The sequence below is a fragment of the Macrotis lagotis genome, chromosome 2 (assembly GCF_037893015.1).
Source record: "Macrotis lagotis isolate mMagLag1 chromosome 2, bilby.v1.9.chrom.fasta, whole genome shotgun sequence".
Lineage (NCBI taxonomy): Eukaryota > Metazoa > Chordata > Mammalia > Peramelemorphia > Peramelidae > Macrotis > Macrotis lagotis.
Window position 1 is genome coordinate 239016263 of NC_133659.1, and position 72089 is coordinate 239088351.

At 35.8% G+C, this 72089-nt stretch overlaps 1 protein-coding gene and 1 pseudogene across 2 annotated transcripts; both read right to left on the bottom strand.

Annotated features, from left to right (window-relative positions):
- Nucleotides 1-780: 780 nt before the first annotated feature.
- LOC141512135 (branched-chain alpha-ketoacid dehydrogenase kinase pseudogene) lies at nucleotides 781-2188 on the bottom strand (annotated as a pseudogene).
- Nucleotides 2189-7057: 4869 nt separating this feature from the next.
- BTNL9 (butyrophilin like 9) lies at nucleotides 7058-56631 on the bottom strand. Of its 2 annotated transcripts, XM_074225260.1 has the most exons (10): nucleotides 56421-56630; nucleotides 36601-36718; nucleotides 31176-31520; nucleotides 30103-30384; nucleotides 28184-28312; nucleotides 27097-27117; nucleotides 22700-22720; nucleotides 22499-22525; nucleotides 21228-21254; nucleotides 7058-18955 (listed from the first exon to the last, which is right to left on the bottom strand). In XM_074225260.1, exons 2-10 carry the CDS (start codon nucleotides 36692-36694, stop codon nucleotides 18327-18329), a joined length of 1575 nt encoding a protein of 524 aa, XP_074081361.1. In that variant the 5' UTR covers nucleotides 36695-36718; nucleotides 56421-56630; the 3' UTR covers nucleotides 7058-18326. The 2 variants fall into 2 exon arrangements, with proteins under 2 accessions (XP_074081361.1, XP_074081362.1); XM_074225261.1 differs by lacking the exon at nucleotides 28184-28312 and having other exon boundaries at nucleotides 56421-56631.
- Nucleotides 56632-72089: the final 15458 nt, after the last annotated feature.

Consider the following 72089-nt stretch of genomic DNA (forward strand, 5'->3'; position numbering starts at 1 on the left):
CTTGCAGACATTCCTCTTCCCTTCCAACAAGTCTCAAAAGAACTAACAAAAAAGAAAATCCCAGATTTAGGGTTAGAACTCAGGGAGCACTTCCTACTTATGACAGGAGAAAAGCACAGGAGAGAGGCTATTGTAGAAAGAACTGGGTTTCAAATCAGTTCTAATCCCTGTTACTTGCAAGTTACTCTTATTTTTCTGGGCTTTCATTTTGTCATCTGTAAAATGAGGATGTCTAGAATGTAAAGTCCCCCCCCCCAAGTTCTAAATCCTATGAAATGGATGGTTGCTATCCCCATAGATGTCCTCAAAAGGTAAAGTGTGACCCACACCCAGCCAGGCATACCTGTCTGTGGACAAGGGGTAAGAGACAAGGTGACCCCCAGTTTTGTCCAGGAAAAAGGCAGACAAGACACACACACAAACACACACGCCCTGGGGGGAGGGCTTTCAAAGTGTGCACTTTAATATTACAAACACAGCAGTGGATGGGGAGGGGGAAAGGGGGCTCTTGGATCCCCAAACCACTTCCCCAGCACCTTCTGTGATGGAGGCCTCTGGGGCCCCCAAATGCTCCCCCATCCCCATCATCCCCCAACTCTGGGCCAAAAAGTCAGAGGTGGAGAAGATAGAAAAAGGAGTAAAAGTATGAAAGGAAGGACTGCAATAAATTGGTGTGTAGAAATTCTGAGTTAGCAACCCTGGTCTGGTGGGCTCAGGAGAGCTGGGAGTCTAAGTCCTGACTGCCCAGAGACCAAGGTGCAACAGCAAGAGAAAAAGGGTTCAGGGATCCCAGGCAGAGCCATTAGCAAAGGTCCTGAGGGGAGTTCCTGGCTCTGAAGGCTTCACACCAAGCCACAAGACCTAGAAAGGGGTGGGATGGGGGTGGGGCAGGGGAGGACTGTTTTATGGGGAGGAGAGAAAGAGGCAGGAGCTTCCCTGGGGAGGGCCCAGGCAAGGCCAGACTGGGTAGGTCAGATCCTGAATCTCTCTTCCTTGCCATCAAAGTATGGCTCCCCTGAAAGGACTGGAGCCTCAGGGAGCCACCTAAGTATTCTGCATAGACCTGGGATATAGGCAGACCAAAACCAAACCCATGCATAGGTCCTGACTGGCTATTGTTGTTTGTATCCAGGTGACCAAAAAGTTGACTGATTTGAGGGACCTATGTACTGGCCTTGGCCATGGTGAAGTGGTAATCCATCACTGTCCAAGTGGTGGTGAGCAATGCCCCCACCCCAATCTGAAATTTTGATTATGAGGTCAATATCGTTGTTGGTAATAGTGATGACAATATCAGGAACATTGTATGGAGTGTCTAGATGGCTCTCCATTGTGGCCCTCATGGCATTCTTGAGCAGCTCAGGAAGAATATAGTCCAGAGGCATTGGGATGAAAAGAAACCTGACAACCACATGGCCATTGATTCAAATTCGAGGGGCATTCCCATACTTGTGTTCACACAGCCTCCTGGCAAAGTCCACCTACTTTTCGATGATCTTCTTTGGGGAAAGTCAAGTACAGATGATCCCCACAAAGTCAGGCTTATCTTTATGCAGGGCCAGGTGATGAGTGGCCAACATACAGATCCCCAGCTGTGATGTCAATGTCTTTTCCAAGAAATATCAGACCAGCTTCTCATCCTGGATGTGCTTCCAACACTCAACAAAGTCCCTCAGCCAGAAGAGTTACCACATCTTTGTGATCATCCAGAAGTTGACAGACCAATTGGCAATACTGGGTCTCAGATGCCTGATCCTTTATTGGAGCAAATTCGCTCAGCTTCTGGAAGGCTCGGATATAAAGTTCATGCACATGGAGGATGGTAGGATTGCAGCCAATGATGAAAGGCAGACTTCAGAGGTCCTTGATCCCGTGAACTTGTGTGTAGGTAACTTTTCAGAAGATGGCTGCTGTCCTGGGAAGGGCCTGAGTACAATATCATGATTGGAGTGAGGCAAGCAGAAGGCTTCTTAGCTGCAGCAGAAAGAGATGACTTAGAGTGTTCTCTGACCAGTTCCATGTGATGTGTGTCAGTGGCAGAAGTAGATAAGAATCAGAGAGCTGGGGTTGCAAGTGGCCAGAGTGGAGAGCTCCCTTGGGGGCCACTTCCCAGCACTGAAGCTAAGAGCATTGTCCTATGCCTACCAGTTTATCCTTCCTGATGGGTCTCCAAGGGAACCCAGGAAATGGGCAGAACAGGCTGAGTATGTAGGTGAGGTTGGAGGGAAAGGGCTTACCTCAAGCTTGGGTGGGGAGGACAGGAAACAGAGGGCAGACTCGGTAGACCCACTCCCATCTCCTAGGCCAGAAAGGGAGGGGGAGGAGCAGAGTGGATCCAACCCAGGTGCCAACATCAGACAAAGAAGCCAACCAAGCAGCCCTCTCCCTCCTCCTCTTCTCCTCCTCTCCCTCCTTTTACTCCTCCACACTACATTCTTTTAAGTTACTGTTCTCATCTCTCATGTCTGTAATCTCCTCAACCCCAGTCATTAAAATTCTTTTCTTCCTTCAAGGCCAACCTAGCAGTTACTTCCTTCATGAAGTCTCCCTTGATATTTCTGAGTAACTTTGAACTAGTTATTAAACTTCTCAGATCTCTCAACTCTAAAATCAAGGAATTAGATTACATTACCAAACACAAAAACAGAAGTCTAGAGGCCAACCTTGGAGTCAGGAAGACTTGGGTTCACATCTTGCCTCTGATTTGTACTGTGTGTGACCCTAAACAAATAGCATAAATAAGACTTTAAGTTGCAGAGTGGTTGTTTTAGAAAAATATTATTTTTTCTTATCAGTGAGTAGGGGAAAATATTGTCTTGCAGACCTGGGCACATTCTGTGGGCTTCTGATTTCTTTCCATTGTTAACTAGAAAAATAGCCCCATTGTGGGACACTGAGACCCTACTAGAATGTAAATGTTTTTCCCAAACTTATCCCTAGGGTCTTTCCCACAGAGATTGGATATCTAGATTGGTGGGGAAAAATACCTCAGATTCTTCTGAGATGAAAATCCAGCAAAGATAGAAATTGCCTCAAACACCTCCCCACCTTTTCCCAGCACATTCTAACTGCAAGTACTATATGTATGACTTCCCTCTGGTAAGGAATGAAGGGTGTAGTTGGTCTTCACAGGGTGTAGAGGGGGGCCCCTTTGAAATCCATTACAAAGGGGGAATGGCCCCAGTCAATCACAAAACTGGGAGAGTTCTAATCTCATTCCCAAAATGCCAAACTAGATTAGAAGTAACTAGTCCTTAACTGGTCAAGAGTAACCTAGTCTTGACCTTCTCCTTCCCACATGCTCAAAGAGATCTGTTCTTGCTCATTAGTATAATGAGCAGGGTAGGGAAACATAATAGGAACCAATGTATCAATTAGATTTGTGACCCCAGCCTATGATTGGCATGAATGGGGCAGGAACAAAGTCTTTCAAAGTACATGAAAGAGCCTGTATTGTTGAACCCCAAAAGCGAGACTGAGACCAGAATTTGATAATTTTGGAGATCTTTATTCCTAGGGACTGCCTGGGGATGAAGAGTACCCAAATCAGACAGTACCTGAGTTTTCAAGGGTTTTTATAATGTTTGGGGGGGAGTACTGAGAGCAAGCAGGATACAGAAGCAAAGACAGCTGCTAGATATGTAAACATAGGGTTCTGTATAGATAGGGTGAGAAGGGGGTCAGGGTCTTTGTGTAACATTTGAACATATTTCCTGAGACAGAGGGAGTCATATATATTCATAGACTTCCCACAAGTTTGAGGGAGTGAAATTTACTATCTTATGGTTCCAGCCACATCTGGGGAAGGGGGAGGCAGTCTTGGAATTTAACAGATACCGTTAGATAATTAGGCTAACAAGGGTGCTTTGTAAATCTTTAGACAATTTTATGGTATATCTGTGACCCCCAGGGTCCTATCAGACTATTTTCAGACCCAAAGGCGCCTGACCCAAGTTATATTTCTAAGGAATTTCTCAGGGCCCAGACCCCATTCTGTGCAGGAATTTCACAAACATTGATATTGTACTTCAGTATGTTGTTATTTCCCCACCCTCTCTCCCACCATGAGAGAGGTGTGCCATTTTGTTAAGATATCTTAATTAAAACCATTTTAATCACTCTGAACTAAGTATTCTCGAGCCATTTATGACACCTCTTTAAGTCCAGCCTTTACAGATGTTCTCAACAGCCCAGTTGCTAGTTGGTAACTGTTTGTCTCCTTCCTCTTTCTTCCTTCCTCCCCCTCTTATCCCCCACCCCACCTTTATTGTCTGACTGTCCAGCTGTTCATCCTTCAGGGGACCAACCACTCCCAACTGCCTTTACTCCCTCCTTTCCCCTTAGCTTTTTTCTAACCACAGCAATATTTAAATAAATCAGTTTTGTCCCTAAAATTACTTCTGGGTCAGAGTAGGTCTATTTTTATATGCATTCTTTCAAGTTCCATCCAAACTTTTAGCCTGATACTTTTCCTTTGGTATCAGTATAGTAGCTTCCTCACTGGAAATTCCTAACACCAATGAATTCATACTTATGAACAATCACCATCATAAATTACATAGGAATATTGAGTAAGTTCAAAAGTGATAGTTAACTATCCATACTGCATCTCAGGTATGTCTGAAGTTTTCCCCTTTGTTCTGTCTGACATGTTTTTTTTTATAATAGTAACTTTCTTTTTTTAATCTTATTTTATTTTTTCAATTATTTGCAAAGATAATGTGATAAGTGATTAAGTTTCATTCCTACATTAGTTGTGGGAGACTAGGGAAAGTAGTTTATATCTTACAGAAAAACTAGAGTGAAAATGAAGAAAAGTAGCTATAGTAATAGAATCTGTGGAATGTTGGCCTACAGATGTAAATCAAGCTAATTTATATTTTACTGGGAACTAGGCAAATCTCTCTTGTTTACCATATTTTTCCTTAGGCTAAAATGAAACAACAATGTCAGTTTTATAAATGAAGTTTAATTCTCTAGTATCTTACCAGTACCAACATTGACACAACATTTTGGGGGCATTTTATACAAAATGAATAATAAAACTTTTGGTGGCCAACCAATGAGATTTCACATAGATGACATGGTTTTACAATATGATTTCTCAAATCTTAAAATATTTATTTAAAATTAGGAGACAGGTTAGCAGACTGACATTTTATAACCATTAGTTAAAGCTTATGAGACTAACTTTTGATCAGAAATATATAGATCAAAATGTTTTAATTCCATCTTAAAGTATCAGATTAGACATTCCCCCATTTTGATCTAGTTAGACTTTAATGTCATTCATATATCAATCATAAAAATTTAAGACAATAATGAGTATATTGGGAAATCAAAAATTAGTGAGATGTAGATTCAAGAACCACGGGCAAGTAATGTAAGATCCATAATAGTAATACAATCACAAATTCAAAAAAATTCCAGAGATTCAAAAGAGGGCAATCCCTTTTTGATTGTATATATATTGTATTACATTTATTTTATTATATAATATATTACACATTTTTGTAATTTATTAAAATATATTTCATTAGTAAATATAATTTATTATATATTATAAATATTATATACTATATTACATATAATACATAATGTATATACAATACAATATAGTATATATATGTCATTTAGATGTAAAGATGTAAACATATCTATATGTCATATAGATAAAAGCACACAGCAGCAAGGAAAAGAGGTTCATTTCTTCTGAAGTCAACCTTATGAAGTTCTATGGCTTAGGATAGAGATTTCTTCAATGCAGTTTACTTGTAGAGATTTTTCTTTTTTCTGTTGAAGCTTCTTGATATTTTAAACAGTCAATTACTAATATCATTTCTAGGAAATGGAATTCTGAAGTCCCCTAGATGATGAGTTTTGTTATTCCCCCATTTGAAGGATACCTTTCCACTTAACAAAATAAACCTTCATAAAAGTTATGCCAAATTACTTAAATTTCTTTATCTGATTGTAATGATTGTATGACATGATCATAGCAATTTAACATAAGATCAGAGACATAAAGGACAATGTATTTTAGATGTCTGTTCCAAATGGAAGTCATGTATAGTCAAGTGCCTCAAGCTAGACTTTCATTCTGCCAAGTGAGAGACATTTTTCTGAATGAAACTGAGTCAGGAAAAAGTCCAGCCTCTTCTTCCACTCTCTTACACCAAAGTTTGAACCTTTTTCACTTATAAATTTCAACAAACCTCTCTTGTTTTTCTTTTCTTCTTCTGGTTTCTATGGACTATGGTTCACTGGTCTTTTCCTTTGATACCTGGATTCTAGACTTAAAATAGGAAGCTAATTTTAGCCCCATGATATTTTTATAGCAATTTCCTACAATCAGATTCATTTCTAAACTTCATAAACCAAAGGATCAGAAATAATGTCATTTTTTTGATCATGATCATATAGTGGTAAAAATATTACAGAAAAAAAATCACAAAATGATACCCATGTTGCACAGGTGATTTTACAATAAAACTTTAAAATTTTCCATTAATAAGCGTTAACATATGCATTTGTGTGTGTGTGTGTGTATATATATATATATATATATATATATATATATATATATAAATAAAACAAACATTCTGAATTAACATTGAAAAAAGTTATAAAAAAATTTAAAGCCTAGTAACCCATATATATATATATATATGTAGTTGAGAACATTATTCATAATAGGTTTGATTATTACAGAATACTACTATATTTTAAAATACAAAACTTCTGTTACAAAATTATACTAATAATCGCACTAAATCTTATATCATTCTATCACTCCCCTTTTATTCAAAGGGGCATATAATGCTACCTGCAAATCAAAAGAGAGAAAAAAGGACCTTTTTTTTTACCCTTACATTTCCTCAAGAGCATATGTGTTGTGGCTTGCTTCCTTGGGGCCCACAATGGTGACCTCCCGCCAGGAGGGGAGCTGAGAATAAGGAGTCTTATGCCTCCAGCTCAATTTTATTACTGCTTAGCTATTATATATATATAAATATATATATATATATATACATATATATGTATATATACTGTTAGGTCTTCCGGGGTAGAACAAAGAATAATGAGGTAATGGGGGGGGTCAAAGCAGGGTATACATGCGGCGTCTTGTATTACAGGATGGGGGGGTATGTTAGGGAGGAGATGATAAGGCACAGCTGTGTCTAGTGCCCTTGGTCAGTGGGGCGGAATGTCCAGCTCTCAAGAACTCTGGCTCCCAAAGACTCCAGCTCACCTTATCTCCCATGGCGGCAAGCCAGCTCCTGAGACTGTCCAGGTGGCAGTTTACTTGGGAATGATTTGTGTCATGGCTGTTAGAATAGCCTGTGTGCCCACAGATATGAGGGGAAGTTCTCTTAAATATTCCTCATGTGACCATAGGGTTTTTATCTCTTCCATCCCAGGTGATATGACTACAGATGTCATTATCTTATTCACCAAAAGTTTATTCACTTCTACCCAAATATATTCATATCAATCTCAAAAAGAAAATGTGATTTCTCAGGAACTTAATCTTACATATGATAATTTCAAAACAGCAAGAATTTATCTACTTGCAAACTTTAAATGCTCTTAATAGTAACTCAATAGTAACTTAATAGTAACTAGTTGTTCACAAATAGTAAAGTTTTTTTGGATGGAGAAGAGTAGAAATTTAATTTTTTTTAAAGAAAAATTTTATTGATTTATTTTGAATTTTACATTTTTTCCCTAATCTTACTTCCCTCCCCCCATCCCCCACCAAAGTTAGTCTGTTAGTATTTACATTGTTTCCATGGTATACCACAAATAGTAAACTTTAAAAAACCATAGAAAGCTTTCTATGACAACTATAAACAAATATATTATTTGCATTAAATTAGCTTACAGATTTGAAAATTCAGTAGACATTATACAAATACATAAACAAAACTTTTACAAAAGTTTTTTTCTGAATTTTCCTTTTTTAAAAAAATAGCAATAAACATTCTTGATGTTAAAAAGGACAATATATTAATTATGAATTTGTAAAGTTATGGACATCTCTTATTCAGTCTAAAATTGATAAATGCCCATCAGACTTCCTTACAGAAAGTTCTTGATAAAGATTTATGACTTAATGGTTCTAAAACTTCTTTTTCTTTATGATTACAAGATTTCCTTTGTACTTAACAAATGTCAAAAACTATGATTACAATAAACAACAATAATACATAAGAAATTTAATTTTTCTTCATTCTGTTTGTTAATAGCACAATTACTGAACAGTATTTCTTATTGTTAGAACATTCATGAGCATCACAATATAATGATTCAAATTATATATTTTCCAACAAAAAAAATTCTCAAGTTAAACAATGTATAAACTTAATAATGTACAGAAAATCAATCCACGTATAGTTATCTCATTAAAAAGGTGATCAGGGGCAGTGAGGTGGCCCAGTAGATAGAGTACCAGCCCTGGAGTCAGAATGACCTGAGTTCAAATCTGACCTGAGACACTTAATAATTACCTAGCTATGTGACCTTGGGCAAGTCACTTAACCCCATTGCCTTTTAAGAAACAAACCAAAAAAAGGTGATCATATAACTTTAATACATTTCTTAATTTATATAGTCCTGTTCCTTTTCCCTTCAGAACTAAATTTTGAATTAAATCACCCCAAACTCTGGACTGCTAGGCCCTTAATATATGTTACAGATATTCCTCTCCTATTATTATTTTAAAAACAAAACAAAACAAAACAAAAACTTTTCTTTCTGCACTGAGAAACAGTATTAGAATAAGATTTTCAGCTTCCATTCTGTATTCTGAAATCAACACTTAATTATTTTATGAGAACTCACCCAACTAGCACTGTTTAGAGATACAATTTTTAGTAGATCAAAGATTGTGCACTGGCATCCTGTGTTTTGAGATTTCAGGGGCTCTGACCTAGTGCTCCCAAATCCCCCAAAAAGTCCAGTGACCTCTTCTTAGATCTCTGGGCCAGAGGAAACTACAGAAGAGCTGCTGGTGGAGCAACACAGAGAGACCTTTAATCTAAATTATCATTATTAGTTTTTTCTTTTAACCTGCTAATCAAGACCAGTCAAAAATAATTTTAGGGGAAATTTCAATTTCTTTAAGTTGTTTTCTTTAAGATTTGCCAAATCAATAAATAAAACCCTACTAGTCAATCAGACCAAAAAAGAAACAATAGAACATATAGAACCCCCTACTCCCCACAAAAACAACATGATTTTCAGGAAAATCTGTCCTGTGGCACCAAATTGTGAGTTTTTGGAAAAGAAAAATCCAATTTTGAGAAGGGAGAACTGAAAGAAGATTGGCCAATTAGAACACAGAGACACAATACCAGACCTGACCATGCAGAGACAGCTGAGAGCTTCCCTCTGCCTGTAATGTAAAAGAAACACATATAAAACACATAAACGGAGTCAGAGCACTTTGAACCAGAGAGGCCCCAGAACTCCAGGGAAAAGCCCACCTTGTTTTCACACTAGAGGGTCCCATAAACAGTAATACAGTCAAAGATAACAGGGTGCCAGATAGACAAATTTCTATCACCCCATTTCCAAACAATTGAGTTAAGCCTCATTATATTCTAAAGCATATTTTAAAAAATGAGTTTTAGTCCATGCAGATTGCTCACTTTCCCATTTGAAAGCAAAAATGTATTTACTGCTGGAAGGAACAGGTATGGAAAAATAGCCATTGCATAGGTCAGCCACAGTGAATACTGCAGCAGAGGCAGAATTTGAAACCATGGGAGAGAGAGAGGCAGGGCAGTAGCTAAAATTGGTTCAGTCCAAGAGGATCAGAAAGAGGACTTTTAAAAACTTGGAAAGACTCTGGGGAAGGACTTCTTAAATTCTGTTTTTTACTGTTTTCTAAATCTCTAAGAAGGGATCTACACTGTTTGTTATGATCTCCAGGTTTTTTGCAATGATGATAACTCCTGGCTGATTGATCCTCAGACTGCCTCCTAGCTACAGAAATGTCTTGGGTAGAAGCTGTCAGCTGATGGAGCTGCAGAGTTAGAATCTTATCGCTTTGCTCTTAATTCTCTTTTCTTTGAGGTCAGAATTCATTTTGCTCTGGCAAATGTTGACTCAATTTCTGAGTCATTTTCACAATGTATTGACAATGTTTATCTTGCTAGCTCTGCTCATTTATGTTAATATTTCTGGACAGAGTAAGCTGTAGATTATTAACAAAATAAGAGAGAAACTGAGTCTGTCCTCTTCCTTCTTTATCATGCTTTAGGCCAGAGTTTGCATCAAAAACTTCTGCTAGGTGATCAAAAAATTGAAACACTGTTTCAATTTCTTGCTTCTGTATAGCTGTTTTAATTTTTGAAAAATCAGGGAAATGCCAGGGTAATTGCATTATAAAGGGCATCCCTTATAGCTCAGGCTTCCATTTAGTGCCTTTCCTGATTTTCATATGCCACCCAATCTCTGCTTTGGTGCTCTTCAAAAGTAGCTTTGAAATCTGCCTTTTAAAATCAATTCTTTGCTTCCCCTTTGCCTACTAGAGCTACAGATAATTGGCAAATATCTGGGATCCCCGGGGCGATAGGATTGCAGAGTAAATCTAACTTGATCACCAAAGGAAATAGGATCTTTGTGAGAATCAGGAAAATCTTCAATTCCTGTCACTCACCTCTGTCCCTTGGCTTAAATTTATAGTGTATAAAAGTATAATGTTTACATTAGCTCCAGCCTGTCCCTCTTCCTCCTTAAGTTGAATAGCCTGGGGACATGAAGCATTTACTACCTTGAAAAGATGGATCCCCACCAATTCAGGCTTCAGACTTTTATCTGGAACAGGTAAGTGAGATAAGAGAAAAGGGAGAGAAATGAGAGGAAATAGGAGGGAATTAAAGAACTGAAGCAGGAGGGGGCTGAAGCAGAGGGAGAGGCAATGCTTACTGTCACCTCTCATGGCTCAGGAGGGGGACAGGCAGAGACCAAGGCCAGAGGAGAATCAGAAACCAACTCAATAGGCTTTTTGCCTCTTAAGTCTGATCAGGGCAAGAAGATTTTGACAGAGAAATTTTTCTTCAAGCCCTAAGTGAGGCCGCCTCAGATTTTCTTTCCCTTTCTAACATTTTGCCAAACCAATGCTAGAAGCACTCCCATTCTCTTTTAGAAGTTTTTCTGGTTTTTAAATTGTTTTATCAAACAAAAAACCACCAGAGATCTAACCACTGAACTATCTTACCAAACAAGATACCTCTCTTAGATCAAGAAATAAGCCCTGACACCCACTTCAATCAGAAATCAAAAAGCCAGGCAAAATTTTCCCCAAATGAAAAATTTTGGGAAACAATCCCAGTAACAAACCCAGAGAGCTTCACTTCATAAAAGAACACAGTTCATAACTAGAGCAATTTGGATTTGAAAAAAATCTCACCTTTAGACAAGTCACTCATGCCAGGCTTAAAATGTGTACTGGTGTTTTTCTTAGAGCTCCTTTTAATGAATTGTCTAGAGGAAAAGCTTATACTTCAAATTCAAGCCTAGATCTGATGTCACATGTACCATTTACTGTTAACCATAATTTCCTTAGACTAAAAATGAACCAACTAAGTTAGTTTTATAAATGAATTTTAATTCTCTAGGGTCTTACCAAAACCCATTGGTGGATGGCATCCTTACCAATGCCAACAATGATAACATTTTGGGGGCATTTTATATAAAATGAACAAAGAATCATAAAACTTTTGGTGGCCATCCAATGAGATTTCACACAGATGACATGGTTTTACAATATGATTATCTCAAATCTTAAAATATTTACTTAAAAATTAGGAGGCAGGCCTTACATAGCAGATTGACATTCTATAACCATTAGTTAAAGATTAAGTGACTAACTTCTGATCAGAAATATATATATATATATATATATACACATATATATGTAAGATATTAATTCCATTTTAAAGATATCAGATTAGACTCTATGGAGTAGAAGGGGATAGATTGTCACAGGAAGACACTATAGAATTAGAAGGTGAATTAATGAACAAAGTAGCACCAGTAGTCAGATTCACACAGCAATGTTATCCCTTTCAAAGCCTGACTACCAGATTTTGGGGAAAGGGAAGTTTGATAAGGAATTTGAACCTACATGGGTAGAGAATTGGGTACTTTGAGTAGGCCTTTGGCCTTAGCAATACCCAACTAATTGGGAACATGGGATGGACGTGTGTTTCTAGATAGGAGATAAAAGGCCCTGATTTCATGTGACATGTGTGCCCATTTCTATTATGGACACCCAACCTTAAGGATGTTTTAATGAAAGGACCCCCTTTGGTCTACTAAGGGTGTTTCTGAGTTCTTGGTAAGGTGCTTGTTTCTTACAAGAGTTTTCAACATTCATCTTTTTGTAAGCTTTTGAATTCTCAGTTTTCTATCTCCTTCCCTTCCCTCCCCTCTACCTAAATGCGGTGAGTAATCTGATACAGGTTATACATGTACATTCATGTTTAAAATATTTCCGTTTTAGTCATATTGTAAAAGAAGAATCAGAACTAAAGGAGAAAAAAACAAGAGAAAAAGAAAAAAAAGTTTTAAAAATGGAAAATGGTATATACTTTGGTCTTCATTCAGACACATAGCTTTTGCTCTGGATAAGGATGACATTTTCCATCACAAGTCTTTTAGAATTATACTTGGTCACTGAAGTGCTGCTGATAGGAGCTAAGTCCATCATAGCTGATCATCACACAGTGCAGATATTAAAGAGTACAATGTTCTTCTGGTTCTGCTCTCTTCACTCAGCATCAGTTCATGCAAGTATTTCCAAGCTTTTCTGAAATCTTCCTGCTCATGATTTCTTACAGAACAATTATACTCCATCACATTCATAATTTGATCAGCCCTTTACTAATAGATGGACATTTCCTTATTTTCCAATTTTTTTGCCACCTCAAAGAGCTGCTTTAAATATTTTTGTATAGGTGGATCTTTTCCCTTTTTTTCTGTTTTTTTTGGGGGGGGGGGCGGGGATACAGACCTAGTAATAATATTACTGGTTCAGGTTATGCACAATTTTATTGTCTAGCTCCAAATTGCTCTCAAGAATGAATGGTTCAATCAGTTCATAACTCTACCAACAGAGGTCTATAATTATCTTTTTCTATTTTTGGTTCTTCCTGGTTAGGTATCAGCACCATTTTGGTGTCATAAAAGGAATTTGATATAACTCCTTCTTCACCTATTTTTTCAAATAGTTTATATAGGATTAAGATTTGGAAGAATTCACTTGCAAATCCATGTCCTGAAAATTTTTTTCTGAGGGAGTTCTTTGATGGATTTCTTTTTCTGAAAAAGGATTATTTCAGTATTCATCCAATCACTTAGGTTGTCAGACTTATTGGCATATAGTTGGGCAAAATAGCTCCAAATTATTACTTTTCATTTTCTTTCCTTTTTTAATCAAATTAACCAAAGAGATATATATTTTTTTCTTTAAAAATAGTTTTATTTATTGGTTCAATAGTTTTCTTTCAATCTATTAATCTCTTCTTTGATTTTCAGAATTTCTAAATTGATATTTAATTGGGGGTGGGGTTATTTTGTATGCCCAGTTCATTGATCAAGTCTTCTTTCTCTGTTTTATTTATGTTAGTATTTAGAGATAGGAAATTTCCCCTAATGACTACTTTGGCTGCATCCCTCAAGTTTTGGTATGTTATCTCATTATTGTCATTGTCTTGGATGAAATTATTGGTTATTTTTATGTTTTGTTGTTTGATCCACTTATTTTTAAAATTAGGTTATTTAGTTTCCTATAAATTTTTAGTCTATCTTTCCATGACCCTTTATTACACAAAATTTATATTGCATCATGATCTAAAAAAGATGCATTTAATATTTCTGCCTTTCTGCATTTGATTGTGAGTTTTATGACCTAATATAGTACATCTAACCTTATTTTTTAAAAGTTTTTATTGAAACAATAGACAACATATTTTAATTTTCCATTAGCTCAGCTTTGTTTACCAAACCATTTAGTAAACCCACAGGGTTCCGGCGTAAAATCACATTGTGGGCTGAATTTTGAACAGCCCTGGCCTAATACATGATTAGTTTTTATGTAGGTGCCATATTCTGCTGAGAAAAAAGTATAGTCCTTTCTATCTCCATTCAATTTTCTTCAGAGGTTTATCATATCCAATTTTTCTAAAATTCTATTCATCTCCTTAACTTTTTCTTGTTTATTTTATGGCTAGATTTATTTAATTCTGAGAGAATAAGACTGAGGTTCCCCACTAGTATGATTTTGCTATCTATGCTCTCTGTAATTTATTTAACTTCTTATCTAAGAATTTGGATGTTATACCACTTGGTGCATATCTTTTTAGTACTGATAATAGTTTTTTTGTATATGGTACCTTTTGGGAAGATGTAGTTTCCTTCCCCAAACCTTTTAATTAGATTTAATTTTGCTTTTGCTTTGTCTGAGATTAGGATTGCTGCCCCTACTTTTTATTCTTCAGTTGAAGCATAATATGTTCTGCTCTAGCCTTTTTTCTTTCCTTTGTAAGTATCCCTTTGCTTCAAATGTGTTTCTTATAAGCAACACATTGTAAGATTCTGTTGCTTAATCCACTCGGCTATCTACTTGTTTTATGAAAGAGTTCATCCCATTCCCAAACCTAATTATGATCGCTAACTCTACATTACCTTCCATCATGTTTCTTCCACCCCCCACTCCCCTGTTTGTGCTTTCCTCTCCCCTTTTATCCTATCCCTCCTCACTAGTATTTTGCTTCAGACTACCACCTCACACAATCTACTCTCCCTTCAATCAGCTTCCTTCCCTTTTCTTTATCTTTTCCCCTCCTACTTCTACTCTCCCTTCTGCCCTCCCTTCCTTATCCCCTCCCCCCTTTCCAATTCCCTGTAGGTAAAATTTATCTAAACTCAATTGAGTATATATATATATTATTCCCACTTTGAGTCAAATCCAATTAGAGTAAGATTCATGCAATTCCTACACCCCATTCTTTCTCTTTATGTAAAAGGAGCAATATTCTACAAAACATTTCAAACTTTTTGTATGAAAACACCACAGATAAACAGAAAATTCAGTCTACATGTGCTGTAATTTACCATTTTCTGCTCCCCCTTCTCTTTTTTCTCAGTACAATTATTTTTTTTCATCTCAATTTTTATATCATCACATCAAAATCACATCCTCTGTCTCAGTATACTTCTCCTAATAGAGATACAATTCTCAAAAATTACAAGTATCATTTTCCCATGTAGAGATGGAAACAGTTTAGGTTTATTGAATAACTTTTTTTTCCATTTCCTGTTTACCTTTTTTATGCAACTGTTGAGTCTCATATTTGAAGAGTGAATTTTCTGTTTAACTGTGGTTGTCATACAAAAAGTTTGAAATGTTTTGTAGAATGTTGCTCCTTTTTCTGAAAGAATATGCTCAAGTTTTCAGGGAAGTTGAATCTTTGTAGTAATCCAAGTTCCTTTGCCCTCCAAAATATCATATTCCAAGCCTTATGATCCTCTGATGTTGAAACTGCCTAGTCCTAATGGCTTCTTGGTATTTTAATTGTTTCTTTCTGACTGCCTACAATATTTTCAACTTGATCTGATAATTCTAGAATTTGGCTGCAATATTCCTTGGCATGTTCATTTTGGGATCACTTTCAGGAGGTGATCAAAGGATTCTTTCAATGACTATTTTATCCTCAGATTCTAGGACATTAGGGCAGTTTTCCTTGATGATTTCTTGAACGATGTTATGCAGGCTCTTTTTTTTTAATCATGATTTTCAAATAGTCCATAATTCTTAAATTATCTCTCCTGGATCAATTTTCCAGGCCAGTTGCTTTTCCAATGAGATAATTTACATTTTCTTCAATTTTCTTCATTTTTTTTTTTTACTTTGCTTGAGTTATTCTTGATGTTTTATAGAGTCATTAGCTTCCAGTTTTCTAATTCTAATTTTTATGACATTATTTTCTTTAGTTAGCTTTTGCATCTCCTTTTCCATTTGGCAGATTCTATTTTTATAGTTCTTTTCTTTTTTCCATTTGTTTTCCCAGTTGCGTTTTTGAGGGAGTTCTTTTCTTTTTCTATTTGCCCTATTCTATTTTTGAAGCTGTTTTCTTTTTCCATTTGCCAAATTGTATTTTTGAAGGAGTTGTTTTCTTTTTACATTTGCCCAACTCTATTTTTAAGAGTTGTTTTCTTTCATCAATTTATGAGTTTCCTTTTCCAAGCTGTTGAATCTCTTCTCTATACTTCTTATTTCTTTTCCCAATTTTTCTACTTGATATTTAAAATCCTTTTTTATCGCTTCTAAGATAACTTTTTGGGCTGGAGACCAATTCATATTCCCCTCTGGGGCTTCACATATAGGCCTTTTTCCAAAGTTGTCTTCTGAGCTGATGTTTTGCTCTTCCTTAACAACCATAATAATTTTCTACAGTTAGGGCTTTCTTCTGTTTCTTACTAATGTTTAGCCAAGTTCATGGTTTTTAAGATAATTATGTTCCTGGACCAGGAGAGCACTGTCTGAAGTTTGCTAGCCTTGGGATCAAAGGCCTGCTCACCTAACTGCTTTGGGGTCTCTCCTCCAGTATTAGTGGTTTCCCCATTTTACTGGCTTGTATTGTCTAGTATAGTCATGCCTGGGGTTCTGGGGTTCACAATTTGCCTTCTGTGATGGACCTGGTGGCTTTTCAGTTGACCTTCTGTGTTGCTGGCCTGCTGAACCAAGACCAAGGTGAACTGGACTGCAACTAAAAGCCCTCCCACTGCTTTCCCCACCCCACCGGGGCTAGCCATGCACCTGAATGGGACAGACCTTTCCTGAAGTCATTCGAAGATATCTTAATCTTAGAAAATGCTCCACTCTGTGTAGCATTCCACTCCAGTGGTTTCTATGGATCCAGAATCTGTTTAGAGGCTTAACATTGTTTCCATGTGGAACTTGGAAGAGCTTAGAGCTAGTTTCTCTCCACATCACCCCTAATCTCTCCACACTACTACCATCCCCCCCATACATCAACAACAACAACTTCCTGTTTTTTAAATGTTCCTTTGTAGTTTCACATTGTATGAAGTCATCTAATTCTTTTTTTCCATTTTCCCCTGATGCCATTCAACCATATCAATTCCTTTGGTCTACATGAGAGAAATAATAGAAGACATAAAGGAAAAGAAAACCCTCCTAGGCAGGTATTATATTCCTATTTTTATTATACAGATAAGGAAACCCAGGATTCATCAGCAGAGGGAATGCTAGTATTATCCTTTTGTGGGATTGATTCTAGACTTTAAAATGGCCCTAGACTTTTTTTTTTAATTTAAAACAATGGGGTTAAATGACTTGCTCAAGGTCACACAGCTAGGCCAATTATTAAGTGTCTGAGACCAGATTTGAACTCAGATACTCCTGACTCCAGGGCCAGTGTTCTATCCACTACACCACCTAGCCACCCCTGCTATGAATACTTTTTTAAAGTTCATTTCAGTTTACATTTTGACTTGTATATTACAGCTGTAATTTTTATGTTTGAGACATAAAAGTGGATCCCTAAGAAAGGATGAATCTTAAAGATCAAGCAAAATCATCAGCTCTAGATTGTTTTCTGTTCTTTGAAGGTATTATTATCAACTAGAGAATAAAATTTTGTTTTCTGAGTTCCATGGCAGTCTTTTATTTATGATTTTTATAACAGCAGTCTTTTTTTTTTAGCAATTTATTTCATCTGATTCCAATGTAAACAGAAATCATGAGATGGCTAAAAACATGAGAACAGAAGTTTGGACTAAATTCCAAAGTCAAGCTTTTAAAAAAATACCTTCACTGGTTTTTAGCTTTCTTATTACCAAGAATTTAGCATTAGACATTCTTTTCAAAATAAATCCACAAATTATTATATAAATAATAATTATTTAATTCTTATAGGATAATTAGTTATTTATGAATAATCAGCATTTCCCTTTTTGGTTTATTAAGAATATTAAAGAAATATGTCACTTATTTATTATTTATCTAGATTAGAGGATGATTATCATATGAAGAAGCTTTAATATCCATGGGCAGTTCTACTAAAAAAAAGATTTGGGAGAGGGGATTTAGAAGAATGTGGTACCTAAAGTCCTAGCTAAATTGAGGTTCCAGTCTCTGGTTCCATGATTATAATTAGTTCTGAATTGACTATATAGTATTTACGTGCTTATATAAACTTTATTGCTTTCTGGGAGACAGACAATGGAGATTTCCTCAAAATTTAGATAGCACATTTGTAGAAAATACTCTGCCCATGTCTTAAAGATCTTTACCACTCATTTTCAGTGCTGACTGATAAATCATAGGGTTGTAACCAGGTATCACAATCATCATCATCTTTGAGAGATACTCCATCACCCTTACCAGGCAATGGGCAGATAGTCAATGGAATGACCCGTTCTCCTCCATCATGAGATCGGGGCCTAAAATAGGGGTGGAGAGTCCCAGAGAATTTGTCAGTGAAGGTGAATATATGGGAAGTGTCAGTCACATTGAAGAAAGAAACCTTTCCAGCTTCATAGTTCAAGAAGACTCCCACTCGCCTGGGAGGCACTCTTAGTGTTAGAGATATACGGTGAGGATTGAAAATAAAATACTCACAGCCATTCCACAGTCCTATTACCCAGTAGCCAGTCCCAGGGCATAGCTTTACCTTCTCTTTTCTTTCCACTGAGTCATAACACACACCCAAGAACCACCTACTTTTTTCCCCCACCTCTACCTCCCAATAGTGCTTCCCTGAGATGAAACCCTCTCGACCAAGGACACAGAGTTGGTCTTCAAATCTTTTAGGGTCATCTGGCAGATTCTGTTTCATATTCCAATATATAACACTTTTGCCATCTTCTGAAACCTTAAGGTTAGGATGAGCAGTATCTGGATCCAGAGTTACATTCACTATATAGAAAAGAATAAGGTTGGTCTGTGAGAAGGATGCAAGGAGTCAGTAATTTTAAGTTGTGATTTCTGGTTCTCCCTTCATTTCACTGTGTAATCCTGTATAAGCTTATTTCCTTCTTTGAGTCTCATTTTCACCATGTTTGTAACATAAGGGAGTAATTATAACTGTGGTAGAGCCAAGAAAGCAATTGCCAGGGTAGGCAGTTTAGATTCCCAACAGTCCTATCTGGGTTTTTTTTTTTACTTTTCCTTTCTCAGCTCCCGCCTTGTCCAGTTCTGCCCTCAGAAGCAGTCTAACACCACAGTGTGCTGCATCTCTCTTTAAATAAATCCTCGAAAACCATATTCCAAGTAAGCTTCCACCTTCTCCCCGAGAATAACCATATAGATTCAACTGTGTAGACTGGGATTTTATAATGTCAGGAGGTTCACTTCCTTTGCCTGACAGCAAAACCCCGCCCCACCTTCATCTACCAACTCCCCTTGCCCCAGAGGCAAAGGCTCCTAGATATTTTTCTATGTATGAATATAACACCTATTCATTTCCTAACTCCTAAATTTGGGAGTACATTTGTAAGTTGATTTTGATTCTTTGAGGGTGATAAACAGGGATTCCCACTCTCTCCTTATTTTAAAGGCCTGTATGTCCTAGAAACAAGAGATGGTATTGTACTAAGATGACATATACTAAAATCTTGTGTGGATTTAGGTCTGTTATACTTCTTTGCCCTCATACAATGTCACAGAGTTAGAGTTCCATGCTTTTTTTTTTTAGGTTTTTTCAAGGCAAATGGGATTAAGTAGCTTGCCCAAGGTCACACAGCTAGGTAATTATTAAGTGTCTGAGACCAGATTTGAACCCAGGTACTTCTGACTCCAGAGCCGGTGCTTTATCTACTGTGCCACCTAGCCGCCCCAAGTTCCATGCTTTTCAAAATAGAGCTGAACTAAAAAAAAAAAATGATCTGAGATGAGAGATCATAGTAGAAAATTGTAAAGTATCTATGGTGAGAAAAAATATGGATCTAGAGTGTGTATGTATTACACACACACATACATACATACACACACACCTTTATATATACCTATACAGGCATGTTCAACCTGAAGAAGAGTATGAAGGAGCATATTTGAAGGAGCACATTTGAATATGCTCTTCAAATATATGAAAAAAAGGGTGTCTTACATGTTAGGGAATATACTTGTTCTGCCCAGGAGGCAGAATGAGAAGCTACAGATGAATTTGATTTTGACTTGATATAAAACTAAAACAAAATTTTCTAAAAATGAGTTGTGTCCAAAAGTGGAAGGATCTACACAGATGGTAGACTCCCTGGCAATAAGTATCTTCAAATAGAAATGGAATGACTACATATTAGTGATTACTATATTAATTGATTAATATTAAGGGAATTATAAATATTATTCCTATTCACAGATGAGTAGAACTAGATTATTTATTTCTCTGGTATATTCCAATTCTAATATCTGTGAATGTGCATACATGTACACATATACTTGGTCACAAATCTTGCTACCATCTTTCTCTCATTGTCTAGTTGAGATTAAGTTCATGCTAACTAGAGCTGGGTAGCATAGTGAATAGAGAGCAGGACCTGGAATCAGGTAAATCTAAATTCAAATATGACCTTAAACACTTACTACCTGTATGATCATGGGCAACTTTCTTCACCTCTCCCTGCCTCAGTTTATTTTATCTATGATGCATGGATAAATAATAGAAGTTACTTCATAAGGGTTGTTGTGAGAATCAACTGAGAAAATTGTGCCTGGTACATAATAAGTGCTATATAACTATTATCAAAGGTATTCTTAATCCTAGTCAGCAAGCAGCATTTACACACATATATGCTGGCACACATACAGAGTACTTTAAGGTTTGCAAGGTACCATAGATATGTTATCTAATATATCATGAAGTAGGCAGCAATAGAGTTGTTGTTGTTTGTCCTAAATTCAATAAGAAGACCATAACATCAGGAGATGATGCCATGACATGCATGTGAATTGGATTTCGAGTGAGAAGGTACTGTGCTAAGTTACCAGCCTCATTTTGACCTCTGGAGTCATCAGAGTCTAGTGGCCAGACATGGATCAGCATGACTGGAGATGACCCTGTATTCAAGTGAGGTAAACCAGATGTGTGCCATGTGGCTGCTGGCACAGTAGATAGCGTGCCATTTTCCTGAATTCAAATGTGACCTCAGATACCATTGGAGTATACAAACTATCCATTTGTTCTGTTTACCTGCATATCTTCTGGCTGCTCTCCACTCTGAAAACAAAGAAAGAAAGAAAGAAATATTAGCTAATAACCTGGAGAGAATAGGAGTGGAAAGCCTCAGGTGCTTGACTTCTAAACAAAATAAATCCTCAAATGAGGTATGGGTAGGGACAGATAATGGATTTCAGGGATATCCCTAGGAAATGCAAATTTAGTGAATAGGTAATTTGGTAATCTTTCATGTGAATGAACTCTACTCCCAACCCCTTCTTCAACTTCCAATTAGCACCTTCCTTGCTCTAACACCCTGCTTTAACATCATCAATTACATCATTATCACCAGCACCACCAGCACTTGCATTATATAATACTTCAATGTTTGTCTTTTCTTCTTTGCACTCTTCTCAAACTTAAAACTGATATTTATTCTTCATTAAAGTTCTAGTTCTAAGACTCATATTTTTGAGATGACCCTAGGTTTTCAAAGACTATTGTAATTAAAAGAATTATTCTAGAAACTGGAAAGCTATAAACTTGGTCTGATGAGTAAGATCAAGTTTCCCCAAATTGAGCCAATTTCACCATGAGAAAATTGGTCTTTCAATGATCAATATTTTTTTGAAGGGGAAGATTCAACAATTCATAAAAACTATGAAGTGGGATTTTTACTACTTTTTAGTATAGGGAGTGACCACATCAACAAAACCACAAATCCTTCAAGTGCTATTACTATATTAGTTATTTTATAATGCCTCATGTTGGAGTTTTTTTTGTTCTATATCACTTGCCCTACTGAACTATAAATTCTTTAATGGTGTAAGTCATGTCATATATCTTTGTCTAAGACAAAATACTTGGCATATATTTAATAATTTTTTCCCCTATTAAATAAGTAAGAATCACTGGAGTTCTGACTACAGGAAACTTTATATGGAAGGAAAAGCAAAAGCAAAAGGTTATACTTTAGTTGAAAATACAAAACAACATAAATGGAAAAATCTTGAGAATGTTTCCAAAGCAATACATTAAAATTAATTCAAATTAGTATAACTTCAACTCATCTGTCTGGGCTTTAATTGCTTCATTTGTGGCAAAAGGAGGTAAAACTAAAAGATCTTTAAAGTCTCTTCAGACTCAGCCTGTAACATATGTGATATTCCTATATAGTAAAAAAAAAAAAAACAGAGTAGGACACATTATTTAGAGAAAGCTTGGAATAGGAGAGTTCTAAGTTAGGAAGAAAAGGAGGGAGGGATGGAGGGATGAAAGAGAGAGAGAGAGAATCACTGACTCACCAGCCTGTCCTTCTGTTCTTCTCCAATCTGAAAGTAACAGAGGAAAGAGGTAAGAATAAAAGTACACTCATTGCTTGCTCAGTGTACATTTGCAGCTTCCTTTTGTTCACACTAAGATATGTTGCCTGATTGGTATATTGGCTGACTCCCATACACAATGAAACTTATGGGTATGAAATAGTTCTGAAAGGGAACACTCACCAATTTCAGTCTGAAGCTTACCTACAAAATAAAGCAAGAAATATATCAATTCACCAAGCTACTTAGGACAAGAGGACTTTTCCAAAGCCAGAAGGGCATATTCATAGGAGACAAAGCCAAAGGGTTTCCAAGCACTTCCTTACCCACTATCTTTTCCCACCTCCTCCTTTTTCTGCTCTCTACTGCCTTTCCTCCTCCCTTTTTTTCCTTCTCCGTCCCCCCCCCCCCCGGTTTTATAGACTTTCCTCAGGGGACCCAACCTAGAAATAGTAATTCTAAGAGTAGAAATCTGTGGAACACTAGTCTAAAAACAACCAGTCAAACAATGGTCAAGAGTACCCAAGCCTTTCCCAAAGAGTCAGGTTTTGTTTTGTTTTCTGCTTTAGTTTTAAATTTAAATTTTTATTGATATTTTATTTTCATATCACCTTCATTTTTCACTGAAGAGGTTCATTTTGGAGAAGTTACTTATGCTTTTTTTTCTCACCAGGACTTGCCCAAACTCTGTTGGAGACCAGAATAATCACCTATAAAGCTTGCCAAAAAGTGTTCCCTGACCTAGTGCTGAAGAGTTCTTAGTTCCAACATTAATTATTCATTCCTATAACTTTGTAGATAGAGCAAGGTATCCTATGTTTCCATTTGGGGTTTTCTTGTTTAGAAGGAGGAAACAGAAGACCACCAGAAGGCATTAAGAACACATTTCACAATTTGAAACTTGGAGTTGCAGGACCATGTATACTGGTCAGTATTTAACAATCCATTCTCCAAAAAATGAAGAAAACTGTGCCAAACACTTTAAGCTGAGTCTACATTAACGCTTTCTCCATCATTTTGTTAAATCTACACAATCAACAAAACAAAAATCAAGCTGATTTATAGTGGCTGCCAATTTCTGATAATTCATTGTTCATGTGGAATATTTAATAATCAGCAGGAGAGTGGTTAGAGCTGGCTCCAGCACATTCATGGTAATGGTTTCTTTCCACTCACTATTTCACAGGAACAGGAAACATGATATGAGTACCCTGACACTCAGGAGATAGAAATTGTACTCCCAGGTCTGCCACTAAATAGATGTCTGACCTTTCTACTTGCTTAAGTAGATTAATTAAAATTAAAAGAACTAGATTATCCCTCTGACTCTAAAATATTATTTTTTAAACCAGGCAAAATAAATCTTTTTTATTTCTACACTTTTCCAAGCCCTTTTCTCTGTCTGACCTGCAAGGACTGCTCTAAACCTACCTTACTGTGTTTGGTAATTCACTCATATCTTAATTATTACATGCTTAAATAGTATAAATTCATTTAAAGTAGTACAGTGGAAAAAACAGGATCAGAGAACCAGGACTCAAACTCCACCTCTGACATTTTCTACCTGTTTTATTTTGGGAATAGTCTCATAACCTCCCTTGGCCTATGTGGATTCGATGGTCTGGAAGTACCTTCCAGCTCCTCTGATCCTTTGAAAGTAGATTAGTATCAGTTCCAGAGGAGGATACCTTTTGATATACTTTTGATACCTCTTTGCTTATGTTTAGTCTCAATATTTTTTGATTGGCTCTCTGCTATTTCCCTACTTTCTAGAACAATGTCAAACAATAGTGGTGATGGTTGACATCTTATTTCATTCATGATTTTATTGGATAAATGTCTAGTATTTATAAATAATGCTAAATTTTGATTTTAGAGAAATTCTTTTGAATATATTATGGAAAGGTCCTTTTATTTCTCTACTTTAGTGTTTTTAATATGTGACTGCTCTATTTTGTCAAACTTTTTCTGCCTCTATTGATGATTGTATTTTGTTATCAATATTATTTATTAAAAGAGTTGCTTTTCTAACATGAAAAAAAATTGGCATTTCTTACTTTCTTAATGAAAAATCTAGCTTGGTCATAATGAAAATGTTTTGGTATTTATAAATTCTATCAGTATTTTATTTTGTATCTTTAGAATATTAAACAATTTTCTTTTTCTGTGTTTGCCTTTTCTGATGTGGGAATCAAGAATGTATATATGTATATATGCATATACATATATATATGTATGTATAGTTATATTTTCATGGAGTACCCTCTTAGAACCATTAATTTTTTGTTATCACATTGTTAGCATTCTTTTTAACACTAACATTAAATATTTCATTATCTTCTATTATTTGTTCTTTGATCTGTTCATTATTTATGATCTCATTTTAATCCTCATTTATACCTACATATTTGTCCACACTTTCTTTTTTTGAATACATTTTAATTGTATTATGATGCTTAAAAATACACATAGCTTTTCTGCAGATCTGAATTTAGTTATCAGTTTATATGTCCCAGGTTTTATAAAAGTTCCAATAGCTGAAACATCCTCAAACATAATAAGACTCTGATTGGATTAAAACTATCAAATCCCATTTTTCTAATATTTTGTTTAAATCTGTAATTTCCTTTTTGTTTATTTTTCAATTATTTTAATCAATATTTGTTAGATTGCATCTTTAAATTGACCTTTGTAGATTTCTTTTAGATTTCTTTTACCCAATATTATTTATTCATTGTATTGAGCTTTCTTCTTTTGCTTAGTCATTTCTCTATTATTTTTTCTGCAAGGTTTTTTCAAGTTTTTTTTGGTTATTGTTCCTTCGTTTATTTGGTATATTTTTATTTCTGTTTTTTTGAGATGACAGAGGAAAATTAATCTTAGTCATGCTCAGATATTTTGTCAAACTTCATCAAATATCTACATTTTAAAAGGCAACACAAAGGAATTAATTTCTAATAATAGAATTTGACCTGTTTTATAGACTCTAAATGGATAAATATTTTGGAGTTCATCATCCCTCAGATGATACTATATTGATGATGATTTTGTCCTTCATTCTCGAAGAAGACCATGGCATCAGGGAGGTGATGCCATGATAAGCATATGAATTGGATTTGAATTGAGGAGTTGTTGTGCTAAGTCACCAGCTTCACTTTCTCCTCGAGAGTCATCTGGGTCCAGTGCCAAATATGGATCAGGATTACTGGAGATGGCCCTGGATGGGAGGCAATCAGTTAAGTGACTTGCCCAAGGTCATATAGCTAGTAAGTGGCAAGAATCTGAGGCTGGATTCAAATTTCTGTCCTCCTGACTCCAAGGTCAGTACTCCATTGCACCCTAGCTGCCCTAATAGGATTCAGACAAAGACATAGAGGTGGGGGCAAGAGTATGCTGATCCATTTGTCTGAAAACTAGAGTGCCTGATAGAAGAAAGTTAAAATATGCCCAAGTGGAAAACAGATTGTGCTTTCAGTTTAAAAAATTAAACAATGTAGTTTATATTTTACTCTACAAGCAATATAGATATTGAAATTTATTGAATAAATGAATGACAAAGTCACTTGGCCGCTGAATGAACTGAAGAGAAAGGAATTTGGATCATAGTTCCACAGATGGGGAATGGAATGTGTGAAGAAGAAAGAAGAACAGAAAGAAGGCCAATTTGACTGAATCACTGACTTAGAGCAATTTTATAAATAAAGTAAGGCTAGGAAGATATATTGGGGTAAGGTGGTATATAGTTTCATTCATTACCAAAGTTAAATAGAGAACTTGGAGTTTACTGAGAATCACAAAGTCAGATTTATGTCTAAGGGAAATCTCTTTAACAGTTGTAGAAAGGATGAATTAGAATAAGGAAGAGACTTGAAGAAGAGAGCAAGATTGACCCTACTATTTAGTTGATTCACCAATGTTTAAAATAAAAGTGTTGCCTCAAGTTTGGTATTCTGCTGTGCTGGATCACTTACTTGACCAGGGAATGCAAGTGTAAAAAGAAAATTAGAAATTTATTAAAAAGAAGTTACAACATAAAAGAAAGTGATAGAGAAGTTAAGAAGAGATTAAAGAAAAGCCTTGTAGATTGCTAATTAATCTTGACAGGTTAGTTGCCAGATTCAGCAGGTCAGGAATCAAGAGAAGAGGAGCAAGAGCAAGAGAGCTAGCTTCCCCCAAATCTCATTAAATCCCCCTCAGGGTCCATGGGAAGAGGTAGTGACTTGGGAGTTGCCTGAACTGGAGAATTGATCTTTTGGAGAGGGGTTGGGGATTCCAATCTGGATGGTCTGGTAGGTTGTTTCTGGGAGGTTGTTTCAGTGCCTATGAAAGCTATCTTGCCTTATCAATGATAACTCAGCCAAGGGCAGACTGGAGGTCAAAATGGAGTGTTTTAACAGAGTGAAAAGAGAAAGATTTAGAAAATTTTGTTTGCAATTAATTTCATGCCCATGGTTCTCTGCATCAAAAGAATAATTTCAGGAGAATGAAGTAGAATGCCATCCTGTTTCTTTCTAGTAATGGACTTAAAACTATTTTATTCTTTTCTTTCTGGCTTATTGTCCAAGAAGCAAAGAACTTACCCATCTCCACTCTGAGTTTTCCTAAAAGAGAAATAGAAAGAAAAGTATATTAGCAAAATAGGACAACCTTCTTAGCTTAGACAAATCCCAGTAATTTCAAGCCACCAACTGGGTATTTGAATCTGATTGAAAACCAAAGAAACAGAACTAGAGGTCAATATAATTATACAATATAACAAATACTGATAAAAATAACAGAAATAAAAACAAGAAGGAAATTACAGATTGAAAGAAAATACAGGAGAAAAATTTGTATATGTGTGTCTCATGCTCTTGGAAATGTTCCATTACTTTATTGGAAAATCATAGTATACATTGAGAAGAAAAGTCTTTGCTCACACAAGTCATTTTTGACCCTTGTCCTTTTTCAATATTATTTTTGTAATTTTAATAGTGATCTCTTTTCAGTACCAAGAGTCACTAACAATCTATAAGAATATGAACCTGCTCTAGACCTCAACTTCCTCATCTGGGAGATGAGAAATTTGAATTAGATGATATCTAAGACTCCTTTTTTCTCATTTAAGAGGATGCTATTCAAAATCTTATAGTTTGCATTTAATTTTTTCCTTCTCTGATTTTTTTCTTCAGTTTTTCTAGGAAGAAGAAAATTTTTTTTAAAAAGTTACTCTGGATCTTCATGGGCTCTTCTTTTTTTTTTACAGTAGGAATTCTTATGTTTTTTTTGTGCATTGTAGACCCTTTGGACAGTCTGGTGAAGTCTATGGACCCCCTTCCCAGAATAATGTCTTTAAATGTATAAAACAAAATACATAGAATTACAAAGGAAATCAATTATATTAAAATACAATTATCATTTGTTTTAGGTTCACAAATCCTTGGTTAAGAATCCCTAAAGCAACACATTTTTGTACTGAAACATCTGACTTTTTAAGTAGCATGTTTCCTGGAGCCCAGGCAGCCTTTTCGAAAGGCCTTTCTTAAGAGGAGAATTCATTTTTCTTCTGCCTATCCTCCATGACTCTCATAGTACTGTCATACTTTGTTCTCATATTTTGTCCTCTTTGAAAGAACACACCACTTTTTTTTTTAACGAGTGATGGCAAAACTGAGATTGTCATTTTACCTTTGGATCTTCGTTCCTTCTGGAAGAAATGGAATACCAGAATCATGAAGAGCACCAGAATGATAACTAACCCCAAGAAGATTCCAATGAATGCTCCTTTCCAGGCAGAGTTTTTTGGTATAAATACATCTGCAAATGCAACAAAGGGTCTATTATCATTGTTAAGCCAAGATTGACATTATTGTCATCTTTGTTCCTTTAAGTGTAGTTGTTTATTTTAAAGATTGTGATATGTACTTTTGTATGAATATATATTTATGTAGGTGTGTGTGTACTTTCAAATGTAAAGTATAAAGAGACAGCAAGGTGGCTCAGTGGATAGAGCACTGGCCCTAGAGTCAGGAGTACCTGAGTTCAAATATGACCTCAGACACTTAATTGCCTAGCTGTGTGACCTTGGGCAAGTCACTTAACCCCATTGCCTTAAATTAAAAAAAAACCCAAATGTAAAGTATACCTTAGTAGAGTTTGCAAGGGACTGCAAAATTTCTGGCCCTGAAAAGGAATATAACCTGCCTTTGGTTTTGTCGAAAAAGAGAGAGAGAGAGAGAGAGAGAGAGAGAGAGAGAGAGAGAGAGAGAGATTCAAAAGTTATGGGGGAGGAAATCTATTTGCTATTGGGTAGATTACCCAGCATTCACAAGTTGTCTGCCCCCAACCTTAAATTTAAAGGGGCTTGTGGTAAGAAGGAAGATATGAGGAGGCCATTACAAGATATAGAAGAAGCCATGTTTCTTCTATTAGAAGGGAAATAAAGTCAAATTACACCCATGACTGTTAAGAACTGCAACAGAGAGGGGGCAGCTAGGTGGCATAGTGGATAAAGCACCAGCCCTGGAGTCAGGAGTACCTGGGTTCAAATCTGGTCTCAGACACTTAATAATTACCTAGCTGTGTGGACTTGGGCAAGCCACTTAACCCCGTTTGCCTTGCAAAAAAACCTTAAAAAACCTAAAAAAAAAAAGAATTGCAACAGAGTAAATGCTACTATTTAACCCCAATATGCTGATGTAAAAGCAGCTTGGGATTTGGAGGCTTTATCCTTTTCTTCTACTGTTACTTTCTGCCCTAAACCAAAAAAATATATAAAAAAAAAATCCAAGCTGGGGCGACTAGGTGGCGCAGTGGATAGAGCAACAGCCCTGGAGTCAGGAGTGCCTGAGTTCAGGTGCAGCCTCAGACACTTAATAGGTGCCTAGCTGTGTGGCCATGGGCAGGCTACATAGTCCCATTGCCTTGCAAAAATACTAAAAAAAAAAAACCCAAAACAAAAAAAACAGGCTGTTTAATGTGAGATGCAGATATGTACAGATATAAGTGGGGGTGTGTAGAGGAACACTGAGAGAAGGAACTACACTTATATCAGGTTTGAGAAACAAGTTTTGTTGGGCAATGCTAATTTAAGGCCTAGAGCTAAAAGGGAGCAGAAAAAACCAGTGCAGTGTTAACTTTCATAGGCCTTAAAAAAAGATATTCAGTATAGAAAAAAAGTATGATGTGGGATAATAAATGCCTCTATGACTTCAGTAAGAGGGTTTAGAGCTTTTCCCTATGAATTTAAAAAAATTAACCCCTATCTAAGGAGAAGAGGAAATTCTCAAAGTTGCTTACTGGCCTTCAGATATATTTGATTAACATAGCAATGCTACTACAGCAAATCTGACATTCTACCAGTATACAAGCTCCCCCAAGTGATTAGATATGTATTTAAGAAGTTATACACGACTGTTTAAAGATCTGTAGACTGAATGTGCTCGAAGGGAACCAAATGGCAATACTCTCCCAGGAAATGCCCAAATACCCTCATACACTGTTATAGGCACAATTAAGGTGCCTGTTATTAATTAAGAATAGCAATCATTAAGGGGAAAATTATTAATTAAATGGGAACAATTAAGAAAATGATTTCTTCCACTGACCTGCAATATGAATTGTAAATTCTTTCTTCTGCATTAAGAGGGTGTTCTGGATGGAACAAGTCACTTCGCTAAAGTCTCCCTCTTTGACCACCACAGATATTTCCAAGTGGAACAATCCCTGAGCATCCTGGGTGATAGCATCTGAAAGGGAGGGTAGTTGCTGCCCTTGATAATCTTTCCATACTGCTTTTGGTTTGGGGTACCAGCCTTTGGAATTACATCTCAGTTGGATACCTCCTTCTTCAAAACCCTCAAAGTAGATATGTGGATCTGAGCCCAGCCCTGGGAAAACAAAAGGATCCAAGCTACATTAATTTCTTTCTCAATAATCATATTTTCAATTTGCCCTCCTGTTTGTCAAATGCATCTGCCCAAGTCTACCACATTACTCCCTGGTCATTTTCAAGCTGCCATGCTCCTGCCCTCCAAGCATCTAGTTCTTTCTAGGAACTTGAGTTTACATTCTGGGACTCTGACTGGAAGGCATTAATACCTCATTTAGGCCAGACTCATCAAGTTAGTGCCACTCTAGTGCCTGCTGTTCTCCTCCTGACCCTTTCTACCTCAAACTCTGAGATCCAGAGTCAAAACAGCTCTACCTTTCTTAAAAAGGTTATGACTCCAAATACCATTTTTCTGACTTTTCTGTCCTAAACACTCTTCCTGTTTATATTCCCACTATACATTTTCTTCTTCTGATTGAACATAGGCTCCTTGAAATAAGGACAGCATTTCTGGTTTGTATTAGTATCCCTAGTGCTTAACACAATGTCTGGCACAAAGCACTTAATAAATGATTTTTCATAATTTGTTTACTTTTTCTATTCATTTTACTTTCTAATTGTTTTATCTCATACTGTGTGTGTGTGTGCGTGCGTGTGTGTGCGTGTGCACATGCACATGTGAGTATTATTGGTAGGGGTGGGGTGGGGTCTCATAACTAGACTGTAATCTTTCCTAAGACTTGGGATAATGGCACTAAATGTCTTCTTGACATTTCTAGTTCCCTTTCAAAGAGTTTTGATGCAATTCCTCTAACCTGTTCCTTTCTTCAAGGAAGATTAATTACCAACCTGCAACTTCCAGTTCCCAGGTTGCATTGTTGGAGAAGTCTTTGGATTGAAAGAGGCATCCATATTGACCCTCATCTGAAGGGATAATGTGAAAGAGGCGCAGGGCCACACTTCCTTCCTGGATGTAATCCTTTACTAATTGTGCCCGGTTCTGGTACTCTACCATTTGTCTGTTGAATAGCTCCTGCCTATCTTGATAGATAAGGACAATTTCAGATACTTTGTTCCGGAAAAAGCGTATCTCCATGTCTTCTGCATTTAGATTTGAAGATAGATAGCAGGGAAACTCCACCTCTTCTCCAACCATGGCCAGAATTGGTTCTCTGTGACCAATCACCCTTCTTTCTGCAATAAAGAAGTCATCACACAAGTGCTTTTTTAAAAAACACATAAAACTTCAAATATCATTTCCATCATGTCTCTCTTCTCCCTAAGAATTCATAAGATGTCTCTATTTCTCACCATATCTAATTAAACCCTTTAATCTAGACCTTTCCACCAGATTTTTCCCCTGCTATGCCTGTTCCTGGAACCTGCTTTTCCTGTCCCTGGAATATAATGTGCATATTCTTGCCTCCATATTTGTGCACAGGTCATTTTTTTGTCTTGCATAGTCTCTGAATCTCTTCACCTTCATAAAGGTGGGATTTTAATTGGGGTTTTAAAAAAACAAACAATTGAATGAAACTTTTTTTTAAAAAGTCCAACTAAAATCCCACCTCTTCTATGAATTGTACCAATCACTCATTTAATTTATGTTCTCTTTTCACTTAACATCATCTAATGGGAGCAATATCTACTTCCTTTCTACAAGTTAGGCTAGTTTTTCCTTAAAAGGTATTGAAACCATTTTGAGATGATTGGTTTGAGGGATTAATGATTCAGATTATTGACATCACTTCTTGGTTGCAGAGTACAAAACAGCTTCAAGGAAATCCATATATATCTTGCTTTAATTTCCTCATCTGTAAAACATGGGGATTAATAATAGAACCTTCCTCTCAGAGTTGTTATAATATATATAAAATAATTAAATGAGATGTTTATTGCTAAGCATAATAAGATTCTCAAAACTATAATCTTAATAAAAAGACTAATTTCTTTAGACAGTATTCAGTCTTCATATCATTCATCTTGGTAAATTAGGAAGAAATTAAGACTCCTACTTATCTTCCCCTATGTTAATCACAAGCTCAGGAGAACAATGATCAGGATGCTGGGAGACTTGTCCTGCCAGGAAGAGACAATAAGAGATCAGATGGAATTTTACATGGATGATAATCTTCGAGGAGCAGTTTGGGCAACTTAATATTGTACAACTTTTATGGTCAGGTCACAAAGGAGGTTAATAATTTTTCCTATTCTCTATTTTTGCATAAAACTCAACTCTTTCCCAGTTCAAGCATGTTCATTTTCTGAATAGCCATCACTTAAAGATTAGAGGTAAGATCTTAGAGAATAAAACTTAAAAATATCTAACCTATATTTTCTGTCATTTGTTTTCCTATATTTTTGTTTGTTTGGTTTTTTTTTGCAAGGCAATGGGGTTAAATGACTTGCCCAAGGTCACATAGATAGGTAATTAAGTGTCTGAGGTTGGATTTGAACTCAGGTCCTCCTGACTCTAGGACTAGTGCTTTATCCACTGCACCACCTAAGCTGCCCCTTATTTTCCTATATTTTAAAGTTTTTTTTTATTGTTTTAGGTTTCACATTATAAAAACAGCTCAGTATAGTATCTGGTACATTGAAGACATTATATAACTACTTCTTCCTTTGTTTTCCCCTTTTGCTATGACTAAGTAAATCTTCATTTGTAAACTGTTGAATGAATTACAAGAGTCTTATTTCATTTCAACATCAAACAAAAATGATCAGGGAACTGACCAGAGTTAGGTCCAACCCTATTCTGCTGCAAACTAATTGACATTTTTATGGCGAACAGGGCAGTATGTATATTTCTCCCAAATATTGTAGGGTATAGGTTCCATGAACCCAAAGATCATGTTTCCTATTTCTCTTCTGTTCTCCAATAGTCATTACCTAACATGCTGTGAATCTTCAATAGATGCTGTATCTCCTGATATTCTATTTCTTTTCTTTTCCTTTTTTTATTTGCAGCTTAGACTAAACATTTTATTTTACACATCCCTCAGTATCCTTCCACCATCTGTTGGCCTATACCAGTGAGCTCACTGCAGCTTCCGGGCCCTCCTGCTCTGACTCCAGCAGGGTATGCATGCCCCCCCCCCCCCCGCCTCCCCTCACATAGGGCCTATCATGTTGCAATGATGGAGCGGTACATGTTGTCTATGAACTCCACCTGGACCTGGGTGCACTGACCCTGAGAACTGGTCCTGCCCAATATCTTGGTGACCAGAGCCAGCTTGATAGGCTGCACGTGGCTGGTGTCCATGATAGTGGCAGCAACAGTAGATGGCAGAGAGATGACAGCTGATATTCTATTTCTTCAACTACTAGAAGAGATGACTTTCCTTAATTCTTCTTTATCCAAAATCAACAAAACCTCAGAATTCAGTTATATAATATAACTAATTTTTTTAATAGTGTGTTTAGAACTTATTTGTGGCTCAAAACTTATTGCTAACCACACACCTCTGTTCCTAGTACAATGAAAAAAAATTGGCTCTGCTTTCAGAGATTCTAGGTTTGAATCCCCTTCTGACAGTGACTAACTCAGGGATATTAGACAAATCCATTAACCTTAATTGTTTTATCCATAAAATGAAGGATTCGGTAGCCTTTGAGTTCTCTTTTAGCTTGAGATATATGCTTAGGCAGCTGGTGGTGCTATGGATAGAGTACTAGACCTGGAATCAAGAAGATCTGAATTAAAATTTAACCTCAGATACTAACTAGTTCTGATTGCCTCAATTGCCTCAAACAGGAATAATAATAGCACATACCTCACAGGGTTTTGTGAGACACTAGGGGTTAAGTGACTTGTTCAGGGTCACACAACTAGTAAAGTCAAATGTCTAAAGTTGGACTTGAGCTGGATTTCTCCTGACTCCAGGACAATACTATCTCCATTGTACTATCTAATTGCCCCCCTCACAGTGTTGTTGTGAGGATCAAATGAGATAATATTTGTAAAACACTTAACATAGTGCCTGCCACATAGTAGTGCTTATTGCTTATTCCCTCCTTATATCACCCTATACATAAGAAAGTAAGAATTTAGAACATAGGATTGAGTTGAATAACCATGCTTTGAACTACCTAAGGTAGTTTCTTCCTTTACTTTTTTCCTTCTGTTCATTTCTCAGAGTTGAGAGGAGTCTTTAAAAGTCTTAGATAGTCCTTAAGGGTTTTGTCAAAAGGACAATCCTAAAATGTTTCTGTAGGGATCCAGAGGGAACATTATGGGGCACATGTTCTATTTCTAATTTCTTACCACATGATTTCATTTTTTAACTACCATATTTCCCTATGTATTCATTCCCATTTTACATTTAAGGCAATCAGAACTAGTAAGTATCTGAGGTTAAATTTGAATTCAGATCTTGATTCCTGGTCTAGTACTCTATCCATAGCACCACCAGCTGCCTAAGCATATATCCAAGACCTCAAGACACACCTAAATTTTGGAGCCTGAAATTTGGAAAAAAAATGTATCACAAAGTTATTGAAAGCAAGTTTTATTCATCATAAAATTAATACAACTCCTCATCACTGTCAAAACTCACATCCATAAGTTCATTTTCATCTGTATTTGATGATGAATCACTGTCTTAGGAAAGGTTCTGAATGCTGCTCTGCCTGTGCTCTGGTATGTGGTTGATCACAAGTTCTCCCTGGGCAAGTCTGGTGCATGGATGCATGCCTAATGCATTCTGTTTCATGAACCTGAAGCATCAATTGTATCCTCCTTTGAAATCAATCACTTCTTTTTCATTAGCAATTCTTTTTGACCATCTTTGTGGACACAGGAGTTCCAATTACCCTTTACTCTTCCATACATCTCTTTGATTCCCTCTTTAAATCAGGCCATTTTGCTGACTTCTCTCATGGTCCTGTCATGGCCTTCTTCTTCCATGATCTTTTCAGTAAGGTTTCTTCTTCCTGTAGGCAATCTTGGATTGTTTTCTCAGTTGGTGGAAGACCAAAATTATGTTCAGCAGCATGATTTCCATTTATTTTTTAAAATTTTTTTAAGGCAATGGGATTAAGTGACTTGCCCAGGGTCGCACAGCTAGGCAATTATTAAATGTTTGAGGCCAGATTTTATTCCAGAGTCAATGCTCTATCCACTGTGCCACCTAGTTGCCTTCCATTCACTTTTGCAAACTGGATTACTTTTAGCTTGAATTCAGCATTGTACAAAAATCTTCTCTATACAGAACATGGCAAAACATAATCTAATATACCAGCAACAAATGTGAAACAATGAGTGCCAAGACAACAAGTGTGAAAAAGATGGAAATGCAAGTAAAAAAATCTACAACCACCGTATAAGATGCCCCCAGTTTTTAGACCCCAAATTTTTCTTAAAAGGGAGCATCTTATACATGGGGATTTATGATATTTGTCTCCTCTGGCCAACTAGTAAAAGTGAACACATCATTGAAGGCTTATAAATTAGGGTTTTGAGTAGACATGGACCCTCAGAGTTCTTTGAACTTGGAGTAGCTTGGCTAGAGTGTTCATATCTCTCTGAATCATGGTATTTCGTTCATAACTGAATACCTAGGAAACTTATATCAGGCAATTTGTTTTTTATAACTTCAAGTACAATGACATATGTGAGGAATGTAGGGTGTTTAGTTTCCATGGAATGTAAGAGGAGATTGTTAATTTAAATATATATAATATGCATTACAAAGCCTAGGATCTGCCAGTGGTTGTGCCTACATGTAGGTATGTGAGTGTAAGACAAAAGAATTGACCCCAACCTGATCAGATGTGAGATTAGATCAGGCCTGCTCCATGGGCTGACCTAGGGTCCTTGTCCTTTACAGGTGCTCCTGCTCATGCATATTACTGTTCACTTCCCTGTGCTAATTAGAATAATGACCAGGATGGGGAAAACATATAGGGGTGAATGTATTGATTAGATTGTAACCATGATCAATGATTGGGACAAAGAAAAGGAATAAGCCTTTTAAACTGCATATAAGATTGGATATTGTCATAAATTGCTGCCTTTTCTCTCTAAGAAAGATGGTACTTCTCTCTCTCTCTCTCTCTGTATATATATATATATATATATATATATATATATATATATATATATATGTATATATGTTGTTATAAATGGCTTGTAATTATAAATACTTAGTCCATGAAGACCATGGGCTATTGGACAGTTAGACAGGGGAATGAAAGAAGCCTGAAATGTGAAACTATGACAAAATGATAAAGGAGGGACATTTGGTTGTTTTATGACATTAATAAAGCTTACCTGCATTCAGCAACATGAGACAGAAAAGGAGAAGAAGGCAACTAGATAGAGGGGAACTCTGGAATGAATGTGGGAAATACAGAATATCCACCATCTCAGGTCAAAAGTGATAGGACACCTGAAATACAGAAAGGATATATGTTTCATTTAAAATCTGCTCTCTGAATTTCTTTAAACCCAGTGCTTGAGTTTCTTTTGGCCTGAAGTTCCTTGAAAGCACCTATGACCCTCATAGTTCCTCAATCTCCCCATCCTTTGTTGTTTAAGGCTGCCTTCAGGACAGTGCTTTGTAAACTTTATAGCACTATAGACATATGAGTTATTATTATTGTTGTGATTATAATGCATAGCCCTGGAATTAAGGTGAACTGAGAACTCCCACAGGAAGCTCCCATTGTTCCAACCAAGAATAGAATACATTGTGAGCCAGCTAAAGTTCCCTTTTCAAGTTTAGTAAATCCCCAAATTAAGAGAAAATTGCTGAGACTTCACTTCCCCCAACCCTATTCTTGCCTCAATCCAACCTTTTGCCTACTTTCCTTTAACCTGGAACATCAGAGAAAACGTCAAAACAAAGTTGTACAACAATGCAGGTTTCTTGAATTGACTTTCTCATGTTATGCTTTTATCTGGGGAATGTGGGAAAACACTTCCATAAACAGAACTACAGATGGAGAAGCCCTGTGATATATCAAATATGGGAGTTGGGCTGTATGAACCCCAAGTTCTTTCTAATATTATATTTTATCATCCTATGATAAATAAACAAAACTATTTGATTAAGGTAGTCTTCATAAATACTCTGGAATACAGATTAGTCAGAATTTTACCATTATTACATTTTAGATACAAAAAAAGCTATTAATGTTTTATTTAAGCCTTTCTAAATTTTATGTTCAGAGGGAACATTGGTAGCATCAATAATTTAATATAACAAATGTTTATTATTGAATGGAATAATTTGAATCCATAGATAATAAGCCTTTTCCAACCATCAATTTACATCTCTTTTCTACATAGTGCTACCTATAGGCAAGTAAAACAAAAACACTGGGAATAGCAGTGAATCTCAATCATTGGCCCCCACAGTTATTAATTAAGGAAGCAAACCATATGGACTTGTATCCTTGGCTACTACTTCTTTGGGTATTGTAGGCCTACCTTTTCAGCAGTTATAATTATTTTTTTGTTTTTTTAAATTTATTTTTATTAAAGATATTATTTGAGTTTTACAATTTCCCTCCCAATCTTGCTTTCCCCCCCCCCGCCCCGGAAAGCACTCTGTCAGTCTTTACTTTGTTTCCATGTTGTACCTTGATCCAAATTGGATGTGATGAGAGAGAAATCATATCCTTAAAGAAGAGAAGTCTCAGAGGTAACAAGATCAGACAATAAGATATCTGGTTTTTTTTCCTAAATTAAAGGTAATAGTCCTTGCACTTTGTTCAAATTCCACAGCTCCTTATCTGGATACAGATGGCACTCTCCTTTGCCGACAGCCCAATATTGTTCCCAATTGTTGCACTGATGGAATGAGCAAGTCCTTCAAGGTTGAACATCACTCCCATGTTGCTGTTAGGGTGTACAGTGTTTTTCTGGTTCTGCTCATCTCACTCAGCATCAGTTCATGCAAATCCCTCCAGGCTTCCCTGAAATCCTGGAGGGATTTGCATGAGCAGTTATAATTATTAAAGACATCAGAGTCAATATTATCATCAAATGACTCAGTATCAGAAATATATGTGATTTTATTGAGGAAAAGATATTAAAGAAGATGAATTATTGTCTGCCTTGACTATTCCCTTTCTAGTGATCTTTTCATCTGAAACCATCTGTCCGTCTGTGTGTATTGCATATAATAGAATCTCATTGAGAGTAGTGGCTGTCATAACTTTTTTCTTTGTATCACTATCACTAAATACAGGTTTTGGTTTTGGGGTGGGGGTTTGCACAAAAATAGCACTTAATGAATGCTTATTTATTTATTTATTTATTTAAGGCAATGGGATTAAGTGACTTGCCCAAGGTTACACAGCTAGGCAATTATTAAGTATCTGAGGTTAGATTTGAACTGAGGTCCTCCTGACTCCAGAGTTGGTGCTGTATCCACTGTGCCACCTAGCTGCTCCCAATAAATGCTTTTTTAATCAATCAATCAGGTATAAGTAAATGGTAGAATTTAAGTTTGCTATCAGGCTCTGTTCTACTCTTGGCTGAGAAACACAATGTCCATGCAGAGGAGGGAAGAACAGAAAATGAATGAATGTCTTTTAATAATCTAGAAACTGAATATTGCCTATGAATATCTGTGAATTCAATATGTACCTCTGGATTTATCTACCTCAGGCATCCTCAACAGAGAGCTTTCTAACATTGTAATCTGCAAAATTTCTAACTGAGAGACTATTAAGTAAAAGAAGATCAAGACTTCAAGGATTGGGAAATGGCCTCTCCCCCAAACCCTCCAAACACATTTAAATAATTCCATAAAGCAATTTCTGGAGCAGCAGAACTCATAAGACAACTTAGGTCCTATGGAAAGGTCTGTTGCCTCTAAATAAGAATGGAACACAATCCAGTCTAAGCAGTATCAGCAAACCAGGAACAGGCCTTGGGAGCCACTGTGTGGGATAAAAATCTGCTTAAAAAAAATATAGAGACTCCTCTGAGCAAAAAAAAGAAAGAAAGAAAATTTATTTTGGCTTTTTCTCGAGAAAAGGGCAAACTCCAGGTCTCACAAAGGTAGTGAAGATCAAAGAGATGCCCTGAATTGACAGTCAAGCAAGATTATATGGCCTGATGTGATCCCCTCCTCCTTCCTATTGTCCCTCTCTGTCGACTCATTGATTAGTCTTCAGAGTTACATTCTACTTGTGAAAATCTACCCCAGCAACAAAGAAAAGAATGAAAGGTTTTCATAAAATATTACCTCACCATCCAGATGGTGAGAATAACCTTCAAGATTATAACTATCTTATTGAAGTAACAATCTACTTATCATCAAACAAGAGGAGTCTTATGAGCTTCATTGGAATGCAAGGGTTTTTCTCATGGAAACAGTCTATTGTTCTCCCAGTTAAGACAGTTTTATCATTAAATAAGTGACTAACTAAAAACTCAAGGTCTCTCTGAAAATAGTCCACTATCCCCACCCCCCAACAGAATTGGGAGGGTGCCTGGCTTGGAATGCAAGGTCTCTCTCCCTCTTTCTTCTAAAAAATAGTCTAAGAGTAATAGTCTGTCTTTGTTTTAATGATTTTTAACCCTGAGAGGACTTCACTAGGAATATTAACTCTTAAGAAGGAATATCCCACTCAATCCTTCCTCTTTTCTAAATATGTATACATATATATTTGGCATCTGAAGTCCTTTCACACTATCCTTGGTACCCTCTCAAGTTCTATTCTCTCTCTTCCTGTTGACTTGGGCCCCATCTTCTTCTTGGAACCCTGACCAAACAACCCATATACACTTCATATACACAATGGAGGAAGATGAACTTGTCTTGTTTCTCTCTCTTTTTCCCCTGGAGACATTCAATCATTCAATATCTTTCTATATCTTCAGAGTCCATTCCAATCTTCAATTCGGATGATTTGTTGATATCTCCTTTTCTGGTAAAGGAACTTCTTAACACATCTTATTAGAAAGATTCATATTGTCATCATTAGGCCATAAAATTCTAAAGCTATTAAAATTCATATTTTGCCTTACTATCACATTGATATACATACTTTACTTTCACAAAAATACAGCTTCCATAATTGTTCACTTTACAAGTGAATATGTTGAAAATTATCAAGTTAACTTGAGCTTATAACATTTACATTAGATGACCATCTTTGTACAAAGAGTGTACAGCAAGCGACTTACAAATAGCCTTAATCTCTTGCTCTTCATTAAAACAATAACTCAAGTATCCTTACCTAAAATAAATTCTTCTTTCTTCCCAAAATGGTTCTTAACTAAACTATAGGTGATTCTTCTCCTGATATACTCAACTGACTTACATTCCCTTCTCAAAGTAGAATTGGAAAATGCTTCTGCATAGAAGTGTATCTTGAAATTATATAACTTTATTTTTCTTACCTAAATATCCTTTTCCTAGCATAAAATATAATAAAATCAAAGAATCTTAATTCTTCCCAAAACATATAGCTTATAGTGGAAGTTAAAACCATATGCTGGCCTATCTAGTTATTAAACTCCACTTGACCTAAAATTTCTATATCACATTGACTTCTAATGATTTACTATAAAGATCTAGGACATCAAAGGAAAATTCCTTTGTAGATATAATTTTGAGTATCAGTTTCCAGGCAGAGGTCATGTGGATAGCCAAATGCCTTAAGTCAAATTTTAGATTTATTCAGTGAGAAATTATTCAAATGTCACATTTGGGGAAGTCAAGTCAAAAGGGTCCAACCCCAGGTTGCACTGAAAAATCACCCTTTCAATTTTTTCTCTCAATACACCTGTCACCTGTGTAGTATCCAAACCTCCTTCAGGCTTCCAGACTTCAAGAGAGCACTGACTCAACAACACTTCCTTTGCTGATCATGCCTGATGTCAGACACAAAACAAAAGCCTATTAAAAGTCCCATGATCTAAAATAGTAATTCCATCTAATTACATCTCCAGGGGAAGCCACAAGGACTAAATGCTAATTCTTCTGGTGGGGGGAGTCACAATCAATCAGCCCCCTTCCCTACATGTATATCACCTATAATGTACTCTGAGTGTCCCTGACATCAGAATACATTAAATAAAGTGACTTTCTAAACATTCAAAAAGCAGTCAAGTTCCCCCAGCATCTGGAGTATTCTTGACATACCAAAAAAAAACAAAAAACAAAAAAAAACCCAACTTCTCACAAATTTGTTTCAAAATTCAACTAGAAGTACTATCCTCCTGGTAGCACTAACTTCTAATTTGCAGACCCATATCCCTTTGTCTGAAATCATATCTGTTTTATTTCTGGACAAAGATTATATATTAGAGGCTTCCTAGCTAGCCTGCTGCATTACAATAAATAAACACCTCCTTTGGCTAGGAGATTATTCTAAGAATTCTCACATAACAATTAGCCAGAGATTGTCACAAAAAATATCACAAATTATTAACATTATTTTCTTTCCCATATTACTCAGGTGCTTTTACTTCAAAGCAAACAGCCACAACTTGAGATTATAAACATATATATATATATGAGTGTGTGTGTATAAACACATATAACCACAAAATTCCCAATTTATATATACATATATATGTGTGTATATATATAATTGGCAAGTTCCTTTGCAAACAAATTCTTATAATAAACCTGTTTAATTATTAGCCATGTGTGAAATACAAATCATTACTTTTCAGAATTCATTCAACCCATTAGAATACCTTAATAAAACAGTAATAAGTATAACACATTAAGAACTAGATCTCACAAAACAATCTTTCCATTATTACATTTATACCTGGACATACAGTTCTAGAGCAAGGTCAAACACATCATTTAAAAATTTCAGGGAACCCAGAGGATAATGACCTTTGATAATTTCCCTCATTATATCTACAAATATATCAATCATTAATTCCAGGTTTGACCACATTACAGTTTATATTTACAAAGGTAGACCACATGTTTGATAACACTTTTCAATATTTTGTTCATTTATAAGTCATCTAATTAGGGTTACATAATTTTAAATTTCCTAATCATTTTCCAAAACCCCTCACATTTATACAACATTATTGAAAAGGGTATCTTGCAGTTAAGATATATCTCCCAATCTCTTATACATTATCCTTCTGAATCTGAATTTAATGTGGGGGAAGAAATCTGCAATTTTGCTTCTTTAAAATTTAAACAAAATCCTTAACCTACATGAAACATAAAGTTTTCATGCTAACATCTCATTCTCTTAAAGCAAAACAAACAACAGGTTCTCTTAAAGTTAACCTTATAATTATCTTTTACACACAAACATTTTCTAAATTTGTGCTTTATAAGCTTATTTATATCTTCTTCCAAATACACTTCTATTTTGAAAACAAAGGAATTAAGATTCTCAATGAATTTAGTCTTATACATATGATAATTTCAAAAGCCCAATGTATACTTTTTACCCATGCCAGTGTTACCTTTACATATATAATTTCTTCTTCTTAAATAACAGATAATAAATAAACTACATTGATCTTACATATAGATATTCCCTTTTATAAACATGAGGTAAAAAAAAAAAAAACCCAAACCTTTCACAAATTCTCTGGGCCAAAAATACCTTGAGAGATATAACCTGTTGGCAAGGTATTCTCTAGTTTTTTCATAACAAATCTTTACAAATGTGATAGGTTAAACCTCCATTCATTGTTCATTATTGTAACACAATTTTAAATTCTCAAAAAAAAGTTGTTTAAATCTGTTCTTATACAAAGTTTACTAATTATTCACTACTTATTTCAATTTCATGTATATTCCCTTTACTCACTAGAATTTTGCAACACGGAAAAATTCTTAAGATCAGTTGTTGCTAAAAATCCCTTTTTATAATTACTTTATACTTTTCTTAAATTCCAAAAGTCATATTCATAATAACCTTAAATCCTTTTCTTTTCAAAGCCTAAAAATGTTTGCAAATTCTTTTTATCTTTATCAGTGCAATTCTAACTTCTCAATGCTCTTTCAGGGAACCCAGAGGATCATGACCTTTGATAATTTCCCTCATTATCCCTACAAAGATATCAATCATTAATTCCAGGTTTGACCACATTACAGTTTATATTTCCAAATATTTCTCTTTTTTCTGGAAAGAAAATGAAAATTTATTAAAAGAAGTTACAACACATAAGAAAATGGTAGGAAAGAAAGACAGAGAAAAAAGAATAGTCAAGCAGCATTGGATGGACCACAGGTCACAGAAGACTGTGGCCCTGAGTGGAGTCCAAACTAGGTTTTTATGTCCTGCCTCTCATCCAGAGGGCAAAAGGTGAAATCCCTTCCCCTTACTGGACCTGGAAGCCTAAGGAGATCAGGATACAAATTTTACATTAAACAATGAATCAATGGTAGTCAATTTACATCAAGAATGGGGATCTCCACCCAATTTGACAAGATTTAGCAGTCTTTAAGATTAAAAATTTTGTTTTTGTCATTCTTTTCCATGGTAGTCAATTTACATCTCTATCCAATTTCTACATTTACAATTCTCTTCATCTCTGACCAACATTTCCTAATATTAGAACATAATGTTCTGGGAATTGGAGATTCCCTTCAATTTGAGATATTAAAGGAATATGTGCTAATTCTTTGCCTTTACTATTTATCACTACTCACTCACCCCAGATTTTTTTTCCAGATACATGAACTATACCCCAAACATATTTTGAATCATTGTTTCCTGATTCTCCTTGTTTAGTAATTCTAAAGCTTGATTAATAACTCTGGGTAGCTAGGTGGTGCAGTGGATAAAGCACTGGCCCTGGAGTCAGGAGTACCTGGGTTCAAATCCGGTCTCAGACACTTAATAATTACCTAGCTGTGTGGCCTTGGGCAAGCCACTTAACCCCATTTGCCTTGCAAAAACCTTAAAAAAAAAAGAACACATAACTCACAGTCTATCCTGACAATAGTTTTGGCAGACTCCCAGCCAAGGTCATTCTGTCTCTATTAGAGCATTTCCATTAATACTTTTTCCTCCTATGACTCTGGAGGAACCATAAAATATTAGAATAAAAAAATCAATTTATTTTACAAACTCCTTAATTCAGTTTACATATATATTCAGCTTACTTTGTACAAAAGATTAGCATATTATAGAATCAATAATGAGATAATAAAAAAACTAATATTTACCTAGCAATTGCTTTCATATCACACTTTTCATCTTATTGGGTTTATCGCTTTTCCCATCAATTCACTGCCAGATATTGCAAAAGTAACATTTTAATGCAATTTTCAGATAACCTTAACTTCATTTAAATATATATATATATATATATATATCTCCATTTGAACTTTTAGCTTTTTATACTACCCTTTTTTTCATTGATTCTTAAATCACCTCCCAAGGCTCCCCAAATCCCCAAATCAACCCTTTTACTTTATACAATATTAAGTCTTGTGTCTATATGCTTTAACCAAGTTCCATACTTAACAAATGGTTCAAAAAACCCCAATTGTCCCTAAGCCTTGATTCTCTTCCCAGTACTTTCAGAAGCTTTTACTCAGACTATACAACTTACATTTTTGACTGTAGTTAATACTGTTCTGAACTAGCTATATAAACCATAGACATGAATCCACTTTTCACAATACATTTTCAATTCAAAGGAATTTATGTATATATGTGTGTGTGTGTGTGTGTGTGTGTGTGTGTGTGTGTGTATATATATATATATATATATATATATATATATATATATATATGGGTTTTTACCAGGCAAATGGGTTTAAGTGGCTTGCCCAAGGCCACACAGGTGATTATTAAGTGTCTGAAGCCACAGTTGAACTCAGGTACTCCTGACTCCAGGGCTGGTGCTCTATCCACTGTACCTAGCCGCCCCTAAAGGATTTAATATTTATTTAACACTTCTTGATTTTAACTGGTAAAACTTTTGAGAAGGCAAATAATACTCAAAGAAAATCTCACAGACTAATTGGAATATCACCTTCTCCCTTCTCCAGATAGAATAAAACCACATAACTTTTCTCATAAGGAGGCAGGTCCAAAATCTTTCTTGGGGGCTCTTCTGTTCTTAGGTCTCCACTTGTTCCATTACTCTCTGTAATAACTAACATTACGAGAATCTACATTAATAAACTCCTAAAACTATAATGTTACCATATCATTCTGGTTAGTTTCCCTCTTCTGGAATTTCTGTGTAACCAAATCATATACTTCAGAATTAACTTGACTCTCTTGACTTTCTGGAATTTACTCTCCCAAAACTTTCTTAAATTAAAATAACATTTCTTTCTATGATTTTTTATTTAACATATTTGGTAATTTTCATTGTTTCTTTCCTGTCTCTTTAAGTTCAAAATAAGGTCCCTTTTAACACTCATTTTAATAAGTCTTCATGAGACAATTCTATTATTAATTAGTCCTTTTTCTTTTTTCTTTTTTCTTTTTTCAAAAAGATTTTATTTATTTTGATTTTTACAATTTGTACCCTAATCTTACTTCCCTCCCACCCCCCCACAGAAGGCAATTTGTCAGTCTTTACATTGTTTCCATGGTATACACTGATCCAAATTGAATGTGATTAGAGAGAAATCATATCCTTAAGGAAGAAACATAGTATAAGAGATAGCAAGATCAGACAATAAGATATCAGTTTGTTTTTCTTTTTTTTTTTAAGGTTTTTGCAAGGCAAATGGGGTTAAGTGGCTTGCCCAGGCCACACAGCTAGGTAATTATTAAGTGTCTGAGCCCAGATTTGAACCCAGGTACTCCTGACTCTGGTGTTTTATCCACTATGCCACCTAGCTGCCCCTTGTTTTTCTAAATTAAAGGTAATAGTCCTCAGTCTTTGTTCAAACTCCACAATTCTTTCTCTGGACACAGATGGTATTCTCTATCACAGATAGCCCCAAATTGTCCCTGATTGTTGCACTGATGGAATGAGTGAGTCCATCAAGGTTGATCATCGCCCCCATGTTGCTGTTAGGGTGTGCAGTGTTTTCCTGCTTCTGTTCATCTCCCTCAGCATCAGCTCATGCAAATCCCTCCCTGAATTCCCATCCCTCCTGGTTTCTAATAGAACACTAGTGTTCCATGAATTAGTCCTTTTTCTTAATAAATTCCCTTTTTGCTCCTGTTTCCCTCCCAAGGTTGAGAGACAACAAATAAAAACAAAAAACAAAAAAAAAGAGACAAGCACACAGGAGAAAAGGAGTGAGGAGGGGGAGGAGGGAGAGGAGAAGAAAGCATTCTGACAACACAGAATCACAGTGAAAAAGCAGGGAAGAGAAAAAAATCAACAACATTTTATCATTTTCTGCACTTTTCCCTTTTTACTTTGGATTTTTTCCCCCATTATTAAGTCTAGACCCTAGAGCTCTCAGCCGGCACTTCTGGACCCTTCTGCCTTGTCCCTATGGCCTCTAACCACTTGGACTTCTTTGGAATCTCTCCCTGCAAATTGTATTAATTGCTTGGGAGTATTTCCACCCTTTCCCTTTTTTTCCTCTCTTATCAGATCAATCGGCAGATTTGATCTGATGTGGGAGCAGCAATGGTTACACCTGGGCTTGAATACACAAACTTATGGACCATGGCACCCTCTTTGGGTCTTCTCCTGTGGTGGGACCTGTCTCCTTGTAGTGCTTTCAGTTTTGCTCAAGCTAAGTCTCTCTTGGGATTCTTCCCTTGCTCCTCAAGGGATCACAAGCTGCTGACAATTTCCAGAATGGTGCCTGCTTGCTGTGTGTCCAAGAGAGTCTTAAGGAGGGGGTTAATTCCCAGTCAGTGAACCAAACTGTGTGGGATAAAAATCCACTTAAAAAAATATAGAGGGGTGGCCAGGTGGCACAGTGGATAGAGCACTGGCCTTGGAGTCAGGAGTACCTGGGTTCAAATCTGACCTCAGACACTTAATAATTACCTAGCCGTGTGGCCTTGGGCAAGCCACTTAACCCCATTGCCTTGAAAAATCTAAAAAACAAACAAACAAAAAAATATAGAGACTCCTCTGAGCAAAAAAAAAAGAAAGTTTATTTTGTTTTTTCTTGAGAAAAAGGCACACTTCAAGTCTCATAAAGGTAGTAAAGATCAAAGAGCTGCCCTGAATTGACAGTCAAGCAAAATTATATGGCCTAACTCGAACCCCTCCTCCTTCCTATTGTCCCTCTCTATCAACTAATTGGTTAGTCTTCAGAGTTACATTTTACTTGTGAAAATCTACCCCAGCAACAAAGAAAAGAATGAAAGGTTTTCATAAAATATTACCTCACCATCCAGATGATGAGAATAACCTTCAGGATTATAACTATCTTATAAAGTAACATTCTACTTATCATCAAACGAGAGTCTTGGAATGCATGTTTTCTCTCAGTCTACTGTTCTCCTAGCTAAGATAGTTTTATCATCAAATAGATGACTAACTAAAAATGCAAGGTCTCTCTGGAAATAGTCCACTATTTCCCCCCCCCCAACGGAATTGGGAGGGTGCCTGGCTGGGAATGCAAAGTTTCTTTCTCCCTCTTTCTTCTAAGAATAGTCTAAGAGTAATAGTCTGTCTTTGCTTTAATGATTTTTAACCCTGAGAGGACTTCACTAGGAATATTCACTCTTAAAAGGGAATATCCCACTCATCAATGAATCAGCAGCTCTAGTACTCTCAGTCCTCAGATCTGGGTTGAAGCCTTGAGTGGCAATCCTGGGGCAAGGAGAAGCACTAGCACACCAAAGCTTATGGCCACAGTGGAGCAGGAATCTTTGTCACAGTTCCAGCTTAGAAAAGAATGCTTGGGGTCACTGAACACAGCATAGTAAGTACCAAGAGAATAGTTAACACCCCTTTCCTTGCATCCTATCTTCTTGGAAGAACTGGAAATTTACATCTCTCTAAAAGTGAAGGAGAGGAACTCTGGACATAAAATATTGAAAACTTTTCTGTACTGTGGGGGAGGAGGGTGTTTTCTATTCTTTTTTGTCTCTTTGTGTACTCCATTTCCTAAGTCACTTTGGACTTTAACAGTAAAGTTGACCTTGGTCACTTCCTTTGGGATAGGAGTATGCTTAGTCTGTTCATACTCAGTGAGTGCTATCTTGAGTCTGGCCTTAGCTACTCCTTGGAGGTCAACATGAGAATTGGAAAATATCTGAAGCCAGGTGTTAAACCACTCCTCAAGCATTACCCTAGTTCCACCCATCATGGAAATGTATGTAAGCAAGGTTCCATACCAGCTTACTCTCTTTTTTTCCTACTGACTTAGCCAGGCTGATGCTACTCAGGCTTCTTCTCCCTTCTCCTCTTCCTTTTGCTAAGCTGGATCCATGTGTTCTAGCTCACGTTGCTGGACCAATATGGCCCAGCTCCATGTGGCTGAGTCTATGGTGATCTGAACTTCTTTTCTTTTTGCTTTTCCTTTTTAAAATGACTATGCTTTGCTATTCTCTCAACTGTCTCATTTACTTAACTTTATTACTCACCTCCTTTACCAGCTTGTAACTATCTCTTTTAAGATGACTAGACCCAGGGCAGCTAGGTGATAGAGTCACTTAACCTCATAGCCTTACAAAAAATAAAAAGATGACTATACCCTTCGTCTTCTACCCAGACTTTCTTACCTTGTCAAAGTACCCAAACTTTCCACTGTGACTACTCTCCCTCACCAGTGGTTTCCTGTCTTCACTTTAACCTTTCTTAACCTCAACTTTTGCTTATTAGCCTGTCCTTTAAGAAACTCACTATTCTAATTGCTTCTCCACAAGACCTAGTTTGTGGACTTTTGTATTAGTTTCTGGACTTGTGGTAACTTATAAATTGTGTAACCTGTGTATTAAAGTATAAGTCTTTCTTATCTCTCTGAATCTTCACAAACAAATCCACATAGATTCCCCTTTCCCCAAAGCCCATTTTCTCCTGTGTTCAGAAGTATCTCTGAAAATAACTACACAGAACATCACCTTGAAGCAGAGCATCATTTTTTCAAAGACTTAGAAGTCAAGAAATAGGCTTTTTACATAGGACAGTTAGGAATATATATAGACAAAGGGAACAGCTGTGAATTGAATATAATGATGATGACATCTAAAAAATAATGATATATAAAAAAATAAATTAAGGGGTTGAGAGAGGAATGCATTGGGAGAACGAGAAAGGCAAAGGTAAAATGGGATAAATAATCTCATAAAAAAGAAGCAAGAAAAAGTTTTTATAGTGGAGAGGAAGATGGGGGAGTGGGTGAGCCTGACTCTCATCAGAACTGACTCAAAGAGGGAATAAATAACATACATATTTAATTGGGTCTGGAAATCTATCTCACTCTATTGTAAAGTAGGAGAGGAAGGGGATAAGAGAAGGAGGTGTGTGAAGGAAGGGCAGATTGATGGAGAGGGGGAGTCAAAAACAAAACACTTTTGAGGAGGGGTTGGATAAAAGGATAGAGAAAATGGAATAAATGGGGAGTAGGAAATAGACTAAAAGGAAATACTGTTAGCAATAGTAACTGCAAAAAAATTTGAAGTAAGTTTCTTTGATAAAGGTCTCATTTCTCAAACATAGAGAACTGAGTCAAATTTATAAAATTAAGAACTATTCCCAATGATAAATGGTCAAAAGAAATTAACAGTTTTCAGATGAAGTAATCTATAAGTTAGCTATAACTTTATGAAAAAATGCTCTCACTATTTATTGGAGAAATGCAAACTAAAACAATTTAAAGGTACTACTTCATACCCACTAGAATGTCTAATAGGACAGAAAAAGAAAATGACAAATCTTGAAGGGAATGTGGAGAAAATGAGATGATTCAACCATTCTGTAAATGATTTGGAATTATTCCCAAAGGGCTATAAAACCATGTATCCCCTTTGACCAAGTAATACCACTACTAAATATATATCACAAAAGAAATAAAAAACAAAAAAGGAAAAGTACCTATACATATAAAAATATTTATAGCTACTCTTTTCTGGTGGTAAAGAATTAAAAATTGAGTGGATCCTCAATTGGGGAATGGTTGAACAAATTATGGTATATTATTGTGATGGAATAATATTATTATTTAGGAAATGATAAGCAGGATACTCTTAGAAAAAACCTAGAGTTACATGAAATTCAAAGTGAACCAAATTATTAATAAAGTAACAATATTGTAAGATGAGCTGCTTTGAATGACTTTGCTATTCTCCACAATACAATGATCCAAGACAAGTCTGTTGGTCTTATGATGAAAAATTCTCAGAAAAAGAACTAATGATATCTGAATACTGATTGAAGCATAATTTTTTCTTTTTAATTTTTCCTTTTTTTGTCTGTTTTCTTTCACAACATCAACTGCTAATCTCAATATGAGAGGGGGATGGGAATGGGAGAGAGGAAGAAAGAGTATTTGGAACTCAGTGTTTTTAAAATGAATGTTAAAAATTGTTTTTACATGTAATTGGGAAAATAAAATACTAAATAAAAATTTAAAAACAATATAAGATAAATGCAGTCAATTTTAATCAGATATCAGGGAGTGATTAAAAGGATCATAGAATTTAGAGCTGGATAGAATCTCTTAGCAATAAAGAACCCTCTTCTTAATTGATGTAATTAACTGTGTTTATCTCAGAGACTGACTAAAGAAAAATATCTGGAAAGATGTCCAGAGTCAAAAACAACAACTCATATTGATATAGTATTTTGTGCTTTCATGATAGCAATCTGTGACATATGTAGTATAAATATTATTGCTCCAAGTTAACAGATAAACACCCTGAAAGGTACATTAGCAAATAACTTGCTAAAAATCATGTCTATGATAAAGATACCATAACATGATAAATCATAAATGTTGGCACTTAAGGTGTTCTACCTCCCTATTTTACCTCAATTTCTTAATTGCCTTCTTCATTTATCTTTTATGACTTCGTGTAACAATAGTGAAATGTTCACATCAGGGAGAGGAGAAGAAATAAGATGTTTAGCAAATACTGTTAGTATTACATACAAACTTTGCATTTGGAGACATAACTTAGTTCAGCCAAGAGAGAGGGATATTATGGTGTCAGTAGACCTGGGCATCTAATCTTAGGTCTTATGAACCAGTTGGATAATTCTAGAGCTTCTTTCTTTCTCTCATTATTTCTCTATAATCCAAGGCTACAGAAAATTGTGGAGTAATAAAAATTGGAAATGTTGAGATCATAAATGATCAAGTTCAACTTCCCTTATAAGAGATGAAGTAAATGAAGTCCAGAGAAATGAAATAAATTATTCAGCATTACACAAGTTAGTGTCACTATAAGAAGCAAGATTGTATGTAAAAAATCGTAAAAGTTCCACATGTTCCAAAATATTCATAGCAGTTCTTTTTTGTATTGGCAAAGAATTGGAAATTGAGGGATGCCCATCAATTGGGGAATGACTGAACAAATTATGGTATATGAATGTTATGGAATTCTATTGTTCTATAAGAAACCATAAATGGTTGAACTCTAGAGAAGTATGGAATGAATTATAGGATCTGATGCTGAGGGAAGGGAGCAGAACCAAGAGAACATTCTATACATTAACAACAATATTGTGAATTGATCAACCTTGATGGATGCAGTTCCTCTCAGCAGTTCAGAGAGCTAGGACAACCCTATTAGACTGGCTATAGACAATGCTATCCCTGTCCAGAGGAAGAAAAATAAAACAACAACAAAAAAAAACCCTTCAGAATCTGATGAACACAATATTTACTTTTTAAAAATTTCTCTTATTTTTTTTTCCTATCCCATGGTTTTCTTTTTTTCCCCTTAATCCTAATTCCTCATACTGAAAATGACTAATCTGTAAACATTTTTTAACACAAATGTGTATATATACAGACTGTTCACTGCTGAAGGGAGGATGGAAGGAAATTATGCAACTCAAAAATTTGCATAAGCATGTGGATGAATGTTGAAAAACTTTTATAACATGTATCTGGAAAAATAAAATATCAATAAAAAATGAAGCAAGATTGTAGCATGAAACACAGGAACAGATTGTTGAGGCAAAGAATGGAATTATTCTCTCTCTCTCTCTCTCTCTCTCTCTCTCTCTCTCTCTCTCTCCATAAATATATATCTGTCTGCTTCTTTTTCTTTCTATGTCTTTCTGTCTCTGGCTCTCTCTCTTTCTGTCTCTGTCTGTTTCTGTCTTTGTTTCTATCTGTCTGTCTCTCTCTCTTACACACACACACACACACACACACACACATACACACACACACACACACACACACACACATACATTTTGGTAGTTTTTAGTCAACTTTAATAGACTTTGGGGGATAATCTGTAAAGTTTTCAAGATGCTTTAGAGGGACAAATTATCTCATTTGGAGTCTCAAAACAACCCTTTGAAATTGTTGCTGTTCTTCATTTTTTAATTCTTGAAAAGGAGCAATGTTACCTCAATGGATGATTTTTGACTTGGATTTAAATAAAGCAGAATTGCACAGGGTCATCATTCTCACTTTCTCATCCAGAGTCATCAACATCCAGTATGGCAAGACAAAAGTCAAGGTTACTGCTAAGAGTGCAGTGAATTCTGGCTTTTCTAAATTAAGGTTTTTCCCAGGCCTCAGTTTGTCTGAATTCATTCGATGACTAAAGGCTAGGTAAGAATTGAGAGAAAATTATAAATCCGGGAGGGAAAGATTCTCAAAGTTTCTGTTCAGAACAGAAAGTAATTACTATTCACATTCATTCTGAGCCACAGAGGCTTGGGATAGAGGCTATTATTGGCTATTCAGTGAAAGCCAGAATGATTTGATAAATAGCTATTATTTATAGAAAGGTAATTTAGAGTACATATACATTTTTGTAGAAATAAAATAATCATAAAATTAAGTTAGATTATAAAATTCTTTCCAAAGGTTATAGATTATTTTCCCTTTTCTTGAGCTTTCCTGTAACTGTAAAATTATATTAGTCAATCTAAAGTAACACTTCTAATTGCAAATATTCTAGATCATTTTTTAAAGCCCATTTTTCCAAGTTATGTTTAAAAATCACAGGACAAAAAGCAAATTGTCCAAACTTTTAGAGAAAAAAACCTGACTGTAGAATCAAGACACCACTAATCTGCTTCTAGATTCTTTCATAGGTCTATGTCTATTTATACAGGGGCCAAGCATTTCCAAGGAAGAAATCTTTAACAACATTCTGGGGAGGCTAAGGAGAAAGATGCAATGCAATACAATATGGAGAAATACAGGATCAGAAGACTAATGAAAAAATTAATATAATTATTAATATAATTCATTAAAAATAGATATAATAGTATTTCTGCAATCTGGGGCTCTTTTAGAGGGTATTCAGTCCTGTATCTCTTTAGAGTCTCTTTCCAGCTTAAGATTCTTTGAAGATCTCTTTTCTATGTAATTAGTGAAAGCATGAAATCTGAAAGCTCACAGAAACATAGAATTTCAAAGTTAAAAGGTACCTTGGCAGTCATCCAGTATAATTTACCTTTGCTTTATTTTTGTTTCATTGTTAGTAAATAGTACAACCAATACTCTTGTTGATTATTTTATCCTATTCTAAGATAGGTTTGATATGGAGAGAGATGAACTTATTGTTTTTAATTTGTTAATAGGACTCTGAACTAATTGATTAATGAAATAAATTATAGAATGAAAATTGGGACCCCCCCCACCTTAAGAAGCAGTTGATTCATTTTTGGATAGTTCTAATATTAAAGATAACTACAGTTACTATTATCACCATTTATTAGCTAATAAGTTTAAATAATTTGTCCATCGTCCTATAGCAAATAAATGTCAGAGGTATGATCTGAAGGCATCTTTCTGACTCTGAGTTCAGAACTCTTTATTATCCTACCCTGAATTCCCCATTGACCTGAGCTGGGAGAAATAAGTCTCCTTAGATGGAAATAAATTGGAAAGAAACAGAGTTTCTCCATCACTGATTTTTGTTGATTAGACACTAACTGTATGATCTTTGTCAATCTTTGAGTCTCAGTATTCCCATCTATAAGATGGAATGATATTTATGATACTTATCTCAAAGGTTGTTGTGAGCAAAGCACTTAAAATTCTATGAAAATAATGTTATTGTATTTCTCTCAAAATCATGCCCATGCCTGCAAGCATTAACTCAAAACACAAATCTTCCTAATGCATCAGATTCACCACCACCAACATCTCCCTCTTGTTTATGAAGGAGGGAGATTATTTTTTCCATTTTATAGTTAAGGAAACTAAGGCAAATAGAGGTTAAGTGACTTGCTTAGTCATACAGCTAACAGAGATAGCTAACAGAGATAGGAAGAGCCTATGAGATCCAAAATATAAATATTTCCCCCTTTACAATATTGCTTCCATTCAACTGTGAGCTCCTTGGGAGCGGAAGCTATCATTTTCCTTTCTTTGTATCCTCAGTGCTTGGGGGTAGTGAGGGAATAAACATTTATATAGTACGCATTTTGTGTCAGTACAGTATCTTATTTGATACTGTATTTGATCCTCACAACAGGTAAATGCTATTATTATCACCATTCTTTCTTGATTTTGTTATTCAGTTGTGTCCTACTTTTCATGGCCCAATTTGGGATTTTCTTGAAGATACTGGAATGATTTGCCATTTCTTCCTCCAGCTCATTTTCTAGATGAGAAATTATGGCAAATGGTGAAGTGACATGCCTGGGATAACCCAACCAGGAAGATTTGAGTTTAGGAAGATGAATCTTTCTGACTTCAAGCCTGCCAATCTCTCTCCTTCACCAACTAAATGCACCATCCCCATTCTATAATTGAGGAATTTCAGGCAGACAGAGGTTAAGAGACTTGCCCAATATCACATAGCTAGGAATTATTGGATACTGAATTTGAATCCAACTCTTTATGACTCCATGTCCAGCACTTTATATTCTGTGTCATCAGCTACTTCTAGCACAGTGAAGGGCACATAGTTGAAGTTTAATAAATGTTTATTGATTGACTGATCCAAAGTGGTTGACTAGACTATCAGACATAAAATAATTTTTCTGAGATTGTTGACTCAGAGAAAAGTAGGACAGAAGACTTTTACTTTAGGCCCCTTCTCTTACTGATATTTCCTTTCCCTCCTTAAATTCTATACCACTTCCAAACAATTTTGGTCAGACTCAAATGAGATAATATATAAAAAGCAATTGCAAACCTGAACATATTATATAAATGCTATTATTATTATCTGTAGTCACTAGACCTCCAGTCAGATGAAAACTTCATATTCTACTCAAATCCTGATGATGTCAAGTAATGTTTATAACACAAATATGGAGCTGTGCAGGTAAGTGTTTAATAGCATGGCTCTGGGAGGGGGAGAGATTGGGAAAAGAATCATCTGGTTTCAAGTTTAATCAAGTTTAATTTAATTAAAGATAGTGCAAGGGGCAGAGGTTCCTATTTAACCTTAATTCTAAAAAATAAACTGCTTTCCCAACAAAAACTCAGATGAAATATACAAAAAAGGGAAATGTTCCCATCACATCCTGTCACTACTTTAAAAAAATTAACAGATTAAAGTGCTATTATTAGGACTTTCTAAAGTCAAGACAATCAATCTTTGATTTATAGTTACTGCCAATTTCTGAAGTATAAATGCTCACACTGGAAATTTAACAATCTGATCCTAGAAACATGAACAAACACTCCTGCCTTAACTCATTTTTAGCAGTTGCTAAAGTCACCCAGAATCACAGAAATTCCCAGCTAAATGGGAAATAATAGCTAATATTTATATATAATTTTAAGTTTTGCAAAGTTCATACCACATACTCTCTCATACCATATGCTCTCAGTAGATGCTATTGTAACCCTCATTTTACCTATAAGGAAACAGAGGCTAATGGAGGTCACGTACAATATAACAACACAAATGGTTGACCAACCTCCTATTGAAGATTCCTAGTAACAAGAGGTTCACTTCTTTCTAAAAAGTAGCACATTGCACTTAGGGACACCTCATATTTTTAGGAAGTCTGTTCTTGTCTAGATAAATCTGCATCTCAGGAACTTCTACCTGTTAACAGTTCTGTTAAGTTCTTTCCACTGAGGCTAACTGACAGCACTCTAACTTAATCACTCTCCTTTTGTCATAGGTTAACAGATTTGAGAACAAATACCTTACCTGGCATCCAGAGAAATAGCCAAAATTGTAGTGAAATCCTAGGTCTTCCCGTCTTCCACTTGTTTAACAAAGAAGTTGATTTTGAAGTGTTCTCTCAATCTGAACCAAATTCATCTGAACTGAGATAGACAGTGCTAGGGGGCAGAGGTTCCTACCTAACCTTTGTTCTAAAAAATAAACTGCTTTCCTTATGTCCCACAAAAACTCAGATGGAAAGAAACAAAAAAAGGAAATGTTTCCATCACGTCCTGTCCCCATTAAAAAAAAAATTACATTGAATTACCATTTAAATGATTCCTTGGGGACCTTTAAGGGAAAAAAAGTATCTAGAAGCTTCCTGGAGTAATAAGGAGACAAAAGAAGACAAACATGACCAAAGTTCAAGGCATTTAGATTGTCTATCTTGCCCAGGTTTAGCCTTATCTTTGAAATGAGAAAGAACATGAAAATTGGTTAAGTTTGATATATATATATATATATATATATATATATATATATATATATATATATATATGAATTTCAACCCATTAATTCCTTATCCAAAGCTGAAACTGGTAGGAAAAAAGATAGAATTAGGAAAAAAGGGACTTGCTCTTAGAGCAAGTGGGGAGACTAATAAAGAGAAAGTGTGTTTGGGGAATGGGATACAAAGTAAGATCAATAGTAATAATCACAACTCACATTTATTTACCTAGTACAAAGCATTCTAATATATATGTAAAGAATACAAATATTATTATTCAATTTTTAAAATGAGAAAATCAAGTCACTAAGAGGTTAAATTGTTCTTCCAAGTTGTATAGTTAGCAAGTTCCACAAACACAATAGAAAATATATATTGCTTTACCATACCAAGGTTCTGGACTTGCTCTCCCAGAACAAAACAGACTACTCTTTCACCACAGAGTGTTAAGGGTACCCCTGAAGGTGGGATGGGGTGGGGTGGGGTGTCTTCCTCTAATACTATCTGCTGAAGCCTCCATTTTAATGTTTTCTCTCCTATATCAAATGCCAGTGATTAATGGATCAGTATCTTTTAACTACTTATCATCATTTATCTTTTACAAAGGGATATTTGCTATGGAGATATAACAAGAACATACATTTCTTCCCAACACCTGGGAATACATTCTCTGGGTAGAGGGGGCTCAAACTTTTTAAAAAGTGTTTTTTCTTGGAGTGGCTAGGTGATGCAGTGCATAGAACACAGGCCTTGGAGTCAGGAGTACCTGACTTCAAATCTGGCCTCAAGACACTTAATAATTGCCTTGCTGTGTGACCTTGGGCAAGTCACTTAACCCCATTGCCTTGTAAAAAAAAAACAAAAGTATTTTTTTCTTTTATAATCTGATATGTTATACATATACAATCATGTTACACATATTTCCATATTAGTCATGTTGTAAAAGAAGAATCAGAGCAGAAGGGGAAACAGAAATAAAGAAGAAACAACAAATTAAAAAGTGGAAAAAAAAGATGATTTTTCTGTATTCAGATTCCAAAATCCTTTCTCTGGATGTGGATGGCATTTGCCCTCATAAGTCTTTTAGAATTGTCTTTGATCATTATATTGCTGAGAAGAGCTAAGTCTATCATATTTGATCATTGGACAATGTTATTGTTACAGTGTACAGTGTTCTAACTCATTTCACTCAGCATCAATTCATGTTAAGTCCAGGTTTTTTCCTGAAATTTATCTGCATATAATTTCTTAAGAACAATAATAGGGACAGCTAGATGGTGCACTGGATAGAGGACCTGAATTAAAATTTGGTCTAAGATACTTGATACTTACTAACTGTGACCTTGATCAAGTCACATGGCCTCCAAAAAGAGAAAAAACCCAATAATATTACATTCAAATACCACAATTGATTTAGCCATTTCCCAATAGATGGGCATTCCCTCAATTTCCAATTCTTTGCCTCCACAAAAAAAAAGCTGCTATAAATGTTTCTTTGTTTGTTTTAGAAAGGAGATTATTTTGACTTTTTTTTTTGGTAAGGCAATGGGGTTAAGTAACTTTCAAAGGAAAAATGGAAGAAAGGGGAATGGGAATTCCATTTCCTGCCTCATAGATGCTGAAATGATGATGTTTGCTCTCAAACTCAATGGAATCTCAGGCTCTTACACCCTCCCTCCTTCACTTCCATCCCTTTCCCCAAATAAAACAATCAACGGATCTCCCTACAGATGAGCAAAGCAACCTTTATCCTCCTTTGCTGATATTAACCAACCAATCCACACTTGGACAAGGAGATCAAGTCTCCAGAACAGAGCTACTGCTTACCCCATCCTGACATCCCCTGTCTACTCTTCCCCTCCTATCCCCACCCCCACCCCCACCCCATAGGCACATATGCACATACCTAGGCTTTAGAGATAACCTAAGGAATTGGGAATTTTTTTTAACACCATTACTTACAAGCCCCAATCCAATGTGTTTCCTTCCAATATCAATTACCAGTTAATAACTCTCCATATTATTTAATCAATTAATAGCAATTGACTCTTATATATAGGTACTTATGATGAAGGTATGGCAAAGACTGAGGGACAACTACATTACAAACCAGAACACCCTCTCCTCTATAGACCTCAGTCTACTTTGGGGAGAATGGGCTCAAAGTGATTACTATAAACCTCTCCCACCTCCCCACTCCACCCCCAGCAAAAATATGAGTTGCCCCTTTGCTGGCAGCTCACAGTGTCTAAACTGGCTCCTGACCTGACTACTGCTACTACTTCATGCTGAAGGGAAAGTTCATGGCCCTTATTTTAGAAAATTCATAGTATCACCCTGTTTCATTTTCCAGTCTTCATTCCTCCATATGGGATGCTTACAACTGTTCTTGGGAAAGGACTGCCCCATCAAATATTTCTGGAAGCAGGCTCACCAGGTTTTTGGACTTCTTTGCTTCTAAGGTCTATACCAGCTCTAAGTGTATGATCCTATTATTTCCACTAGTGAGAATACTGATTGAATATTGCCCAAGAGCATGTGGACACTCCCTTCAAGAACACTGCAGCCACTCTTTTCCTTTGTTACTAAGGCTGAGTACATGGCATTTGAGATTTCTTGGGAAGGAAAGGCAAATCACCTTTAAGCTAACTTGAATTTAATCTTATCTTGCCCTGATACACATCTCCTTTCCTTGGAATGCTCTCTGGTGAGTATCTGGCCATTTTCCATCCCATATCTCTGCAGACATCTCTTTCTGCCTCTCTATGATGACCTTGACAGGAAAACTGAATCCCTGCATTTAAAAAACAAAATTTCTCAAGCAGGATTCAATCTGAGGAATTTTCTAGATCTGTTTGGTAGAAGTTTGGGGAGGAAGGTGGTGAGGGAAACTTACTCTACTTTTTCCTACTCTTCTACTAATAATCATTATTAAGTATCATCATTCTATAAAAAATCTCATCACCCTCATCACCCCATCTCATCTCTGTCTCCCTGATTGGAAGGTAGGGCCATTGAGCTGCAATCCTCTGTTTAAGGAGAGAACTCCGCTCAACAGTCTCATTAACTCATCTGATTTAACTGTTTTAGGACTTCTCTGACTGACTTCTTTCCATGCCCTAGAAAAAATACCATCTCTTCCCTTCCCCCTTTCTCCCTTCCTTTTTTAGCTTTGCATGTTTTCTTTTCTCATTAATTTGCAGAGACTGACTCTTTTCTTCCATATATGTATCCTCATACTTAGTACAGAGTCCAGCATATAGTCGACACCTATGTTTATGGGCTATTGACCATTCAACTAGAAGTTCTGTGAAAAGAATTCAAGATTAATATGTTGATTCTTCTTATTCAGCTAATTTAGAACAGAAAAAACCATCCCTGCTTCATCTCTTAGCTACAGAACAAACACGTGTGCTTTGGAAACAAGAATTACAATGAGTTAGCTCAGTTGCTACAATTTTAGAACCAACTGAAAGAACCTGCTTTGAAGGTCACTTAGGACAGCTCTCTCATTCTATGGATAAGGAAACAAAGGCCTAGAGAGACTAAGTGATTTCCTCAAGATCACAAATGACAGAATCAGGATTAAAATTCATATCCTCTGACTTTATACTTTGTGACAGTGTCACTTTGATGCTGGACATTTGCACTTTTACAACTTATATCTTGTTATTCCTTTATCAGATCCTTCCTATCCCTATAAAAATTTTAGAAAACAAGTCTTTAGCCACCAAATCAATGATGGATGATGTAAATACTGGAAAGTAGATGAATCAGCTTTTGTAACTGTTGAGTTCTGTTTGACTTTAAAAGCAAATCAACAAAGAGCCAGGAAACCAGTCAATACTCATGGGAAGCAAATTCCAGGACTTAAAAGGAACCTCTCAATCATTTATAATATAATTTTTTTCTCCTTCCTTCCTTCCTTCCTTCCTTCCTTCCTTCCTTCCTTCCTTCCTTCCTTCCTTCCTTCCTTCCTTCCTTCCTTCCTTCCTTCCTTCCTCCTTCCATCCTCTCTGCCCAATCCCTCGTTTTTCAACAATCTCAGGAGTCTTTTTTAGAAAGTTTCTATGTAATTATTCAGTGTCCCATTATTCTCTTGGTATTCTACCCATCAAGTATTAAATTTATGACAACATCTTGACTATCAACATGAGTTAAAGTCTTTCATTCTTTTAAGAATATATGCATTTTGCTTGTTTTTTAAACGAAGAGACTTTCCTTACTTTAAAATAATTGAGTTAAAAAATTGAGTATGGGGCAGCTAGGTGGGGCAGTGGATAAAGCACCGGCCCTGGAGTCAGTAGTACCTGGGTTCAAATTCGGTCTCAGACACTTAATAATTACCTAGGTGTGTGGCCTTGGGCAAGGCACTTAACCCCATTTGCCTTGCAAAAACCTAAAAAAAAAATTAAGTATCTCTTCTTAGACCCAAAAGAACTCAAATATTTGTGTGACAAGCTGTCCCACTAAATATAAGCTTAAAGATGTCATTTTATGACTCAAAAGGAGGCAAAATAGTTATTTTAACTTTTTCCTCCCCTAATCCTTTTCCAAGGGAAACTTTAATTCCTATGGTTTCCAAGGTTTAAGCTAAACTTCTGAATAATATATCTCAATGGGGAAAGAAAAATCTCAAATTAAAGCCAAGGCTTAATTTCCTTTTCACTGAATACCATTTCCAGAATGAATACTCATTGCAAGTAGCAAAGAAATTTATCCAAATCAACAGCAAAATGGTAATCAGAGAAATTCTACATAAAGAACATATACCATACAATACAGAATGAAAAAACTTTACCATTACAATGAGGTAATTAAGTTCAGCAAAGAAAGTCTCAGATTTTACCCAAAAGGAAATTCCCTGAAGTCTCTAGTGTAGCAAAATGGGAACAAGAATATAATGGAGGCACTGGCTCATCTACATTTTTACTTTTTCCCAGGGTAAGGGCAGTTAGGTGGTGCAGTGGATAGAGCACTGACCTTGGAGTCAGGAGGACAGGAGTTCTAAGTTAGCCTCAGACATTTGACTCTCCGGAATTGTGTGACCTTGGGCAAGTCACTTAATCCTGATTACCTCATATCCAGGGTCATCTCCAGTTGTCCTGATTCATATCTGGCCACTGAACCCAGATGACTCTTGGAGGAAAAAGTGAGGATGGTCACTTGGCACAGCACCCCCTCACTTAAATCCAGTTCATGTGCTTGTCATGGCAGCTCCCCTGATGGTCTTTGAAAATGAAGAACATTATCTTCCCAGGTCTTTTTCTTCCTTCTAGGATCTGAAGAGAATCTGAAACCATGTGTCTTCTCTTTCAAAGCTAGAGAACAGAAGACTAAGTTTCCTTTTCTCTCTCAATTCTGCCCCTCATATAGGGCAGTGAAGCATTGAATAATAAAAATAATTTTTAAAATTCCTGCCATGTTTCATAGGAAGTTTTGAAGACATGAAATTACTGAGTTAGAAATCTTTGGAATTTATTAATATAACAGTGGTTTAGTAATATCAAAATAATTATATTACAGTACACTGTATACACAGTTTAAAAAAGAAATAACTGGGCAGAGAGAAAAACCTTTAATCTTCTATTCTTATGACAGCAGTATCTGTATTCTTTCATTTTTACATAAAACTGTTATCATTCAAAGCCTCAAGTAGTATTATTATTCAAATCAAGAAGTACTATTATTTCTTAGATGGAAGATTTATAATTTATTTCCTCATTTAGTAGATGACTTTAACAGGAGCTAAATTAGGCTAATCCCAAATGCTATATTTTCTTCAATGTAAAAATTATCTTTTCAATGAAAAATTTCAAGTATTAAAACTAAAGTAACTAAGAAATATCTTTCTAGGTCAGAGCAGTGGTCCATTGGAATCCAATATTCTGCTCTCTGAAAAGGGTACCAAGAAAGATGTTATGAAAGAGCATGGTACTTGTTCTTCATGATCTTTCATAAAATTAAGACTTTAATGTACTTCTCCTTTAATGTACTTCTCTTTAATCTTTTTTATATTTTCAGTCTAATTTATTACTTGGGAAAATAGATAATCTTCATAAAATATAATCATAAAGCTTAAATGTCTCTCACACACCTAATCTTGCCATCCTTCTTATTTTATAGATGAGAAAACTGGACTGCAGAGAAATGAAGGGATTTGTTCAAAATCACAATATTATTAAGTTTCTTAATCTATAAACCACTATACTTTCCACTAAACAATACATATTCCTTTATTTGTTCCAGGACTATCTCCTTTGGATATCATTGTTTTCCCTTATTCTAAGATTCTAGAATTTATTAATTGATTTATTCCTTAACTTAGGTATTATTGGTAAAGATGGCATATCAATTTATAGTGCAGGAATGAGATAATGTATTTCCCCATCTTGAAAGGAGTGGTGAATTTTTTCTTCTACACAATTTCAGAGACTTTAATTGGACCTCTAAAATTGAGAAGTGATTCAAGTATTCAAAAAAAGACCAATTTAAAATGATTCTTCTGTCATTTCTTACCTTAAAACTGAATTCTTTTTTGCAAGACAGGAATTTGATTGGTTCTTTTTTTGGAGGATTATAGAATTCCAGGTTGTGGAACCTGCCCTTACTGTGACTTTAGAAATCTTTTAAAAGATAATTTCAAAATGTAAATCATCAGATTATGCTAGTTGGACCTCTTATTTAACATATGATATCACTAAATTTCAAGGAGATTAATGAAGTTGCTCAAAGTCTCACAGCTAATAAATAGAAAAGACAACACTCAAATCCAGATCTTCTGACACACATTTAGGGCTCATTACATGAAATCATGGGGTCTTGTTAATATTTAATCTAGATCTACATAATTTCTCTTATTGTCCAATGGTTGCTTTCCAAATGCTGGAACTATGGATCTCATGCCGTCTTGGTTTTAAGAAACTAAATAGCTGGATAAGCAGTTTCCTTCATTAGTATTCTTGGTTTCTAGTCAATAATGAAGGTTCTGTTAGAACTTGACTTCAATGAGCATTCAAACAATCAGTTTGAAAAGAAATAAATTCAGGTGATTCATATAGTTGCAGTCAGTGTTTTATCATCAAAATTTTTTTTTCATTTAATCAATTATTTCCCTCCCATTTCTCCACAAATTAGAGAGCTTGGAAAACTTCATAACAAATGTGCAGGGAATTTAAATCCTAACCCAAAATGACTACTCTGAGTCCTCTCAAAGTGGCAGCAAAGAGTTAATTCGGTTCTTGCAAGAAGCGGGGCAGTTCCTAACTCTCTGTGAGAGAGAGAGCAGGAAAAGCCAAATTACAGAAGCTGAAGCAGGGTTAAAAAAAACCCCACAAAAAAACCACAATCCATTCCCCCTCCTTTTTTCTGTCGACCTTTACAACAATTGGTCAAACTTGATCGTCCGAAGAGAAGGAAGGTATACCTAAGCTTTCCTAGGAGGGTCTGTCTTTGTTTACATCTTATAAGGTTAGGGTGACATGATTTTTCTAGCTGGAGATCTAGATTCTCATTCTTACCTGATTGTTGAGAAATAGAAACTGAGGCCTATGGCTTAGACTAATTTAGTACTATGTTTCTGAAAAGTCATCACTTTTGCCCCTCACAACAAATATGCAAAGATAATTGAAGTGAGAACATTGTGTGATCAGCTATGATGAATTTAGCCCTTCTCTGTAGTTTAATGATTAAAGACAATTCTAAAAGACTTTTAATGGAAAATGCCATCTTCATCCAGAGGAAAAAACTATGGAGTCTGTATGCAGACCAAAGCACACTTTTTTCACTTTTTAAAACTTGTTTTATGGGTTTTTTCTCCCTTTACTTCTGATTCTTCTTTCACAATATGACTAACATGGAAATTTGTTGTTAAACATGATTGTATGTGTCAGGAGAGAGGAGAGAAGGGAAGGATATAGAAAAATGTGGAACTCGATCTTACAAAACAATGAATGTTGAAAACTGTCTTTGCATGTAATTGGAAAAAATAAAATAACATTAAAAAAATATGCACTGATACACACAATCAATTCCCACATTACCCATGTCCCCCAAATTATCTCATTCTGTACCCTGAATCTTTCACCTTTCTTTCATGAAGTGAGTAACATATTTCATCATTTGTCTTCTGAAATTGTGGATTTTTGTTGTATTGATCAAGGTTCTCAAGATGTTCAATGCTGTTTGCCATCACAAAATTGTTCTTGTTCTGCTCACTTTACCCTGGGCCAGTCTTCTCAGGTTTTTATTTAGTGTCCTAGACTATTAGTTCCCTCATTTCATTGGGACATTAAAGCACTGTTGATGGAGTTGTGAACTAATCCAACAATTCAAGAGAACAATAGAGAATTGTGCACAAACAACAATAAAACCGATCATACTCTTTGACCCAGCAGTACCAATACTAGACCTTTATCCAAAAGAAATCATAAAAAATGGGAAAATTTCCACAAGTTCAAAAATATTTATGGCAGTTCTTTTTGTAGTGTCAAAGAATTGGAAATTGAGGGGATGTCCATCACTTGGGAAATGACTGAAGAAGTTATGGTATATGAATATTATGGAGTATTATTGTCCTACAAGAAACCATATATGGTCATACTTTAGAGAAGCATGGAAAGAATTACATGAACTGATGCTAAGTTAAGGGAGCAGAACCAAAAGAATAATGTATACATTAACAACAACATTGTGGGTTGATCAACTATGATGGATGCAGCTCCTCTCAGCTGTTTAGAGACTAGGATAACCCTGGAGACCTGTTATGGACTATGCCATCCACATCCAGAGGAAAAAAAGCAAAAAAAAAAAAGCCAAAAAACTCACAGAATCTGAGTTACTACTATGTTCAATTTTTAAAAACTTCTCTTATGTTTTTCCTTTCCTATATCATGGCTTTCTTTTTATTTCCTTTGTCCTAATTCCTCATACATGAAATGACTAATGTGTAAACATGTTAAACGCAAATATACATATCTAACTTTTACCAGACTGTTTGCTGCTGAGGGGAGGAGAATGGGTAGGAAGGGAAGTAGAAAAATGTGCAACTTATAAATATGCAAGTGGATGAATGTTGTGAAACTTTAATATCATGTAACTGGAAAAATAAAATATCAATTAAAAAGGATAGAAAGCACACTAAACTTCTGGAGCATTAATAGGTTGAACATTTTATGCTGAAGAGATCAAGGAAGCCAAACCATTGACTAAAAGGGACTCAAAAATGTCTTCTCTGTCCCCTTGAAGGGAAATCAGCCCAGCTTATGTAAAACTGTCACTGTTCCCACTACATCTCATCAGAGCCATGTGCTGCCATCTGGGGGCCATAGGTCCATGTAGATGACCCAGAGGTCAGCTGCCACAGAAAGACCCATTGTTATTTGCCTGATCAATTTGCCTCAGTCACTAGCCTGTCAACCTTTTGTGAATGAAAGAGTTTATTAGAGTCAGGCAACGTTGTTAGATGGCAGGTGGGGAGATAATCCTATGCTTTTCCTCCATCCCATTCCAGGTGCCTAGGATATTCTTGAGGTGTTTAAAGATTGGGGAATTGTCTATTGCAATTATATTTTCATCTTCTTTAGCAGTCAGAAAGATGTGGTAGAAAAAATTATGGATTCGGAGTTGAGATCTCAAATGAAATCCTACCTTTGCTTGTGTGTTTCCTAGGCCTCTGTTTCCTTATCTCTAAAATGAGGGGGACAGGATGGAGGCTTCATCCATCTCTAAATCTCTGTTGTTTTTCAGTTGTTTCCAGTAGTGCTTGACTTGTGGTAGTCCCATTTGGAATGATTTATGATTTCCTTCTCTAGATCCTCTTAAAGATGAAGAACTGATGTAAAAAGGGCTAAGTGACTTGTTCAGAGTCACACAGCTAGTAAATGACATAGATGTTCAAAACCCACACACTGTCCACTGTGCCCCTAATGACCCATCTCTTATCCTATGACAATAAATGCAAGGGAGAGATTATATTTTTAATTATTTTATTATTTATTATTAATTTTATTTTATTATTACACATCTAAAATTTGTTTGTACTATGAAATGGTTATAGATTTTAATTCTATGTGAGTAAAATACAAGTGGAAAGTTTTTTTATGAAAAGTTGGGGGATGTTAGAAAAAAAAACAGGGACATTGTTACAAAAAGTTAGGAAACCATTGCTTACAAATAAGCAACTGCACACTTTGGTAGGCATTGTTACTATTAATACTATTAAATAACTGACAGAAATTTTTCAGTATTTGCCCTAGAGCCTAGAGGTCAACTCTTCACTAAATCTTTTATATAGAAACACTCATTCCCCAGCCACCTGTCCCTTAGGGAAGGGGTTGTTTGTTGGCATTGGAATGAACTGAGAATGTCTGGAAAGGTTTCTCTCCATGTGAGGATTAATTACTAGAAGCTAGGGATGATGATGGTAGCTTGGAATGGGAAGTGAGTGGTCCCTGAGGATCATTAAGGAAAGGTAACTGAAAACAGTGAGATGAAGGAGACTAAGAATTTAAACTCTCTACCCATTCTGGGGTTTCTGCTCTGTCAAGGGATGTTCTTTGTCCTACAGGTGAGAGACCTAATTTTTTGTCTAATATTTAGTCTGAGCTCTCCTCCTGACCCTGGTTAATTCCCCATAAACTTCCGCTGTTCATAAGGGATGATCAGTTCTTTTCTCTGTTGCCTCAAGCCCTCTTCTTTCTTGTTCTATAATTTCTTGCTAGCATTTAGAAGGGAAGATTTTCCTCTCCTCCAACCCATTCCTTACATTAGTAAAGTTCATTTTTCTTTTCAATTTAAGTCTCTCTAGTGGATTTCCTTAATTTCAACTAACCTCTGAATGAAGAGCCTTAACAAATTGTATTCTCTGCTTCTATATGGGCACATGCTTTAACCATTTCAAAAATGAAAACAAAACAATAACACCTCGAATCTCTGGGTTTATAGACCAGGGAAGAAACTGGTACTGCACAAGATGTTCAGGCAACATCCTTACCTGATGGGAAGTTACTTTATTAGTTTAATCTGCAAATCTTCAGTCTCATACCCACTTCACATTATCTTCTCTCCTCTGTCATCTCCATCCTCATTTGTTTTCTTTTTTTCTTGCTTTAAAAAAATTTTTTGCAAGGAAATGGGGTTAAGTGACTTGTCCAAGGTCACATAACTAAGCAAGTAGAGTGTCTGAAATCAAATTTGAGGATCCTCCAGAGTCCAGGGCTGATCACACCCATTTCCTTTAAGGAAATGGTAAAAAAAAAACTGTCACCTTCTATCACAGATCCTGTTACTGACTGATTTAGATCTCCTTGGACTTTGGGATGAGTGGAGAACAAATTGGGAGAGGGGATCCAACAAAAAAGATATTAAGAATCATCAAATCATCACTTCTGGGTTACAAAGTCCAACCCAGTTTCAGCAGCCTGGGCAACTGTAGGTATCTCCTTTCTGAGTTTTTTTCACTTTGCTGATGGTTGTTCTGTCTATCTTCCATACCCACTCAGGGTCAAGTCTTTCCTTTTTTCTTCCCTGTAGAGTTCTGATATGATTTTACCAGAAAATGTTTTGTCCTTTGGGGGAAAGTTGAAGGGGTAATCTGACTCCCAGTGGGGAATGGTTGTCTGATACTATAGGAACTGACTTTCAGTTTGCATTGTGCCCCTTTCATTTCCCTGTCCCATGGACATGTAGCTATGGTATCAAATTCTTAGAAACTTGACTTTCTTAGGAGCAGTCACTGATTTCCCTCCAACAGACCATTCCTTCTTCCAGCCTCCAGGGCACCTAGGGCATCTATAGATAAAGGTTTCAACTTCTCTATGTCTTTACTCATTGTTTTACTTTCTCCCATCTCAAGCAAGCAAGTTCTTTTACACTTCTAATTTCATTTCTTCCTGCTTCAGTGTTTATTAACCTAATCTCTAGCTGTCTATGGCCACTTGGCATGTAGGCAGAATAAATTGCATAAACCACCTCTAGAAATGAAGACTTTTAAGGATTTCCAAAAGTTCACCTGCTACAAAATATCTCCTCCACCTGCCTATGTTCAAGTTCATTTTTGAAATTACCCTCAAGTGTTTCATTAGGATGAGTCCTGAATTTTATCTGACATAAGGTACTTGGCAATTCTTTTTTCCTTGAGACAATTATGTATTGTTAGGCAAAACAAATTACATATTGTCCAAATACAAAAAAATAACAATTTACCCTGAATCTATCGCCTTTCTCTGTCAGAAGGTGGATCTTAGATTTCATCATGAGCCCTCTGGAATAGTGGTTGAGTATTGCACTGAGCAGAATTTCTTAGATTGAGACATAGTTTGTTTTTACAATACTTATGAACACATAAATTGTTTTCCTGGTTTTTGTCATTTCATTCTCCATTAGTTCATCCAAGTCTTTCCACATTTCTCTGAAATCTTAATATCTTCATCATGTATTTTAGCACAATAATATTCTATCACATTGCATACCATGACTTGTTCACAGCCATTGTTGGACACAGTTCTCAGTTTCCAATTCTTTGGCACCATGAAAAAAAGCTGCTATAACTATTTTTGAGTGTATGTGCTCTTTTCTTCTTTCTTTGATCTCTTTGGGGTATAGACATAATATAGTGGTATCACTGGGTCAGAGAGCATGCAGTTTGATAATTTTGGGGAGAGATGGCTCCAAATTGCTTTCCAGAATGATCAGACAACAATTGTATATTTTTAATAAGGTATTTGAGAGCTTTAAAATATTCATTGTAGGGGCGGCTAGGTGGCGCAGTGGATAAGGCACCGGCTCTGGAGTCAGGTGTACCTGAGTTCAAATCTGGTTTCAGACACTTAATAATTACATAGCTGTGTGGCCTTGGGCAAGCCACTTGACCCCACTGCCTTGCAAAAACCTAATACACACACACACACACAAACAAACATATATATATTTTCATTGTACACAATGGTATTATCTAAGAGCAATATAGCTGATGAATCAATCAGCAATAACTTAATTGAGTTCTATGCTAATTTATTTCTTTGCTCTCTCAGTTCCATTGGAATAAAGCTAATTCAGAACTTTATTGTTTTTTCATCTATATTAACAGTCTAGGTGATAAAGTTCTAAATAGTCTTTATCTGCAATCTCTCTTTTCTCCAATGAACTATTATAACAAGGCTGATTATCCTAAAGTATTGTTCTGATTGTCATTCCTCTCCTTAAAGTCCTTTAATGCTTCCTTTGCTTGCTAATAAAGCCCCAAATGTTTAGTCTAGCATTTAAGGCCTTGCATGATCTGACCACATTCTACTTTTCTAAACATATTCTGTATTCTTCTTCAACACATATCCTAACACTAGCTACAAAATTCACTTTCTCCAAAATTGTCCCATGTTTTAATGCTAACAAACCTCAATTTAAGCAATTTTTTTCATCATAAATGCCCTCCCTTTACAATTGTCACCTAGTAAAATTTTCTCCAGAATGTAAGATTAAGTTGCAATGCTACCTCAGTTATGAAGTCTGCCCTCATTATCCCAGTATAAAGTGGTTTCTCCCTTTTGCACATCTCTATGCCTGAATTTATACCATTTATACCAACTTGTCACATACTGCTGTGTATACAAATGTGTTTTTACTTTAATTATCTCATTTGATTGTAAACTACCTGAGGGTAGGGATTGAATGAAACAAGTGAAATAGTACCTAGCATTCAGTACTAAATACTTAGTATTTATTCAGTGAAAGATTATATTAATGCTTGATCCCTGAATTTATGACACAATCTAGAAAAAGAAACAAACATAATAAATGAATGAAAAGTCAAATTTGTCATTATGAAAATATAAATACTTTTGCAGCATTTCTCTTCTTTTGTTTTTTTGGGGGAATTCCAGACCTGTAACTTTATTGATAGAGGGAACTTCTGGTGATGGAATTCTATTTAGCAGTGCAAATCAGTAGTTTGATTGCAGTTTGATCATTTTAGTTACCTAGAATACTGAGAAACTGACTAACCCAGAGTCATGTAGTGAGTGTTAGAGATAAGAATTGAACCCAGGACTGTGTTTTTTACTATACTAGGCTGCCTCTCTTCAAAGTAAATACTAGTTCAATATTACAGAAAAATTTATATATATCCTTAATTGCCAAATAGAATTTCAGACTCAGAAGGTTCATCTAGTCATACTTATACTTATATTTCTTACAGGGATTTGACAAATAGTGATCTGGCCTCAGATCAAAAACCTCCATTATTAGGGATTACAATATGTTCTAAGATAGCCTATTCCACTTTGGTTCATTTTTAAACGATAGGGAGTCTTTACATAAATTGAGCAAAGATCTGATTGTCTTAGTTGTTTTGCTCTTCTATATGGCAACCATTAAAGACAGTTTTCTTGGCTGTTCTTAGTCCTTTCACACAATCATTCAATAAACATTTATACCTATAGTGTGCCAGGCTCTATATTAGATCCTGGAAACAGGCACAATCAAAATAATTTCTGACTGATGGAGTTTATATTATGTGGAGGGAAGATGATGTATATACATAGAAAATGCTGAAGCTAAAGTAATTTATGAGTAGGGAGATAATGCAACTAGAGAGGTTTGGATAAACCTCATGTGGCATTCTCGTTGATACTTGATGGAAGATAGAGAATCTGAAAGGAGGAGATGAGAAAGGAATGTATTTCAGCAAGAGACAATGTTATGAAGGGGGAATAGTAAGTAAATCTTTTGGTCTGCAATACAGAGTATGTGAAGGAAAGGAAAGAAGCAAACTGAGAAAGACTTTAAACACCAAACAGAGGAATTATGTTTTATCCTGGAGGCACCTGGCTCTAGAAAGCTTTTGGGGGTACATGGTAGCAAGCTCAATGCTTTAGCAGTATCACTTTGAGTGCTATGGTGGACAATTAATCAGAGGGGAGACAATGCAGGCTGGGGGACTAATTAGGAGGCTATAGCAATAGCTCAAGTGAGAAGTGATGAGATTTTAGAGTGGTGGTCATGTGAGAGAAAAGAACTGGATGTGAGAGAAATTGTGAAGGTAGACTAGATTGGCAACTTATTGGTTAAAGCAAAGTGAGAAAGAAGAGTTGAGGATGATTATGAGGTTTATAAGCCCGGGTGATTTAAAGAATTGTGATGCCCTCAGCAGAAACAGGGAAGTTAGCAAGAGACTTGGAGGATTGTAGAAAGATGACCAATTCTACTTTAGA

What these genes read in the sequence shown, in the direction of transcription:
- BTNL9 (XM_074225260.1), bottom strand. Translation starts at nt 36,694, where the DNA reads ATGGTGGATATTCTGTATTTCCCACATTCATTCCAGAGTTCCCCTCTA. An exon ending in GAAGGAACGAAGATCCAAAG is followed by an intron (nt 27,118 to 28,183) that starts GTAAAATGACAA and finishes TTTCTCTTTTAG; the next exon opens with GAAAACTCAGAGTGGAGATG. An exon ending in AAAACTCAGAGTGGAGATGG is followed by an intron (nt 22,721 to 27,096) that starts GTAAGTTCTTTG and finishes TTTATTTTGTAG; the next exon opens with GTAAGCTTCAGACTGAAATT.